The 72,089-nt window shown below is 35.8% G+C and overlaps 1 protein-coding gene and 1 long non-coding RNA gene across 7 annotated transcripts; one reads left to right on the top strand and one right to left on the bottom strand.

The window, feature by feature from the left end:
* Nucleotides 1-35,536: 35,536 nt before the first annotated feature.
* ODF2L (outer dense fiber of sperm tails 2 like) lies at nt 35,537-69,501 on the bottom strand. Of its 6 annotated transcripts, none has more exons than XM_032302388.1 (18): nt 69,399-69,501; nt 67,558-67,654; nt 63,868-64,037; nt 61,317-61,449; nt 60,461-60,589; nt 58,945-59,004; nt 58,746-58,817; nt 58,109-58,225; nt 54,346-54,531; nt 51,539-51,648; nt 50,452-50,587; nt 47,025-47,135; nt 45,562-45,666; nt 43,380-43,538; nt 41,979-42,064; nt 41,734-41,896; nt 38,700-38,825; nt 35,537-35,758 (listed from the first exon to the last, which is right to left on the bottom strand). In XM_032302388.1, exons 2-18 carry the CDS (start codon nt 67,585-67,587, stop codon nt 35,630-35,632), a joined length of 2,022 nt encoding a protein of 673 aa, XP_032158279.1. In that variant the 5' UTR covers nt 67,588-67,654; nt 69,399-69,501; the 3' UTR covers nt 35,537-35,629. The 6 variants fall into 6 exon arrangements, with proteins under 6 accessions (XP_032158279.1, XP_032158280.1, XP_032158281.1 ...); XM_032302389.1 differs by having other exon boundaries at nt 67,558-67,801; nt 69,399-69,487; XM_032302390.1 differs by lacking the exon at nt 69,399-69,501 and adding an exon at nt 69,117-69,320.
* LOC116567377 lies at nt 69,399-71,395 on the top strand. The gene is made up of 3 exons (XR_004276202.1): nt 69,399-69,484; nt 70,097-70,235; nt 70,368-71,395. It is a non-coding gene; the product is annotated as an uncharacterized LOC116567377 (long non-coding RNA).
* Nucleotides 71,396-72,089: the final 694 nt, after the last annotated feature.

The raw sequence follows: 72,089 nt of genomic DNA, 5'->3' as shown, positions 1-72,089 counted from the left end.
AACATTTACCTATTTTACTGACTTGTAAAACTGGCTCTTGATGTTACTTATTAATTTTTGCTTTATTACTGTCTTATTCATTAATTTCTGCTTTCTATCCTCCTATTGTAATTTGGTTCAATTTCTTGGATCTTTTCTAGTCTCTTCAGACAAAAGCTTAGTTTATTTCATTTCAATTATGATCATTCTATGTTCTATCTCTACTGTCTCCTTAACTGTCACAATTTCTATCCAACATCTAAAACGTTTCTCTCTGGAATAAGCGAGTGTGTGTGAGTGTATGTGCGTGTGTGTGTGTTTTGAAACCAATAATTTGACAGACATTTATGCAAAAGAAACAAAGTAAGTTTCATGGTGGTAGGACTGTTCACAAGTTCAAGTGCTGTGCTTTAAAGCATTTGGTGAATGAATAAATGTACCTGCTCTTCCAAACATTTCTCTGGTTCTTTTCTCTGTACCTGGAATGCCCATTTTTGCTCAGTAAATGTGTGTCAGTTCTTTAAGACCAGTTATGGGTCAATTTGCCAAAAATCAACTGCAGAAAGCCTAACTTTCCACGAGGCCAATTTGCCAAATTTTCTTGTTCCTTTGAACTATTTATAAAGTTTACAACAATTCACATTGGATGGGACAGTTTTAATAGCTTTTAAACATTTCTGTAAACACTCAGTTGACCAGTTTTCATAACAGCATTTTAAGGAATGTTTAATTTGTCTCTACTCAGATTCCTGCTGTTGCAGCTGGAAAGCACTGAGACAGAGGAAAGGGATTTCTACTGGGGGCAAGATGAAAAAAAGGGTCAGCACACATTGTTTCTCGGGCAGAGGCAAGATGTCGGCATAAGAAAAAGGATACATTCATGGACTATATAGTCAAAAGAATATATTCTCAAACGTAATTTTATAAATCCATTCTTCTTAAAAAGATGCAACCAGTTTCTTCCTCTGTTCCCTACACATTTTGCCCCGTTTTGCCTCAGTTCTGTAATCCCCTTCCTTCTGGGAGGGCTGTGGGGTGTGCTGACTCTGCTTCCTGTCTCTTTCCAACTAGTCATTCCATCCCTGCTCCTTTCTGTGCCCGCAACAAGGAGCTGGGGCAGAGGCAAACCCAACATTCCTTCGCATGCTATTATGGAGACAAAATGAAAACTAGCCCATCAAAACTAAAGTAGTGAAGAGAAAAAAGCAAATCCACAGAAGAGGTTATCTGGTGAATTAGACTCGTTTCCTCTAAGACCTCACTCACATGATTACTTTCTACAAAGCCTTCTCTGATTCTCCTTGGCTGAATCGGTGGGGGCCATTATACCCGTTCACACCACCATTACATCACTTAGAAGTGATCTGAAGATAGAAGCATTCTGTCTTAGTTATCTGATTTCATAAGTAGCTCAATTTCTAGACTGCTTATTCATTCAACATATACTTAATAAAAAATATTTCCTCATTCAACAGATATTGATGGAGGTGGGTATAAAATGGAAGAAGGGGTCAAAAGGTACAAACTTCCAGTTATAAAATAACAAATGATGGGGATGTAATGTACACTATGGTGACTATAGTTAATAATACTGTATTTCATATTTGAAAGTTGCTAAGATGGCAAATCATAAAAGTTCCCATCACAAGAAAAAAAAAATTTGTAACTATGTATAGTAATGGATGCTAACTACGCTTATTATGGGGATCATATATACAAATATAAAATCATTATATTATACATCTGAAACTAATATGTTATCTGGCAATTGTGTCTCAATAAAAAAATACTTTAAGAAAACCACACAGATATTTACTGTGAGTTGACTATGTGCTAGAAAGTAAAATAGATGCTAAAGATTAAGGTTAAGTGAGTCCATGTTCCAGTCCAGAGATCCCAGTCTGGAGGAGGCAGACCAAGTCTCAGTTATCTTTATATTCACCCTTCTACTTAGCGTTGCGGTTGGCACAGTCTGTGCTCAGTATAAGTGCTAAGCATATTACAGGCATGTTGCCACTAAAAGAACTGGAACTACAAGTTCCAAGTAGACTCACGGGTGTTATAACTAACATTTAAAATAGCAGCAGAAAATAGTTCAAGTCCAAGAAATTTATGAGGTGGCCCTGAAAGCTACATTTTTCTAGTTCACCAAAATATCCAACAATAGCAAAAAAAGAAAGAAAGACAGAAAACCGTTTAGTGAGATACATGATATTCAGAATGTCACAAGAAGCAAAAAAACATGGGATAGCCCTGTGTTTAAAATTTGGGCTCTGAAACAAGGTACTGGCCCTTTCAGCAATAATAATCCAATAACTATGTTCAAAGTAAATTAGGATATATTAAATGCTCTGTTACGTGTAAACTCACTGAAAAAATGTGTTAATTCAGCCATGATCGAGTTCAAAATGTAACCCATCAGTCCCAGGATGATAAAAGTTAAATAGTGTGGAAGCATTCCAAATTCAAGGTCTTATAGCTTCCACATGGCTGATCAAAAACATGCAGAAACACACAGTAATTTAGGAAGTTTAGTAACATATAAAAAAAGACCACAATAAAATTTAATTCAAATCTGACCCTCAGGATCTTTGAAAACTATATCTAAATTAATCTGGATATTTAAAAACAGAAATTACATTGCCAGACATTCCCCCAAGTAACCCTCTTTTAAAATAAACTTCATAAGAAACCTAGGTTTATGACTGGTAGTCAAAAAGGAAGGTCTTTGGAGTTTCCATCCTTAGAAATTCTGTTCAGCAGTTGTAGGTATTAAATAGGTTTGAGTTTCGGCAAATTTTCAGACATCATGCATGTTAGACTGGATGACGTCCCCTTTTCCCCCCAAATATACTTGTCCTAATCCCTGGAGACTATGAATGTTACTTTATAGAGCCAAAAAGGACTTTACAGATATAATTAAATTAAAGATTTTCAGATGAGAAGATTACCCTGGATTACCTAGGTAGATAAAATTTATTATAGTTATAATTTATAGTAGTGTCATAGTTATACTTTGTCAAGGTAACTATTTAATTTAGAGGCACAATTAGATTAGGATAAATTCTGTAGTCCAACTGATGCAAAAGACAAAAATATCAGGATAATAAAAATCAACATTCTCTGCTCCAACTTTCCTGAATGAACCAGAATTCCCATATTCCCTACTTTGGCTTAAGGGCCAGACTGTGCCCTTGGGCTATCAAAACCATTTAGTCGCACAGTTGCCTCATTGATTCCCATTAAGTAACTCATATGCTCTGAGTTATAACTCAGTCTAATTCAGGACCCATCAGACTGTCAGGCCAGATTTCCATGATGCAGCCCCTGAACAAAAACATCTAAGGCCAGAGATTCCAACAACCTCTTTTATCCTGCAAATTTAAAGAATCTTTAGAGTAAGCCCTCTGCCCCACACCACTTCTTAGATAGCCAAATAAATTCTGAGAGGTGCAGCTTTGCTTCCTAAATTACTCCTGATGGTCTGATCATCCAACAAGTTATCAACTGTCCTCCTTATCATTGAATCCATAGCTACACAACTTAACACTGTTAACTCAATCTCAGGTAAAAGCTTTAACTTTATATTTTTGTAATTAAGAGACATTTTTATACACACACATGCCAAAAGCCTTTTTAATTAAAACCTTTCAGTGGAAATACTCTTACTTTCCATTTTGGAGATGGTGAGAAGGATATGAAAAGTTTGATTCTACTCAGGGCATTCCTGTTTTAAATCAAACTAATTTTTCCATAGAATATTCTGTGATTTTCCCCTCTTAATACACTTCAGCCAGACATGTTCCCTTTGAAATTAATTCCAGTTTGTGAAATTCAAAAGATGAAGACTAGTAGGAATTTAATTTCATATTGGTGGTTTCTGTGGCTGGGTAAACATTATTAATGTTTTCATAATGGCACAGTAAGTGATTTAACTCACTAAGCACAATGGACATATGGTACCATGTTTGTATTAGCTCTGCCCAGTACATGAAAAGAAATCACTAAGTATAATCCATATACCTATTTTTTTTCTTTTACTAACCCACTGCATTTGAATATGAATTCGTCACCAGTAGTGAATATCTCCAATTAATTAGAACTATAGCAAGCGATTACATATCATTAGATGTATAGATTAATAACCACATGTATACAAAATGGATAATTAACAATTTAATTCTACAAGTATTGGGATATGTGACAGGTCCTGTATCCTGAACTGGGGATAAAGAAGTGATGAGCCACATCTAGCCCTGCTCCATGTTGCCTAGTGTACAAATGGGGTACCACTCTTGCCAGACCCACCACTGTAGGTAATTGTGGCAGATAAAGCAGGCTTTTTTTTTTTTAAGATTTTACTTATTTATTTGACAGAGAGAGAGATCACAAGTAGGCAGAGCAGTACGCAGAGAGAGAGGGGTAAGGAGGATCCCCGCTGAGCAGAGAGCCCAATGTGGGGCCTGATTCCAGCACCCTGAGATCATGGACTGAGCGGAAACCAGAGGCTTGACCCACTGAGCCACCCAGGCGCCCCAAAGCAGGCCGCCTTAACATCCATTCCAACCTCCTTGCCGGACGGCTTAGGCTGGAGAGCTAAAAACTAGCTTCCCAGACTCCCTTATAACTAGAAGGCTGGATGCAATATGGGTTTCACCAATCAGGTGCACTTCTCAAAGACCTAGATTCGAACTAAATTAAACGGAGACTGGGGTAGCTACAGAATTTGTGGGGCCCATTCCTAAATGAAAATTTGTGAGCCCTGTACAAAAAGCAAGGGGAAAAAAAAAAACTTTTCTTCTTTCTGTGGTCTTCCCCACAACTCGTCAGGGTGGATTTTTTTTTTTTCCTTTTTTGTTTGCTATTTAGCTTTGCTCTTCCAGAACGCGGGAACACGTGCATTATGACTACAGACCCTCATCTGCGCGCAGGCGCTCTGCCCACAGTTCTGCGCACTGCCTGCCGGGTTTCCTCTCACCTGCTACAGGACGGAAGCCTCCAGAAGTCCAGTCAGGCATCTTTCTTTCCCAAAGCCTGCTACCCTAGTCCACCGGTGATGGGCCACTCCACGGCCAGACACTCTAGCCCCCAGGACAGAGGCTGGCAAGAGGCTAGTCCCACCACCAAGTCGCCTAATACCACTGGCTTGAGGGAAGGACCTCAAGGTCTTTCGCGACCACTCTCCTTGCAGATGCTCCAGGGCGCATGCGCCCGACTCCAACCAATCCCAATCCTGCCACAGCCACGCCCAGGCTTCGGCTGGGGCCAGGGAGGCTGGGATCACTGGGCAGCGTCAGGAACTGGAGGCCTGCAGTGCCAAGGCATAGGGGACAGACTGACAAGAGAACTTGTCACAGGGTGGTGGTAGGAGGAAAGAGCTGAGGCTCCAAGTACCAAGCACAAAATCCCTTGTCCCACAGTAAAACACACATTTGAAGATAAATTATGAATTTCAAGGTGTCAACCTCGGAGCGCTGAATTCCCCAAAACCGTGCCTTTCTCAGCATGGGATCTTAAATGACTGCACGAGTTACATGCTCATGAAGCTGGTTCTAAGTAGAGAGAAAGGGTGGAAGGCTTTCATTTTATGCCTTTGGATCATAGTAAAGGTATCAAGGTTTTTCATCATCAGTTTCCTGCAAAAATTTCAGAAGGAGACAGAGGTTCTTAGCCCTGCAGAAGCTATGTGATATCTGAAATTGAGAGATGTTCTTAGAAGCTCAGCGTAGAGCCTGCTTTTAATAATTCTGTAAAGCGTTTCATAGCTAGCAATAATTCCCATAGCCCAACCAGAAGTGTTCAATCACAAACAACAGAAACCAGAAGGGATACAGTAGTATAATTCTGTCTGGAGAGGCATGAAATAGGAAGGCTCCAGGAGTAAACTGACTGTGGTGGCCAATGTTCAGACACAAAAGAAAGCATTTAATATTGAAGATGTCATTCAGTGCTAGAAGAAGAACCAATTACATTAAAGGAGTGGCTTCACACAAATGAAATAGCTGTGGCACTCTTCACTCTTTATAGCATGAGTTGAAAAGGATAGTTGAAACAGAGCAGTGATTAAGTGAGAGAGAGGAGAATAAATGTAAATTATGCCCTTGCTTAGAAAAAGTGGGAATTGTCCCCATGATATAGTAGGAAAAACATGAGCTCTCAATTTAAGTAGATTTATTTGCCATGTTCTATTGGGTAAGTAAGTTAATTCTCCAAGTCCCAGCTTCTTCATACTACCCTTCCAGGGAAGTTAGAGATAATAGATGAAAGGAACCTAGAATAATATCTAATACACAGCAGATACTCAAGAATTGCTGTTATTATGACAATAAAATAAAAATTTGTGTGTAGGCAGAGGCTTAGGAATATGTGGATGACTTTCCCAGGTCACCCCTACATCTGGGTTCATCACTCAAAGCAACACCACCCCAGTGAACTATTGGACTCCTTGGCATCCATCTCCTGTCCTCCTATCCTCCTATCTACCCATCTATCAATCCAGTCCACTCATTCATCCACCCTCTCAGCCATTCATCTATCCTCTCTCCCTTCTAAAACTGGAACTGTCATAAAAGTTGGAATTCAATATTCAGAAGCCTCAAGATTGCCTAGTAGCCATCTATCATAGCAAGCCATGAATTACAGATGGGATTTACTCCAAAATCAAATTAGCATAAAATCCATATGCAACTTTATTCTCAAAAAGTTGCATCAACTTTATAGCAATCCAACGGATTCTAAAAATTTCTGTGTTTGACGGGTGATGGGTTTTCGTGTCGGCTCCATCCTCTACACTGAATATTGATGAGGAATCCTTCTATACCGTTATATTTCCTCGGCTTAGAATGTCTTTCCCAGGCTGATTTGACAAATTCAAGGCACCTGCTCCTCTTAAATCTTCTAGCACGCCCAGCAGCTGATCACCCTCTCCTCATTACCCCATTGTATCTTGTGCACACCTCTGCATAGCACTTCCTATAGTAAATTACAAGGATATGTTTATACAGCCATATATTTGTTTATATTTTTTTTAAATCTAACACAACTCAGTTGGACACCTAGGAGTACTTGGTACATGCTGAATTAATCTATATCCTTAACAGCAAACCCAAGCCCTTCATTCCCGACTCCATTCCATGCCACCTCAGTCTAGGTTCCCCTCTTCAGTTATGATCAGCAGCTCTATCCATCCTTCCTTTCTCTTACCAGAGTTGTGAACCCAGCTCACTGTGTGGGAAAGCAGCACCTCACCCAAATCTCATCCATCCATTCCCATGCTCCTGTTCTGTCCTATACCCTCTCAGATGCTTCCTGGAATTTAAAGAGGAAGTTAAGGAGGCAAAACAAAAAATAAAAGAGAGGGTTTCAGGAAGAACAGCATGATCAACAATAACAAATGTAACACGAGGTAAGAGAGGCTGAAGTGCCAAGGGTGTTGAGCCTTTCCAGGCTCCAGGCTCAAGCACCATGTAAAGAGTAGACAAACCAACAAGGCAGATGAGTCCCTTGCCCTTTTAGACCTTGCAGCCTACCATGCTATGTGCAATAAGTGAACAAATGAACAATGTAATCATATCTCATAAGCATTACAAAGGGAAAAAATAGGAAGATATGATGATGTTGCCTATGATAGTAAATGGTTACTTATAATTAATTCTAAATTACTGCTGTATGTCAAGTCTTGTTCTAAATACTACATGTGCATAATCTCATTTAATCCTTACAGCAAACCTAGGAGATATGTATAATTATATCCTTAATTACATATGAGACACTGAACCACAGAGAGGATAACTGATGTTCTCAAGGTCACATGTATGTTCCAGAAAAAGCCTCTCTGAGAATGGATATCTCTGCCAAGACCTGAGGGATGCTAACAGACCAGCGAGGGTGAGAATCCTAGGCTAAACTCATAACCGAAATGGGAAAAAACTGGAGAGCTAGTATCTCCTTCTTCTGTTCTATCTGTGAGGTAGGTTCCCCACAGGCTGTGTCCCATTCACCTAATTGAACACTTGTGGTCAAACTTTACTAGAATCAAGGCTGAGATTCTTACTCCTCTAGAACCTTGTCCTTGTCCTGTCTGCCCGTTCCCAGTTCAGACTCTTTTCTTTATCTCTCTTTCTTTCTTAAGATTTTATTCATTTATTTGATAGAGCACAAGCAGGGGGAAAGGCAAGCAGAGGAAGAGGAAGAGAGAGGAAGTAGGCTTCCCGCGGAGCTGGGAGCCATGCGGGGCTCCTTCCCAGGACCCCGAGATCATGACCTGAGCTGAAGACGGACGCTTAACTCAATGAGCCACATAGGCCCCCTCAGGCTCTTCCTGTGGATCACTGCTCCTGGCTCCTTCTCTCCTTACCAAAAGGGGTTCAGTACAACAAAGTGCTTTGTGCCTGTTTTCCCGAGACCTGGGAATATGTAGAGTCTTAGAATGTCAGTAATATGCACTCAAAACAAAAATAATACATGAGAATTGTTTTCTTTACCAAGGAATTTTGTGACAAATGGGCCACTATGTGTGTAAACCTCATACCGTGAGATGACATGAAAGGAAATCCATACCTCCATTATCCAGGAAAACATTTCTGTATTGGTTGGAGCAAAATCCTATGAACAGTCCTCTCTGGCAGCACTAATTTTTGTCAATCCAGACTGAATGCGATCATAGATTCTGACAGATGGAAATTCCACTGGTGCAAGACATTAGTGAACATGTTCAATAAAGCTCTCATGATTAAATGACATGTTCATTCCAAAACACCTACCCACAGTTTAGTCATCTCCTCTGTGAAAATTGTAATGGTTGTGTTTCTCTCCATTAAATATAGTTAGGACAATCCATGTAGGATGGGTTATTTGCATTACTCAAAATGAGTTTATGAAACAATTTATTCATTTTGAGAAGCAAATTCTTCCTATGAAAAAGCTGGAATTGCTTACATAACAATTATAAAACTTTCTTAGACTTTCAGGTGTAAGATCAGTAATATCTGAGCATCTGATGTTTTAAATGATCATAGTTGCTAACATCACATCATATAGCTGAAATTTGCTAAGAGAATAGAACTTAAATGTTCTCACATACACAAAAAACGTAAATGTGTCAGGTGATGGATGTGTTAACTAGATGAGAGGAATCCTTTTACAATGTATACATATATATAAAATCATGGTGTACATTTTAAATATCTTATAATTTTATTTGTTAATTATAGCTCAATAAAACTAAAAAAATAGTAAAATGATTTGTATGTCTTTCCTTCTCCCCCACCTACATTTTTCCCGCTTCAAAACATAAGCTCTGTTGGGCAGGAAAGACTATGCACTCTAAATTATTTTTAAAAATGTTTAAAAATGTTCAGAAAAATTTTAGAATTAAGTATGTTGTACTATATTATATTTTAAAAATCATATAGATGAATTATAGTATTTTTTCTGAATGTCTGAAAACTATTTGAAACTAAATATCCTAGATTTAATCTAAATATCTACTATTTATTCTTCAGTCACAAGAAATAAGAGACTTTATCATATTAGTAGCCTGAAATAGGAACAGACTATCTGAGGACTGGGTCAAACAATCACCAAGGAAGTATACGAATAGTTAAAAAAAAAAAAAAGCAGTAAGGAAGTCTAACAAAACAGGTCACATTTTTCTAACGATGCCATTATTAGTCTGATCAATATTTCTCATGGTCTGATGAGGAAAGCCATAAGTTACCTGAGAGTTTTATGTTACCAAACATTAAATTGATTCTGTTTCCAGATTTTGTATTATGATTGAATCCAAGAGAAGAAAGATGGTAACTACTAAGTGCTAGATTTTATAATATTTTATTATTACAGAGAAAGAAATAGTTGTATTTAGATGAGTTCTGGGTATTGTTAAAAGATAAACTGAGGCATATTAAAAATCTTAAGAATTTATTTGAGCAAAAATTTATTCTAATTGGGTAGCGCCAAACTGGAAATGATTACTTGGAGTTCACTGACTGGAGCTGTGGGCCAGACTTTTACAGTGAAGAGGTGAAAGCAAAGCAAGGAAATTATTTGACAGGCTCTAGCTGAAGGATTGCTTTATTTGGAAATGCCTAGTTGGTTGGTTGTGATTGTTTATCTTCAGATTTTGATTTCTTAACCTTGAGGTATTTACAGGCTTAAGTTTTAGTTTGTTTACACTAGGCTGCTAAGGTATTTGAACCAGCTCAGTCTAATTGCCCCCTTGTTTAATTAAGCAATATATATTTTTAGTTAGAACTTATCAGTTAATTTGAGATAAGAATGGAAACTAGGGTATGGAGACAACACTACACATGACTAATTTTTAAAAATATGGGAAAAGAAAAAAAGAAAAATCTGATTTAGGAGATCCTATATAGATTCCTTACTGGATTGAATTAAACTGACTGAACAGTTCTCTGCTTTCAGAAACTTTTTTTGCCTATGGGTTTTCAAATAAAATGACCAAAATAATGCATTATTACTTCCAATGCAAATGTATTTAAGACACTAACTGTATCTATAAGCAACATGAAAACAGAAACTGAAAATGAATTCAACAATTAAAGGGCTAACTCTTTTATGTAATAAAATGTCTAACATAAGGGTGTCAAGGGCTGGAGCTCCACATCATCAAGAACCCAGTCAGTCCCGTCCTGCTCCACCATGCCTGGCACATGGTTTTTCTCCCCATGGTCATGAAATGGCTCCTGTGCTACATGATGCCTCATCTCCCATCAGGGCCATCACAGCTTAGTTCATTCCTCTGAAAAGCTGTTTCAAAGTTAAGTATAAAGACTTACAGGATAGAACTGGGTCGCATGGTCACCTCTAGGGGAAAGACTATTAAACGGTATCTTAGGGGTGCCCAGATGGCTCAGTTGGTTAAGCATCCAACTTTTGGTTTTGGCTCAGGTCATGGTCTCATGGGTTGTAATATCCAGACCCTGACAGGCTCCAGGCTTAGTGGGGAGTCTGCTTGAAGATTCTTTCCCTCTGCCCCTCCCCCCACCTGCTTTCTGAAATAAATAAATAATTTTTTTTTAAAAAGTTGAGTATTTTAGCTTTCAAACCATTATGTAGAAAAAGGCAAGAATGCAAGACTGTGAATGGCTTTTAAGCCACGCTGTCTGCATCTGTAAGCAAGGAGATGAAGAACTTTGTAAAAAATATTAATAGGCAAAAAAAAAAATATATATATATATTTATAGGCCATCCAAATAATTTTCTAAATCAAATCACAGAAAGAGTGCTGACTTTCATAAGTATTATTGGTTGGCACTACAAGGTAAATCTTGTTGATTTGATGAATCAATGTAAAAGTCATTTACTTACCAGTGAGAGGTTTTTCAATGTGCCATGCTCCTGTTAATGATTTGACTTTTAGCTGACCTTGATTTTTCAAATTCTTTTATTAAAACTCTAGACACTTCTAGACACTCAAGCTTTAGGATAACATAGATCTCAGCCCCCTTATTTCTTTCCCAAGCTATATCAGAAAAATTAAAAAACAAACAAACAAAAAAACCCCAAAACCAAGGACTATAGGTTTGTCTTAAGTATCAGCTATCGAGGGAAGCAAGGTGTTAAATGTTCTCACTTATATAATGATCCTATATATTAGAACCAGCTAGGAAACTTCTAAGAAATTCTGATAAATTGATTTTTAAGAGCTCTGTAGGTAATTCTGATGTGTGGCTAGTGCTAAGAACTACTGCATTAGATAGAAGGAAAAAACTAGAAAGGGCATGGAAAACCATGCTACTGAACTTTAAGCTCACTTTTCTCATCTATTAAGTGAGTTAATCCATTGAAACATTTTGTCTGGTGCATAACACATGGTAAACAAGAAATATTAATTATTGTCTTACTGATGTTAATAAATTTTGGGGAAAAAAATTTTTATGAACAAATGGGAGTTTCTCCAAGACAAGCAATAAACTCAAAAGAGCAGAGATCCTGAAGGTAGCAAAATTGGGTATTTAAATCCCAGCTTGGCCACTTACTAGTTAATTTGACATCAAGGAGGGAAGCCATTTGATCTCTCAATCTTTTCCTCTATTAAATATGAGTAATATGTATTTTTTAGGTTATGAAGATTAGAAGATATTATGTGTGCTAAAGTGTAATTTTCAGAAAAATAAAATCATGACTCTCACATAAATATAAAACAGACATGTACTGAAGATTTTACTCAACTCTTTAATTAATGAGGGAACAGATATGATGGTAAGACCTGTACAAATGAGAATTTGACTTAACAAAGCTTTACAATCTCTAGTCAAAATTCACTTGCATTGGTATGAACTGGAATTATTTGTGTTGCTATTTGTTTTTTTTTTTTTTTTTTTTTTTTTTTTTTACAATTTGACAGCTACCTTTGGAGAGTTGTAAAATAACCTAGTCAAAGAGAGTCAATTGGAGGTGCACATCTCTGCAATGGGATAATCTGAGGGTCTCCTGGACATGCCCAGCACCCTACCTTAAGCACTCTACTGAAAATTTTGCCCATTTCCAAGTCCTAACACGTAGATAAAGCACCCAGTGGAGTATATCCACCATGTATTAAGTACTGATTAAATGGTGGTTCCAGTTCTCGTTATGCTTGAGTAATATGATTATTTACCTTAAAAAAAAACTAAGCAAATCAACTAAATGTATTAAGACAGATTTGTCATTATTATGATACTAAGCGTTCATGCTTTCATTCCTCCCACTACTGTGAGCATAGCAATGATAGGTGTTTTTATATAAAGAAAAGTCAGAGTCATATTCAAAAGCAGGTAATAGATAACATGCAGCAATATGCAGTAGCTGAGGCCTCAGGCAGCCCAGGGTTGGCTTTGTGTGGGATGACACAGCCAGGGGTATTTACGAAAGCTGGAAGCAAGGACAGTGTTATCTTTCACCAGCCCAATGACTGAATCTATCTCCACTCACCAAGGGACAGAAGCTTGAGCCATCAACTAAGACCCTGCCTTGCTAGAGATGGTAGAGGCAACCAAAATACTGATAGACTAGGAGACCTAGAGGAGAGGAAGATGGAAACACAAAATAAGCTTTTTTTTTTTGAAACTAAGATTTCAAAGAAAGTAAGGAAAATTAAGGCTAACGAAGACAACAAATAAACTTAACCAGAGCTGTAATAATTAACAAAGAATATGATGCAGCCATTAATTGTAGAATATTTAACAACACAAAAATGTGTTAAGGAAAGGAAAACATGTCAAGGTGAAGGTCAATGTTTTTAAGACTGGTAGCCTTCAACTCCTTTTCTACCCTTCCATTTCTCCCCCATGGAAGGGAGCTGGAAGTCTGCACACTCCAGTCTTTTCTATACTCCCTTTCCAGCTGTCTTGCAGAGGGAATCTGCCCATGAAAGACACTGGCAGAACCTGGGAACGGGGAGAACTGCCCTTCTGGAGGTAGCTCCGACAGACAATGGCAGCAGCAGGCAAGGTTGAGCCCTCAGCAGGCAGCATGGTTTGGACAATAGGATTCCTGGACTCGTGTAACATTGGTAGGAATTTTTAAAAATTTATTTTAAAAATCATTTTCTTTCCATCCAAACCAAGAACCTTGGAAAAGGTTCTGTCCTAAGGACATAGCCAAGGAAGTGTAGGATGGTCGATACAGTTTGTTTTAAAGTGAGCCTCTCAGGAACTGTGATTGAAACAGAACCCCGATGGCTCACACGGTGTTGCCGAACTGTAGGACATAATAAAGTCTGCCTAGTGGCATTTGCAATGCTGCAGAACTCCCTGCTTCCTATAAATCGGCAGCAGTTGGGTTCTGGCAGCCTTGGGAGCACACATTCTGTGGGGTCTGGACAAGAGCAACTGCCTTTCTGCTCCTCCTGTCTTGGGCATGGTAGTGCCCAAGACAGCAGCTACTCTTTAGGTAAACACACCTTCCCTTTTTTGGTCCTTCAATCCTTTCAATATACTCATAACTGCTTTTGTGTACTACTTTGGCTCTGTTGGTGGACACTGATGGATAGAGCTGGCTACACAGCAGAACACAGCTAACATTCAGCATTTTCAGATATGCCCGAAATTCAGAGGAACAATGATACCTAAGGAACTGTGGATGAAAGCAGGAGCTGACTTGTTATGAACAACGTATACACATACCTATAGAAACGAGGCTGGTTTTCTTTGGTTAGTAGAATTGCAGGTGGTGAGAGGATTACCAGTGCTGGAAGCAGCCTAATTAGGCTCACATCCCAGCTCTTCTACCTCCTAGGTGTGTAGCTTTGGGTGGGACTTTTAACCTCTCTGCTTCAGTTTCTCCAAATGCCAAGTGGTTGAAATAATATCTCAAAAAGTCATTTGGAGAAAAAAAGTGAGCTAATGAAGTTAATGAGCACAGAAAAGAACCTGGTATATACTATTATATAAGCGATTTTCAGAAATTTATTTTTAAAATGTTTGACATTTTCTCATTCTAATATAGAATATATATTATAATTGACCAGAAAACATGTCACATTAAAAAAGGTGACAATCCATAAAAGAAACAATCAATATAAGTTGCTTTAGAGTTACTGTTAAATGTTTTTATCTAATTTTTACTATATCACAGGGCGTTAGAAGCCACAGCTTATGGGTCACACAAACCAAGCCCGGGACAGTGTGGGAGGTAACTACACGAGGGTGTGAAGGAGATGGGAATTGTTATGGGCCACCATAAAGACTGGCTACCACAATCTGGACTGCAAAGACCACTGTCATGTTTATTGCCAAATTAATTTTTTCCCTAAGCCAATTAGTAATGCATATGGCTAAGAGTAACAGAAACCCCAGAGAAAGGTGATTTAATTAAGAAGAGGCTTATTTATTTCATGCCACAAGAAGCCCCAGGGTAGGCAGTCTACAGCTAGTATGGTAGTCAAGGATACCTTCAAGGACCCAGGCTTCTTCTCACCTTCAGCTCTGCCACTCTCAGTGATGACAACAGCACTTCCAGATCCCAGAGCAGAAAGAGACCATGTGGCACCAGTGACCTTCCCCTTACATCTCATTGGTCAGAATCTCATCATACAACTTTTGGCTGAAAAGCAAGCTGGGAATTGAGGATTTAGATAGTCCAGTCTCTATAATAGATGAAGGCAAAGAAAAACAAGGAAAACGGTGTTGACAGAGCCCACAATTCCTAAGTTCAGATTTTGAACAGTGCAGCATTTCCTAAGGTGGATCATGAGGCAGTAAATTACTAGAGCTATATTATAATGTAAAAGAAGTACAGGGATTTACATGTAAGAGGTTCTTATGAACTATTTCTCAAGTTAACATAATATTATGTATTACAGAATTAGGTATTTAGCATCTTATAAACATTAACTTTACATAAGCATTTCCTAGAAAGACTTTGTATTTTATTTGCGTTTGTTGGGACAGATTTTCCATTACTAAGAAGTAAAAAGAATAAAACACCACAATAATTTTATGTAGTTTACTTTCTCTTAATTTCAGGATTTGCAATACAGGTTTTAATCTGTGCATGAAATGCTAAGCCCAGCTACACTTCAGCTCAATGCTTCTTCTGCCACTCACTGCGCCTCAGATCTTTTCCCGTTACCCTATAGGTCTGTCCTCAAATATAAGTTCTTTTACTATCACTCTTCTTGGTTCAGAATTTTCTTCTTTAAATAACATAAAAATAAAAAGTGATAGGACAAATGATTAAACATATTCCTTTTAGAAAAAAACAAACAAACAAAAACTGATGTTATAAGAAACTTTGTAAAGGAGACAACCCAAAAAACAAACTGCATTCTGAAAATACCATGAAATGCCAACATAGCATTTTTGTACTTCAAAAAAAAAAAAAAAAGTGTCTTCAACTTTTATGCCAAAATTGACTTGAAAATTGAAGCTGTTAAAAATACACACTTAATTTAGTAGCTTTTAATTCACAAGGCTCTTTCATGGGTGGGGTTGCAAAGTGGTGAGTTGAATTTTGCCACAGAGGAATACACTGCCTCTATACAAGTCAGACTTTTTACTAAGAATAGACTTGTGGTCTGCAAGATAATTAAAAAGTGCTTGGCGTAATTGACATTTTGGTGAGGAAATGATTAAAGTCATGGCCCTGCTGCATGCTGGGTGTATACAAACTACTTTAAAACTTGGATTCTGGAATGTATGGCCTTAAAAGGATTGCATTAAGATGAAAAACATAAAATGCCCCTGATAAACCATACTTTCATTTTTAAATAGAACTGAAATCATTAAAATTATATATTGATTTTATATGAACAGTGGAAACTTGCTATATGTAGTAGAATATAGAAAAACATTTTTTTAAAAGGAGTAGCTTATGCCTTTACTCAAAACAGGCAATGGAAAATAAGTTACAGAAAAATGTTCGCTTGGCCATTTCAGCATTTAACAAATATTTTCAATGTTGTTCAGTATCTCTAGTTTTGTGCAGTATTAAAATTTAAAAGTATTTAAAATCGATTCTTATTATTATAAAAGAATCAGGTACTGTTTCTTTCTTGGACTAAATTATTTCAAGTTAAACAATTAGGCTTTCTTTGAAAGGTTAAGCATTTTGAATAGGCAACTATTGTCAGTGGCTACTTTTGGGAGTGGTATCTGGGGTGAGAAGCAGCCGAAGTAATACCTTCTACATCATATTCTTAGTACTATTTGAATTTTCTTTTAAATAAACATTGACTTCATAATTAAATTATTAATGATAAAATGAAGTTAAAAACCTTATTAGACCAAACATCACTGAAGAAACTGAAAAATAAATCACGAAGACAGAACTGTCTTGACTGAAACTTGAAAAGTATCTACACATAGAATATGAAAAACTTTCAAAATAGACCCGACCTAGATCTGAAATTATCATCATAAGACCAAATCGGAAAACTGAAATCATAACATACCGTTTTGTGTTATACTGCTTTTTAAACTCTAACTGAGGGGCACCTGGGTGGCTCAGTCATTAAGTGTCTGCCTTCAGCTCAGGTCATGATCTCAGGGTCCTGGGGTTGAGCCCCATGCATCAGGCTCCCTGCTCAGTGGGGAGTCTGCTTCTCCCTTTCCCTCCTCTCCTGCTTGTGTTTTCTTTCTCACTGTCTCTCTCTGTCAAATACATAAATAAAATCTTTAAAAAAAATAAAAAATAAAATAAAATCTAACTGAAATGGGATTTCAAATGGCTGAAATGGGTGGCTCGGTTAAGTGTCTGCCTTTGACTCAGGTCATGATCCCAGGGTCTTGGGATCAAGTCCAGCATCAGGCTCCATACTCAGCAGGGAAACTGTTTCTCCCTCTACCTGCCACTCTCCCTGCTTGTGCTCTCTCTCTCTGACAAATAAATAAGCAAAATCTTAAAAAATAATAATAATAAAATAAAATCTATCCAAAAAATCAAAAAAACCTATGTTCCTTATTAAGTATTAGTTAACCTGTTAACAAAAGAAAAAACCATCTTCCTCATCTTTTTTATAACTTTGAGTTCCTAACATGATTTAACTACCAGTTTCAGGGTTCCCAGGCTAGGTATGGACCCCATGAAATAAGTTAAAGATAAGAAATATAAATTTTAATGATTATTTTATACATAGGTATGACATTTTTATTTTAAAGTAATATTTATATTGTACTATTGTAAAACAAACAAATGGCTTTATTTTCAGACTAAATTATTCTAGACAAAATTATCAAATATGAAGAAAAATACAAATATGAAGAAAAGGTATCTAGAGATAGTAAGACTTATACCATCCAATTACAATTCAAGGCAAAAAAGCATAAAATAATGAAGCCTACTTAAGTAGTATAATTTGTAATACGAAAGTCATCAACCTCATGACTACGCACAAAAGCTTAAAAAGTGAATGGTCTCAGACATCTTTTGAAAGGAGTAGATAATATCCAATAATAGCATCAAATTATGTGGAATAAAAGTAATACTTGTAGGAAGAAAAATGGGCAGAAACACACATGCAGTGGGAGAATTTAACATGCATCAGCATTAATACATGGCAAAACAGACAGCATAAGGAATTTTACAAAATTTAGAAAAGCAATAATGAATAAATGCAGAAGAATAACAGAATTAGAAAACCACCATTTTAAGATTCCCTAGTGAAATAACTGATCTTGACAATGATTTTCAGTGACTGCTTCAAAGCATTTGGTAAAAGTCAACATAATTCTTCTTAATGAATGAATCAGTCTGATATCAGTTAGAATCCACTCACCCATTTGAACGTTAACGATAGTAAGACAAGAAGACAGTACACGTTACTCCTAATGCGATGCAACTGTAAGTTCATAGTACCACCCACGAAGTATTCTTGCCAAAAAGATTTAACACTGAATTCAATCAAGATTTTGGACCTAACTACTGGTTTACAGGAAATACAGATGATGTAGAAACATGTTAAATAATGCCATGAGAATATAATCAGCCAAATAAAGACTGTGAGACATTCTGTAGGGGCAAATGATCCAATTTATTCCATAAATAAATGTCATGAAAAAAAAAAGGAAAGGCAACTATTAGAGATTCAAGAGACATGTCTACCAAATGCAATATGTGAATTTTTTTTTGGATCTTGATATGAATAAGTCATTTGTAAGAAGACATTTTAAACACAAATAATACTTTAAGAAAGTACAATGTTAACTATTAATTAACTATTAATATTGTTAATTATAATTTATACTGTCTATTTAAAAAAGCAAGAATATCAACTGAAATACTAACAGAATTAATTAGCAATGTGACTAAATAGAAGACAAAAGTGATATTTTTCACATATACTATTAATCACTAGTAAGGAGCTAACATTTCTTGATCTATACCAAAAAATCCAAAATTCTTGGAAATAATTCTACAGTGAAATATGTGTAAGCAGTTGGAAAATTATAAAACTTACAGATACAAATGCTTAAACTCATCGAGAACTAGAGTTAAAACACTCTACTTACACTCTCCTCCATTGCCTTAATAATCATTAAACATTAAATGTGCTTTAGCCCATTTACCATATGTCCTGGTTCTATACGCTGTTATCAATTTACTAATCAGTAACATATAACAGTTAACTTGATTATTTGCTTATGTTAGTAAAAAAGTCTCTTTACTTGGGAATCCCAAAATCATGAACCAAAGTATATAATGATAGGATGGCCTCAACATTAGCAGTTAGAGAACCATAATTGGATCTTTTTGCCTTTAACAATTCAGGGTTTGCAAATTAATTTGTGAACTTTCTAGGATTAGGAAGTGCTACAGCCTCATAAAGTTTCACTATGGGAGCCACAGCCTTTACCATCTCCTATGGCTTAGTGTCATTAAACAGTTCTGCTATGTTCCATTTACAAGGCCCCCCCCCCCCCCCACCAGCAGCAACCTGATGACTAAGCTAGTTTAGGGAATATTGCTGTCCTGGATGTTCCTGTTACCCTAAGCTGAGTATTTACAGTGATTCCGCTGGCCAATTATAATGTAATCAATAGCAGGAATGAATGCCATAATTATAGGCTATGGTTCTCACTACATATTTACCATACCATGAAGAATATCACAATGACTCAATTAAACTCTAATGTGTGAATACATTCTAATAACCTCACACATTGTTCCTCAGCAAAGTATCACAGTTAGTTTTCAGCTTGTTACTGGTTCAACTATTTATAAATTAAGTAAAACATTTGTTTGTGAAATAGTTGCAAGTTCACATTTTTTAGAAACCAAGAGATTTTCTGGAACTGCAGAAGATCTGCATTTAGCAACTAAAATACTAAGTGATCCACAGACAGAGCTTAAGAAGTTGATAAAACAACAGATAAGCATAAACTCAACCATACATATCATTTTGTTTCAGTCATCTTCCCACTGTAAATGACAACCGTATCTCAGTTATTTCAAAGCCAAACTACATTGCCCTCCACACAATGGAGATTGTATGTTCCTCTGAATGGGGAAAATTTGTAATACAGAGAAATAACAGAAGAGAAACTGAGGTGGGTAAACAGGTTAACTAATTTCTGTTTCCAAATGACGGGCTATCAATGGTCTCAAGGAGCCTCGGAATAGAGACCCAAACTGAGAAGGGATTCTGGCACACCTACATCATGTCAGATCCAAAAGGCATCCAGAAGTAGTACCAGTTCTCCCCCAAGGAGCCTGAGAAAATATTCAGTCTTTCAGAAGCAAAAGACTAGAAAAGTGGAACAAATTTACTAAGGCAAAAAGTCTCAATCAGCGCCACAAATGGGTTACAAATGTGAGAAAGTATTGATATTCTCAACTTGTAAAGTGGAGTGGTCTGGTCAAGACCTATGTTGGTTAGAGCTCTGGGCCAGAAATTTCTGGCTCTAAGCATCCTCCTCTTATTTACTATAGTTTGACATATATATAATTTATATATAAATAAGTTATTTGTATAATCAATATATTATTTTCCATATGTGTCATGGTTTTAAAAAGGTTAGGAAACTCTGCTGTATGAGAAGGAAATAGGTCTTAATCATCTTTGATGTTCTGTATTTGGCAGCTACATTTTCTGAGGGGCAGTTGTCAATGATGGCCATGGCTAGAAGCTGGGAATTAGGGCTTGGCCCTTGGGAGAAGACCATTTCCGGGGGTCAGAGAAAGCAGAAAAGCTTTTGGTGGTGGGTGGAAAATGGAGGGAAACAATGGAGACTAAAGGGTGGCAAATACACAGCATGTTTCCTCATCATGCCACTTCCTGAATTCTGAGCACTATTTGGGGTAATTGGCTAAAATCTTAACTGGAAAACCTGTGAAGAACAAAGCAGAATTACCTATAATCCATCAATGCTTAAGAAGGAAAGACCCTCAAACTCTCTACTTAAATTTCAAAAAAGATGTGCCACTGGAAAAGGGCTCGCCAGTAGATCGTGTCTTTTCAAAACAATATCGCGGTCTTCCATCAGCTGATTGCATTAAGGCACTAATCTGCTTACAGAAAAAATGTAGACCCTCACTGACAAAAAATAAGTCATCTTTACTTTTAATAGAAGGAAATTTGGAAAAAAAAATACCTGATTGATATAGAAGAGGAATCAAAGGAGAGAAAAAGGAACATAAAACAAGTAGTTCTAAGAGGAGAGTATACAACAACACAGGCTTACCTTAAAAAGATCCCAAATAAACAACCTAACCTTACACCTGAAGGAGCTAGAAAAAGAACAACAAATGGGGCCAAAGTCAACAGAAGGAAGGAAATAATAAATATTAGAGCAGAAATAAATGATATAGAAACTAAAACAAACAAGCAAGCAACCAAACAAACAAACAAACAAAAAACAGATGAATGAAACCAGAAGCTGGTTCTTTTAAAAAAATTAATAAAATTTATTAACCTCTAGCTGGACTCAAAAAAAAAAAAAAAGACTCAAACAAAATCCAAAATAAAAGAGGACAAACAACCAATGAAATACAAACAACTGTAAATACACAGAACCACAGGTTGTGTAAATACACAACCACAGAAATACAAACAACTGTAAGAGAATATTATGAAAAACGATATGCCAACAAATTGAACAATCTGGAAAAACTGGATAAATTCCTAGAAACTACCAAAACTGAAAGAGAAAAAAACAGAAAACCTGAACAGACCAGTAACTAGCAAAGAAATTGGATCAGTAATAATAAAAAAACTTCCTAACAAACAAAAGTCCTGAGCCAGATGGCTTCATAGATGAATTCTATCAAAGAATCTAAAAAGAGTTAATACCTATTTTTCTCACACTATTCCAAAAAATAGAAGAGGAAGAAAAACTTTCAACCTCATTCTCTGAGTCCAGAATTACCTTGATACCAAAGAGAATTACAGGCTAATATCCCTGATAAACATGCATGCGAAATTTCTGAATATAATACTAGCAAAATGAATCCAACACATTAGATAAAATCATTCACCACTGTCAAGTGGAAATTATTCCTGGGATGCAACCGTGGTTCAATATTCACAAATCAATCCCTGTGATATAGCATACTAATAAAAGAAAAAAACCACATGATCATTTCAATAAATGCAGAAAAAGCATTTGACAAAGTACAACATACATTCACGATTTAAAAAAAAAAAAAAAAAAAAAAACCTCAACAAAGTGGGTTTAGAAGGAACATACCTCAACATAATAAAGGCCATCCTCAATGCTGAAAAACTAAAAGCTTTTCCTCTATGGTCAGGAACAAGAAAGTGGATATCCACATCTCACCATCACTATGTTATTTAACATAGTACTGGAAGTCCTAGCCTCAACAATCAGACAACAAAAAGAAATAAAAGGCATCTAAATTGGCAAGGAAGAAGTAAAACTTTTTAATATTTGCAGATGACATGATACTCTATACAGAAAACCTGAAAGACCACCAAAAATTGCTCAGATACATGAATTCAGTAGTCTCAGGATGGAAAATGAATGTACAGATATCTGTTGCATTTTTATACCCCAAAAATGAAGCAGCAGAAAGAGAAATTAAAGAATCCATCCTGTTTACATTTGCATCAAAAACAGTAAGATACCTAGGAATAAAATTAACCAAAGAGGTGAAAGACCTGTAATCTGAAAACTATAAAACACTGATGAAAGAAATTGAAGACAATACAAAGAAATGGAAAGGCATTCCATGCTCATGGATTGGAAGAACAAATATTTAAAATGTCAGTACTACCCAAAACAATGTACACATTTAATGTAATACCTATCAAAATATCAAGAGCACTTTTCACAGAGCTAGAAAAATCCTAAAATCTGTATGGAACCACAAAAGGCCCCAGATTGCCAAAGCAATTTTGAAAAAGAAAAGCAAAGTGGGAAACACTGCAATTCTGGGCTTCAAGATATATTATAGGGCTGAAGTAATGAGGGCAGTATGGTACTGACACAAAAATAAGCATGTAGATCAATAGAGCAGAATAGAAAACCCAGAAAGGAAGAACCCACAACTATATGGTCAATTAATCTTTGACAAAGCAGGAAAGAATACCCAATGGGAAAAAGACAGTCTCTTCAACAAATGGTGTTGGAAAAACTGGACGGTCACATGCAAAAGAATGAAACTGGACTACTTTCTTATACCACACATAAAAATAAATTCAAAATAATGAAAGACCTAAATGTGAGACCTGAGACTATAAGAACCCTAGAAGAGAACACAAGCAATAACCTCTTTAACATCGACCATCACCACATCTTTCTTTCTTTTTATTTTTTTTTAAGATTTTATTTATTTGAAAAAGAGAGAGCACAAGCAGGAGGGAGTGGCAGGCAGATGAAGAAGCAGGCTCCCCACTGAGCAAGGAGCCCAGCTTGGACTTGATCCCAGCACTCTGGGATCATGGCCTGAGCCAAAGGCAGACAGTTAACGACTGAGCCATCCAGGTGCCCCCGTGCCACATCTTTCTAGGTATGTTTCTTGAGGTAAGGGAAACAAAAACAAAAATAAACTATTGGGATTTCATCAAAATAAAAAGCTTCTATACAGTAAAGGAAAGTGTCAACAAAAATAAAAGGTAACCGGGGCACCTGGGTGGCTCAGTGGGTTAATCCTCTGCCTTCGGCTCAGGTCCTGATCCCGGGGTCCTGGAATCAAGCCCTGAGTGAGGCTCTCTGCTTGGTGGGGAGCCTGCTTCCCCATCTCTCTCTGCCTGCCTCTCTGCCTACTTGTGACCTCTCTTTCTGTGTCAAATAAATAAATAAAATCTTAAAAAAAAATAAAAGTTAACCTATAGAAACAGAGAAAATATCTGTAAATGACATATCTGATAAAGGGTTGGTAACCAAAATATATAAAGAACTAAAACTCAACACCCCAAATATGAAAATCCAATTAAAAAACAGGCAGAAGAGATGAATAGACATTTTTCCAAAGAAGATGTAGATGGTCAACAGACACATGAAAAGATACTCAACATCACTGCGCATCAAGGAAATACATACCAAAACTACAATGAGACATCACCTCATACCTGTCAGAATGGCTAAAATCATCAACATAACGAGCAGGTGTTAATGAGCATGAGAAAAGAGGCAAACCCTCTCACACTGTTGGTAGGAATTCAAACTGGTGCAGCCACTCTGGAAAACAGTCAGAGGTTCCCTGAAAAGTTAAGAACAGAACTACCCTATGATCCAGCTATTGTACTGCTGGGTATTTACCCAAATACAAAGCACTAATTCAAAGAGATACATGCATCCTGATGTTTATAATAGCATTACCTACAATAGTCAAGATATGGAGGTAGCCCAAGTGTCCAGATTGATGAATGGATAAACAAGATATGATACACACACACACACAGAGCAGAGTATTATTCAGCCATAAAAAAAGGATGAAATCTTGGTATTTGCAATGACATGGGTGGTATTAGAGAGAACAAAGCTCAGTGAAGTCAATTAGAGATAAATACCATATGATTTCACTCATATATGGAATTTAAGACAAATGATCAAAGGGAAAAAAAAGAAAGGGAGGCAAACCAAGAAATACTCCAAAGTATAGAGAACAAACTGATGGTTACCAGAGGGGAGGTGTGGGGGGGATGGGTGAAATAGGTGATGGGGATTAAGGAGGGCACTTGTGATGAGCACCGGGTATTGAATGGAAGCACTGAATCACTATATTGCCCACCTGAAATTAATATTACAATGTATGTTAACTGGAATCTAATAAAAACTTTTAAAAAAGAGAAGAAAATGTCATAGGTTAGAAAAAAAATGGATCAAATACCAAAAAAAAAAAATCAATAAACCCAAGTATGTTAAAAAATTAAATATAAATAGGCTAAAATATTCAGATGAGAATTGTCAAACTGAAAAGGCAACAAGCAAAACAAACAGAATATACTTTGCCTCTTAAAAAATGAAATATAAAGCTACGACATGTTGGGAATAATAGGATGTTAAAAGATGTACAGTGGACCTTTGAACAATATGCAGATTAGGGGCACTGATCCCTGTGTAGTCCAAAATCATGTAAAACTTGTGATTAAGTTAACTACTTCACTACTATAGCCTACTGCTGACCGGAAGACTTACCAATAATGTAAACAGTCAATTAACACATATTTTCTATGTTATATGTATTATGTATTATACACTGTATTCTTAAAAGAAGCTAGAGAAAAGAAAATGTTATTAAAATCATAAGGAAGAGAAAATACATTTACAGTACTATACTGTATTCATTGAAAAAAAGTATATGTGGATCCATGAAGTTCAAACTTGGATTGTTCAAGGGTCAACTGTACTATGAAAACAAACACTAAATATGAAATCTGGCATGCCTATATTAATATCAGACAACATACTTTAAGGCAAAAGCATTATTAGGAATAAAGACATTTAATAATGACAAAAGGGGTCAACCTATATTCTAAATTCTGTATGCATACAATAACATAGGTCAAAATAGATAAAGGGAACATTGACAGAACTAAGAAATGAGAAATAGGCACAGCTGAAACTGACAGAGTGAGAAATAGAAAAATAATATACAATAATGATGGGAGATTTTTATATATCTTCACTATTCTGAAATTTAATACCATTGGGGGAGGTAGAGAAAATTGCTCTCCTGCCTTAAGACACCGCCCCCATAACTAAAACTGACAAGGATGTTTTTAGGGAAAAAAAAAATTTACAGACTAATCTCTCACATGAACACAGAGGTAAAAATCCTAAACAAAATATTAGCAGATTAGTTTAATCCAGCAATATACAAAATAAGATAATACAGGATGAACAAATGGGGTTTATTTCAGAAGTGCAAGGGTAATTTAATATTTGAAATCAATTAATCTAATTAACACTATGAACCAAAAAGGGGAGGAAATCCTTTATTTTGAAAGATTTATTAACTAGCAATTCATAAAATCCAACATCCATTCATAATGAAAACTCTTAGCAAACTATGAATAGGAGGGAATTTCTTAATCTGATAATATATCTATAACAACCCACAGAAAACATTATACTTTATGAATTATTGAAAGCTATTCTCTTTAAGATTTCAAAGAAGAAAACAGTATCTCCTGTCACTATTCTATTCAAAATTGTATAAGAAACACACTGGAAGAAAGATAAAAGAAAGGCATAAAAACTAGAAAGGGGAAATTAGAGTCTTTACTTGCAAATGATATGATTGTATATGAAGAAAATCCCAAAGAACATATAAACTATTAGAATTAAATTTCATCAATATCTGAGTATAAGGTAAGTATATAAAAAGGAACTCTATATTGTGGCTCTCTATATAGGAACTCTCTATATATGTTGCTATATCATAACAAATATATAAAAGTGAAATTTAAAAAATAATACTATTGGTAGGAACATCAAAAAATCAAACACTGAGTCCTAACAAAATATGAGCAAGGCATTTAATTGAAAACTATACTGAGAGATTTTTCTAAAAATTCTAAAAAAGTGGAAGGATATACAATATTCACCAATAGTAAATATGTCAGTCATCTCTTCCAAACTGATCTATATAGCTCTAGAAGCTCAACACAATCTCAATCAAAAACCCCAACATTTAATTTCTTAAGTAGACATTAACAAGTTGACTCTAAAATTTGCATTGAAATAAGAAGGGCCAAGGATGGCTAAAGCGGTCTTGAAGAACAGAGCTGGAAGACAGAGTGGTATTGGTGCAAAGATAGAAAAATTGAACAATGAAATAGGATAGACTTCGAACAGAAACTACATATCTGATTTATAACATCTAGTTTATCTGCCTCATGACACAAGCGACACTGCAGTACAGTGAGAAATTTTTTTTTTTCAATAAATGTTTGATTTTCAATAAATGTTGCCAGGTCAGTTAGATATCTATAGGAAAAAAAAAATTTTTTTTAAAGATTTTATTTATTTATTTGACAGAGAACACAAGTAGGCAGAGAGGCAGGCAGAGAGAGAGAGAGAGAGAGAGAGAGAGAAGCAGGCTCTGCACTGAGCAGAGAGCCCGATGCGGGGCTCGATCCCAGGGTCTTGGGATCATGACCTGGGCGGAAGGCAGAGGCTTTAACCTGCTGAGCCACCCAGGCGCCCCTATAGGAAAAAATTCTTATATCCTGGTTCAAACAATAAGCAAAATCTATTCAAGATGGATTGCAGATGGAAGTATGAAAGGTAAAACAATAAAGCTTTCAGAAGAAAACATAGGATACCATGCTCATTAGCTTGGAATAGGCAAAGATTTCTGAAATAGGACACAAAAGATGCTAACCATAAAGGGAACAACTGATAAATTGAACTATATTTGTGACAGTTTTTTACGTCAATTTGGATCACAGGCTGCTCAGCTATCTGATTAAAATTATTTCTGGGTGTGTCTGTTAGGGTGTTTCTAGAAGAGATTAGCATTTGAATTGGTAGACTGAATAAAGCAGATTTCCCTCTCCAGTGTGGGTGGACATCATTTCTTCCCTTGAGAGCCTGAATAGAACAAAAAATGTAGGGGGAGGGTTCACTGGGGTACTGCATGATTATGAGAGCTGGAAAATCAATCTTCTACTGCCCTCAGTACTCCTAAATTTCAGGCCTTCAAACTCAGACCATAATCTATACCATCGGCTGTCAGGCCAATGAACACCCCTAGCTTTCCTGAGATTCCAGATTGCAAACAACAGATCATGGGACTTCTTAAGTTCCATGGTCAAATATCCATGGATATTCTGTTTCTCTGGAGAAACCTGACCAATACATTATTAAAATTAAGAATTCTGATAATCAAAAGTCACAATGAAGAAAGTACAAAGACAACTCACAGAGAAGTAGAAAATATTTTATATATCTACCTCCAACAAAGATTCATATCCAGAATTCATTTTATACTATTTACAACCTAACTTGACTTTTATCAACATAAAAAAATTTAATAAAGGGAAGCACCTGCCTGGCTCACCTGAAAGGGCATGCAACTCTTGATCTTGGGGTTGTGAGTTTGAGCCCTGCATTGAGTGTAGAGATTTAAATTTAAAAAAAAAAAAAAAAAATTCTGCAGCCGCAGCAACTTCTAACCAGACACATTGCCAAAGGCAAGGGAAGCAACGGCAAAAATAAACTTCTGGGATTTCATCAAGATAAAAAAACTTTTGCACAGCAAAGGAAACAGTCAATAAAACCAAAAAGATGACAGAATGGGAGAAGATATTTGAAAATGAAATCAGATAAAGGGCTAGTATCCAAAATCTATAAAGAACTTATCAAACTCAATACCCAAAGAACAAAAAATCCAATCAAGAAATGGGCAGAAGACATGGACATTTCTGCAAAGAAGACATCCAAATGGCCAACAGACATATGAAAAAGTACTCAACATCACTCAGCATCCCAGAAATACAAATCAAAACCACAATGAGATAACCACATCACACCAGTCAGAATGGTTAAAATTAAGAAGTCAGGAAACAACAGATGTTGGCAAGGATGCAGAGAAAGGGGAACCCTCCTACACTGTTGGTGGGAATGCAAACTGGTGCAGTTACTCTGGAAAACAGTATGGAGTTTCCTCAAAAAAGTTGAAAATAGAGCTACCCTATGACCCAGCAATTGAACTACTAGGTATTTACCCCAAAGATACAAATGTAGTGATCCGACGGGGCACATACACACCAAAGTTTATAGCAGCAATGTCCACAATGGCCAAACTATGGAAAGAGCCTAGATGTCCATCAACAGGTGAATGGCTAAAGAAGATATGGTGTGTATGTATACAATGGAATATTATGCAGCCACCAAAAATGAAATCTTGACATTTGCAATGACACGGAGGGAACTAGAGGGTATTATGCTAAGCAAAATAAGTCAATCAGAGAAAGACAATTATCATATGATCTCACTCATATGTAGAATTTGAGAAACAAAGCAGAGGATCATAGGGGAAGCGAGGAAAAAATGAAACAAGATTAAGCCAGAGAGTGAGACAAACCGTAAGAGAATCAATCTCAGGAAACAAACTGAGGGTTGCTGGGGTCGGGGGGGTGGTAAGGATGGGGTGGTTCGGGGATGTACATTGGGGAGGGTATGTGCTATGGTGAGCACTGTGTATTGTATAAGACTGACGAATCACAGACCTGTACCCCTGAAACAAATAATATATGTTAATAAAAAATAAAATAAAAAGCTCAAAAATAAAATTTCTGAAAAAATTAATACAAATGAATATCAAATAAATAGACATGTAGGAAAGTAAACATCAGCTTCAGGTTCAGTTGCATTGACTTCAACTAAAAATGAGAAATAAAAGTATAGCACTTCTAAAATTATAAACAAATACTAATACTTACAATTTCAGAACTCCTTGTAATTTTCAGAGTATGTTCACATTCCTACTTTAGTATATGTGCTGCCGAAGTGAGCACTCACATTCCTACTTTATAGTTATAACTAAAATTGAAAGATGACTTGGCCATACTGATGTTCATTTGAATGTTGAATGACAAGACTTAATTGTCACTAGATGCCAGGCATTAGCTAAGCAATGAAGTGGTCCAAACAGAAGTAGTTCCCACCAGCTTCTAATTACCTTAGGACAAATGCCTAAGTTGAAAATTATTGTAGCAAATGACATGAACAATTCTGTTTCAAGAACCTTGAAAACTTGCACAGCATCTGATACTATAATTTACATCTAGGCATTTATCCTAAAGTCATAATTAGAGGCAGGATGATATCCACTGCAGAAAAGTTTGTCACAGAGAAAACATGAAAACAACACAACTCTCCAACTGTGGAACAATAATATATTATTGTATACCCAGAGATAAATGGAACAGTAAGTACCATTAGTAGTGAGAATTCTCATTTTAACTCTTTTCAAAAGTGGGATTTACCTCTTTAAAATGACTGTAGGGGAAGTAAAGAGATTCGTTTTCACTTACACTTTGTTACTACTAAACTGAGCATCTTATGAATATATTTGTTGGCCATTGGCAATTCTTCTCTTATGCTTTGTCTATTTTTAATCCTTTGGCCATTGTATTGGATGGGCATTCATATTTTTATTAATGTGTAAGACCTATTTATATGTTGGGCAGGAAAAAGAAAGTATAGAAATCTTTGCATCTACTGTATTCTGAAGTGTTAGGCTTAGGGTTTTAATAGGAGTCAACTCATTTAAAATTAAAATTCTTATTTCTCATTTCAATTTTATGAACACTATCAGAAAAGCTAAAATAGAACTCTCAAATAAGACAAGTTCAAAATAGTAAGAACCAAGTTAGACTTCTGGCATGGAGATGAAAACTTAAGAAGTTTTAAAGAATTTACTGCACTTGTCTATAGAAGTAAAACAAAATCTTTTAAGTATAAAAAAGTTTTAGATAGTATTCAGTGACATCCAAGAAGTTTTAGCTGCCATTAATTATGAAAATGAAATTGCCATTTTTTAAAGTAGATTCAGACACTCTTTCTCTTCAGTTCTTTTAAAAAATTGAGCTTTAATGATAGGAAAGAGATCTACTTTACAAAGACATTGCAAAAAATAAACTTTAAGCTTGCATAAAGGGGGTCACAGTTTATAATTAAAATATTTATTTAAAATAATGTGACAACTAATTACGGTCTTAATTTCTCTGGTTTTAAGCTTAGTCTGTTGTCAGTATTAACTTCATCAAATAACAAATGACAGAGAGGGCTCCTAACAGTTCTCCGTCCCTCTAACCCTACCTCACACCACGCCAAAGAAAAAACAAACAAGATACTCATTTTTTTAATGTACCTAAACTTTACAATCTTAAGGAAATCTTGTTTTAAGCAAAAACAGTTATTTACTTATTTTTAATATTTTTTCCTCTTGTGGAAGTGTTATTGGAAAGTACCACAATTGGTTGCAATGTTAAACCAAAAACACTAATGTTATACTTGGGACTTGAACAACTTTCCCAAATGAGTAGTATCAGAAGAAAAGAAGTCCCCCCCCCCCCCACATGGGACTTTTATTAATTCTTAGACAAGGAAAAAAAAAAAAAAAGAAATTCCTCTTAAAATCCATTCCACTTTCTTGACTCACTCCCAATGCCAACTCCCTTCCATTTTCCACTGTAGCCTCTGGGACACATCTGATTATAGGCAAGGTCCCCTGCCCCCTGATTCTCTTCAGACTCCACCTCTGCCTGAAAGGAAACCTGTCTCCTCACCCAGGAAACTGCTTCTCCTGCGGCCAGCAGGAGAGAGAGTTACTCATCAAGACTATATAACTCCCCTACTTTTCCTGGCAACTCTTCTCACCCTACTTTGAAGCCCAGAACTAATGGCAGTATCACCATCCCTCCACCTACCTAACCATCCAACAAATATATACTTAGTGGCTGCTATGTGCCAGGCACCCTGTTAGATGTAGGCTACAGAACAGTAAATCCCACTGTTAAAGTCTAGTAGGACAAATATCACAGGATCACACAGATAAAAATTGCCAAATCTGAAAGAAAAGAGTAGGAAGTGAATTGAAAGAATGAGGAGGATCTAGTCAGGCCAAAGTAGGGGAAAGAGTATTTCAAAAGAAAAGCAGGAATGAACTCAGTTTTCAAGGAAACCAAGTGCAACTGGGCATAGTGGGTGAGGAGGAAAATGGTAGGAGAGGGTGGGGAAGTGGGCAGAGCCATGAGGCCAGGAACCTGAGGGCCAAAACATGCAAGAATTTAAGGGTTCTGTTGAGGATTTTGGATATTATTCTAAATGTCATCAGAAACCAGTGGTAGAGTTTAAAAACTTTCATTCCTTAGCACAGTGACCTACTCATCTGCCCACATCTAACCAGGATGCTTGCCCTTCAGCTCTACTCCAATCCTTTCCACATTCTAGAGGACTTCAACGCCCACACCTTCTCAGTGACACGGCACCCTGCACGCCAGAGACCTCTACTCCACCTCAAACAGACTTCTCTCTTTTTCCTTGTCCCTAACTAATCCCCCCTGTGAAAACCTAATTCCAGTACTTCATTGTCAGACCATAACCTCTCACTAGTCCTCCTCTTCTACTCCCTAACATGACTGTCCTCCAACCTTTAAATTTTTTATTAACTAATTAGCAAATAATCACACTGGAATAAGTGGAATAAATACTATTTCCTCCATCCCTACCAAGGCATGTAGGCTTCTCAACACCTTTCTCCATGCTTATACCAACATATGTCAACTTACTCATGAGGCATTTTTTTTTTATTACAAAAGGTGAATCATACCAAATACATAATTCTTTGACTCTTAAGTTTAAAATAAAAATTTTAAAAATAAAAATTATGAGCAAATCTCAAACCAGCATATAGATTGAATTCAATCTTTAAGTTGCCGTGCAGTATTCTCGGTACAGACAACAATGCCTGTGTTCCCCTCCACCGGACTTTTGCTTTTTGTTCGCTTCAACAAACTTATGGACCCCAGAACACCTTGAAGTGGGCTCTTCAGTGGAGTGAAGGGCTTCCAGTCTTGGTAGTTGAGAAGAATTGATGCTCATGACTGAAAACATCTGGGAGCAGAATGGTTTTTCAGAGCCCTTCAGCTGAGGGTAGCCGATCTCAGGCCATGAGAACTGAAGCCATCTGCCTTTCATCACCTGCTTTGCTACTGCCCAAGAAATGTGCAGGGCAGGCTGCTGACAGGTATTGAGGGAAACACAACCATGAAGAGGCAAGGAAAATTAAAACTCATATGGGGTTTGGAAAGAAAGATGGCCAGCAGAACAGAAACTCGAGATTCCTACCGTAGTAGAACCAATGGAAGAAACAGATGAGAATTTTATTGAAAATATAATGGAATTACAGTACCAAACAAACAAAAAAAAAACCCCAAACCCAATACTTTTAGGAACTAAAAAACACGAGTTCCTAATTAGAAACTCAATATCCAACAGAAAGAGAATGACTGCTCTTGAGAACAACATTACTCTTCAGAAAAATCAGGTGGAAATACCTCACAAGATACCCTGCGACATACCCCAGGGGAAAAGGCAAGTTGTGTGGAGATCATATCCAGGAGACAAAACAAGGAGGAAGAAAGAAACATGTGGAGAGGTAATAATTGCATAAATAATGGGAAAAACTTTTAGGACTCAAGAAAGACTTGAGGCTCTAAATATCAAGGATAGAGAAAACCCTGCCAGGCTGTCAGTACCATGGGACAAGTTTCTGGGATGGTGGAGAGCTGGCAGAAAGGACAGTGCTCAGGAACACCAGGGCACTGACTCTGGGCCTCCCTGAAGCCGAGTTTGGCACCAGAAGAGCCCAATGTCTGTCCTCCAGGCTACAGTTCTCCTAGGGTCTGGCACACTTCCTGTTGTCCTTTGTCAGGAGCATCTGAATACCAACCCCAGGGCCTCCACAGTAGTCATTTCCTTCCACAGTCTATCTGAAACACTGCAGTGACTAATTCTTAACACAGAGGCACAGACTACCTTGGTAAATATTAGAAGTAAATAAAAAGGAAATATTCATAGAGGAGGTAAATGCATGATAGTTCTAAGAAACCTCTACCTTTATTTACTTATGTAAATGAAGGTAGTATGGTCAAAGTTAAGAGCAGAGACCCTGGATGCCTGCCACTTACTAAGTCTGTGGCCTTGGACAAGAAACCTTTCTGTGTTTGGGTTTCCTGAAAAATAAATGGAAGTAATAGCACCCATTAAGTGCTACTAAGTGTAAAGATTAAATAAGTTAGTACATATCCCACACAGGGAGCTCTGTCCTGCACACGATGAGTCCTCAGTAAATAAGAGCAATGCCACTGCCGCTTGCAACAGCAAAAGAGCACTGTATGTAGAACTTTAATTTTAGAATCAGAAGAATTAAGCTCAAATGTCAACTTTAAAATTTAAGGGTTTTATACCATACTTATGGTAGTTAATCCTTCTACACCTACAGTTTTTTCATATGTAACAGAGGAATATAAATACCTTTCTCTCCCAACATCCATTCATCCATCTATCCACGAACATCAGCCAAGCATCTACTACGTACTGGCTATTGTATGGTGGCTGGAATAGAAATATGAGGAGGGTATAGTTCTGCCCTTCAAGAGTGCAGTCTAGTGCACAGCGCTCAAGAACCTTAGTTTCCTTTCGTTGGAGTATTTCTTAAATCTCTCTTTGCCTCAGGGGGTGAAGAAAGGACCACAAGGGTCAAGTATGTGTTTTGGTAAAAGAAGTATGATTTAAAAAAAAAAAAAAAAAAAGGCAACATTAATATTGTTAGCAACTGTTGGGCAAAAAACACGGCCAGTTCCTGAAATTACTATATTAAGCTATTTTAAGAAAAATACTAGAGAGAATACAGAGAGAAGCAGGATCCCATTTCTAGTCAGAGAAGAGGATAAAACCTCTCGGGGAGACAGCTCTGTTCATAGGCTGGACCATGTAGTACACAATTTGCTTCTCTGAATGATCTTTTGAGACCTGAGTGCTGTTTGAATAAACAGCCCCCAAGCCATTGTCTGAGAGGAGATCCTATTACTTGATTGCTTGTTGACAACACCAGTCCCCTTTTAGAGGATCCTGCCTTAGCACATCAGGTAGGAGACTGGGGGGAGTAAGTTCTTGGTATCTCTTTTATGTCACTGCAATAATGAAGACCTTATCCTACAACTTCTTGGTGTTAACAGTGCTTATTTTGATCATCCCAAGGGAGTTGGCTATGGAAAGGGGTGGAACAAGCCGTTCCCTTTAATCTTTGAGTTAATTTAGGGCTTTAGAAGGTTTACAGTGACAATCCCAGACTATCACTAATAAAAAAATGAAACAGAAAGAGACTACAAACTCACAAGAGAGCCCAAATGCCCACTCATTATAAATAAACAATGTATGCCAACATGTTTTCAACTGTCACTATGAGTTAATATTCTCTATTAAAAGCCTCATAGAAATTATAACGGCATCATACTTGAAACAGTATTAATTTGACATCTGGTATCTTTAGAAAGCATATAGTTATACTATTTTAAAGAAAGATTGTATTTGTTTATTTGTGAGAGAGAATGAGAACCCAAACAGGGGGAGCAGCAGGCAGAGGGAGAAGCAGGTTCCCCACAGAGCAAGGAGCCCGTTGTAGGAATTGATCCCAAAACCCTGGGATTATGACCTGAGCTGAAGGCAGCCACTTAACCGAATGAACCACCCAGGTGTCCCATATAATTATACTATTATTAACAATTAATATCCAGAATACTTTCCTTGATTTTATAAATCTATATCGATATCGATATTGATATTAGATCTATAAAATCAAGGAAAAAATATATATATATTACCACAAAGTAAAACAACTACATATGTTATATATGTTATTCAAAATCATGTATTTGGCTTAAAACTGGCCTAGATTTATTACAAATTCACTTAAATGATGGCTACAGACAGTCACAAAAAATGATTCTGGCTTTTTTTGTGTGTGTGAAAACCATTCTAAAAATCAATATAATTTAAATAGGTATTTAAACCAGAACTAAATGAAAATTAACCAGCAAAAAGGAATACTAGCATCTGTATCTTATTTTAAAGTTGCAAATGGATAATAAATTGTATTTAAGAAAACTACATAAAAACTCTACTACTACCACCCATAAATTAAAGTATATTTATTATTATTTTTGTACCTAATCATGTTTTAGACTTAGAGTAAAATCCTATTGCTTCTAGAAAATAAATCCAACCATTTATCCAAACATTGTTACATAAGAAGTTTTAAGAAACTGTAAATAATTCTTAATACTCTCATTTTGATTCTCCGACTTTTCAAGACTATGTTGTATTTCCTTCAAACACACTTCCTGGTGTTGTGCTTTCTAAATAAAGAAAAAATAAAGACAATCAATAATGACATTCATATCAAACGGTAGAGTTATAATGTATAATTTATATATACAACAATTAAATACGTGACTTTTAATTTTTTAAGAGGGAATTCTAACATCTGATATGTGCATTAACAACTTACCTTAGAGCTCACTTTTCTTTAAAATCCAGCATAACTAAAGTACACACATGGTTGATCTTACTGTGATATAGTTTGTTGTAATACAATCAACATCAAATGATTACATATTTAAAATGATTAACATAATAGATTTTATTTAAAACCATCATAACTATTTTTCATTACATTTAACATGACCTATTTTAATACGTTTTTGCCATTTTCGTATTTTATACATAAGTATAAAATACTTATTTCATATTTTTGTATTTTATACATTCATATTTTACTTATAAGACTTTTGTTATCTTAAAAAGTGACAGAATTCTAGTTTTGATAATATGAACATTTTTAGAATCCTTTAAAAATAAAAGGAACTCTCATTATTATAATAGGTGTTTTCTGACGGAAAAATTAAAAGCCTAATATATTTTTTTAAAATATTCGGTTGCATATAAATTCTCAAGTAGATCTATTCACTGAAAATACTTCAGATAGATGGGCTGCAAATAACATCTAGCTTCCAACTGAAATGTAGGCACCTTAAGAAGATAAATCTTTTATTTCCTTCCTATCTGGTAGTCAATGACACGTGATACCTTCTGAAACTGAGCAATACCCCTTGGGGGCAGTGGAGTGGTATGAAGCAATGTGCTAGGCTGCGCTACACAAAGTATACAGAATGAATACAGCAAATCTTTGTGAAACATCAGTTTTACCAACAGTTTTGAGGGAAAAATATTAAGAACACACCTCTATTGTAGGGGAGAATGTAAAATGCTCATGGATTTTAGGATAATCTGTTAGACTACCAAGCATTTCAGGCTTCAGGCAGGGCAGCCCAGGTTAAGCTTGGGTCTGTGCATTCACCCTGCTCCAGCTGAAGCACTGGGGCAGAAAATCCAAAGAAGTCTGCTTGTGGGCAGGGCACTGTAGAGGACACTAGAGTATAACCAACTATGACACTGGCTTTCAGGCTGCTTACAACTCAACTGGAGCTAGGACATGCATACAAAATAAATACTGACCTGCCCACAGAATTGTCCCCTGGAAGGGACAGAACACACAGACTCAGCAATGTCTAAATCCTTGCTTAGAATTCTAGATTTTTATTACTATAAAAATTAGCAAATTTGTCCCCATGTCCTCCATGCTATTTGTTATGCTCCACAAATAAGTGAAACCATATGATAATTGACTCTCTCTGCTTGACTTATTTCACTCAGCATAATCTCTTCCAGTCCCGTCCATGTTGCTACAAATAGCATGGAGGACATGGGGACTTAGAGTGGAGAAGGGAGTTGGGGGAAATTGGAAGGGGAGGTGAACCATGAGAGACTATGGACTCTGAAAAACAATCTGAGGGTTTTGAAGGGACGGGGGGTGGGAGGTTGGGGTACCAGGTGGTGGGTATTATAGAGGGCACGGATTGCATGGAGCACGGGGTGTGGTGCAAAAATAATGAATACTGTTATGCTGGAAATAAAAAAAAATAATAATAAATAAATTAAATATTAAAAAAAAAATTAGCAAATTTAATAGAATACCACGTCTTAAACTTATTTATTTTGCAGATTTAATCAAGCACTGAGAACATTATAGAGTAACCCAACTCATCTCACTACTTATTTCTTCAGAAGCTTAAAAATTTTTATTTACTTAAAGATTTTATTTATTTATTTGAGAGAGAATGATTGAGAGACAGCATGAGAGAGGAGAAGGTCAGAGGGAGAAGCAGACTCCCCAAGTAGATGGGAGCCCGATGCGGAACTCGATCCTGGAAGTCCAGGATCATGACCTGAGCCGAAGGCAGTCGCTCAACCAACTGAGCCACCCAGGCGCCCTCTTCAGAAGCTTTAATGACACATGCTTTTTAGTATCAGAAATTCTGATGGTGAGAAAAGAAAATTAAAGAATAAATATATAAATAAAAGATTTAGAATAAAGAGCAGACCCATGCTACATTAAAAGTGAGAAATGTTTGTTCTGATTAAACTGCCATGGAAATTTTGATGATAAAATTAAAATTTTGATGATAAAATTTTGGTGATAAAATTAAATTAATATTGCTTAACAAAAATCATTTAACTTTTGAACCTTTCACGTTTTCAACTTTCTAGACACTTGTGAATGAAAAAATAGTGTTTCCTGCTCCTCTGGCTCCCAGAAAAGATAAAGTATCATCATTTTCTATATCATCGAGTAGACCGTTTTCAAGTACTTTAGTCACGACTAGTGCTAGCTTCCATAGTATCTTATGCTAATTGACTATTTTCATGAATACTTTGGAAAAGACATCAGAAGATTAATTAAACACAGTGAATTTGGGATTCTCATTTCATGGCTGAGTGGCCCACAGTACCTATCTTAAACGCAGATATAACAACACTGAATATTACTTAATACAAACGCATCACTTTTTAAAGTATAATATTCATTACTCAGGACAGATATCAAAGTCTAACTCAAAATAGTTTAAATTGTATATCTTAAATAATGAAAAATTTGTACCAGAAATTCCTCAGTATAATTTACTAAGCAGCTGTTGTGTGAAAGTAATATGCAGTAAAGGGCCTGATGAGACTTTGGGGAAATGTGCTGGGAGCTACCAAGGATGCAGGGTAGTTATTCTTTGGCATAACCATGACATTTAAAATTTTTATGACTTATATTATTTGTTATTCTTAATATTACCAGTAAAGCATGAGTCCTGATTCTGCTCACTTCATACTTTAACTAAACTACAGGGTAAGAATGTTAACTGCTAACTTATTTTTTATGAAAATACATTAAGCCACACTAATACTTACACTGTTCATTTTGCAAACAAGTTGATTTTGTTCTTCATTTTTCTTTCTAAGCTCAGTTTCCAGATTTAATATTTTAATATGTAAAGCCCTCTCTCTAGATGACATTTTCTCTATTTCTTCAGAAACCTGTAATTTTCATTAAAAGAGCAAAATAACTAAATATGCTTTTTTTCAAGTATGATCTAAAGCCTTGACATACTTAGACTGTACTTCTTTTTCTGAACAGTTTAATGACAAAATATTTAAAGATGTTCTATCCTGAGGAAACACAAATAACATAAGTGTGTTTACTTCTCTTTGCAGTAAAAGTATCTGCAAAATTAGCCTGAGATGGAATAAGTATACATATTTGCAGTCCTCTGTGACTCAGGTAGATGTTTTGCCCAACATTATATTTTTATAACCTATTGAGACCAGCTGGCATGTTGCATGGATTTACATTCACCGTGGTGTTCAGAGTGGGGGTAGGGCACAGCAAGTTCTCATTCAGTGCAGGCGGCAGACTGGGTAGATGAGATAGGGGCAGGGCATGGGATGTAGACACTTCACTCACATATACAACAAGAGACTGGTTTTTCATTCATTCACTCACAGAGCGCTCTGAATTTGAGTTCTCTTATTTCTATGATTGCTTATTTTAGCAGAAAGCTAACTTAGCTATGTTCATCCAACAATTCGGCTATGTGGTAGCTAGCCTATTTGCAGGAATGCTGGGTTGAAGCCACAAGAATAAGAGCTGAGACGAGGCCTAGTTAAGGAGCAAGGAGCTAGTGGGAAGGACTGTCCTCTAATCATGCTCCTGCATGATTACTTTATTATAAAGTAATTTACAAAGATTTCTTTGCACCAGTTCCAAGGGCAGCAGTATGAGGGATGCTAGCAGGATCTGAAGCTATAGGAGAAAGAGCCTTTGACAATGTCCTCAGTTTGGACAATAGTGACAAGGCAGTGACAGCACTCCTCACCTGGCAGGAACTAGAGACAGACAGCCTCACATTCCAGTGCAGCAGGAGAGAAAGAAGGCAGACACATCGCTGGGGACTCTGAACACTTCTCAGAAGGAATCTTAGACACCTAGCATTTCTAGGAGAAAGTCTTTTATTTTCCTCCCAAAGGTTGATGGGGCTGAGAAATCTGGATTACATTTCTATCATCGGCAATACATTTTACAACCTAGCTTTTATCCAAGGATGTATCTTTCAAAATAAATCTAAATTAGTTTCCCAGAGTTATAAAAATACATATATATATAGATAGATAGATATATATGCATACACACACACATACACACATACATATACATATGTGTATATATGTATGTATATAGCACGTGTGATGTAAGAGCCATAATTCAGTGATATTAGATTTTATCTAACTTACATGGAGTTGCCATTAACAAACTTGAGAAAGACGTGGGTGGAAGAGAGTTTAGAGGGAAAGACAATTTGGTATTGGACATGTTAAGTTTGAGATGTCACGTAAGCAGCATAATATCTGACTCTAGTTCTCAGGAGAGACAGAAGTCTGGGGTGGAGACAGACAACTGAGAGTCGTCATGGAATAGACAATCTCTTTTTAGCGTCATTCAATCTGATGAGGAAACTCATCATCCCCATTTCACTAATTAAGAAACTAGAATTTCAAGAAGTCATTCACTCTGGGTCAGGGTATAATGCGTTAGAGCCAGAGTTCAAATCCAGTTCTAGCTCGACTCCAAAGCCCACCTTAAGTCCTTTCAAGACTACATTTTCAAGTCATTTGATAAATTTACCTGTTAAGACCCTCCTGCATTATTTCCAACCACCACCCCTGACAATAAACTAACAATGTCTTCTGGTGTACCTTGTACCTCCCTCTGTTGTAGCACCGACATGCTGGATGACACTTGTCTGTTTATATATTATCTTTCCCCGGGACTATGAGTGTCCTGAGAGTTGAGGCCAGGTCTGTTGGAGGAGGTTATCAAAAAGATGTGACTTGGGGCACCTAGGTGGCTCAGTGGGTTAAAGCCTCTGCATTCGGCTCAGGTCATGATCCCAAGGTCCTGGGATCAAGTCCCGCATTGGGCTCTCTGCGCGAGAGGGAGCCTGCTTCCTCCTCTCTCTCTGCCTGCCTCTCTGCCCACTTGTGATCTCTCTCTCTTTCAAATAAATAAATAAAATCTTAAAAAAAAAAAAGATGTGACCTCCATCTGACCCACGAGCTGAACCTAGGCAATTATAAGCTCCCCTCTCTCCCTTGTGCTTTAGATATCTGTTCTGCTTTCCTGCCCTGCTCCCAGAAGCCACTCCAAGTAAAGAGCCTTGAGAAAGGAATGTGGTGTTGAGGCTATTTGGACTGGGTACGTGACAGAACCTAGTTAAGGCCCTCTATATAGACTTTTAAGATTCTGTCAGGTGTGGAAATCTACTCATCTTGTGGCCATCCAAGAAAACTCTTGTGTTGCCTCGCTTATCAAACCTGTCACCTTCCAACCTGGAGTGGTTTGTCTCTTTCTATGGTCTCCCCATGCCATCTGTACACAGGTTTCCCATAACACCAGGGAAACTGCCGAGAAGCTTGTAAACTAACAAGGTTTTATTCATCTTTTCATCTCAAATAGTAGCGGAGTGGCTGACACACAGTGAGATGTTTATTAAATGCTAACCAAATGGATTTAACTGGAAATTTAATTCTTGCATGTACTTAATGTAACAATATTGGCCAAAAGAAAAGGGAGTTGAGCTCTACGGCTCACCAGATCCTGATCAAAACCAAAATGCTCAACAATTTGAGCAACTGCTTTGGTTTTATGTTAAAAAAAACAAAAAACAAAAGAAAGTGGAGGGAGGGGAGCTCCTTCTGTTTGCCATCTATGCCTCTACCCTGCCACACCATCATTTACCTACTGAAGTAACTGCACCAGTAATACAGCTACCCTGTCATCAGGATAAAAACAATAACTGTAGGTTTGGTAAGATGAGATATTGTCTGTTTAAAAGGACGACTCTTGGGTAAACTAATTAAAAAGTTTCTAAATAAAGGCCATCTGTACCTTTTGTCTTCCTTCTTCTAAAGCAGCTTCCAGCTGTCTGGCCAATGCTGTATATTCTGCAGATTTCTCTTTAAACTTAAGATTGCTATGCTTAAGACATTCTTCTTGGTTTGCCAGCTTCTTTTCAAGCTCTTTATTTTCCACATCCATCTGTTCTAATTTTCTTTTTACAGAAAACATATATTTTAAAATTATAGTGCGTAGAGAAAAATGTAACACCAATTTTAAGTCAATTTAATACTTACTGTTTAAGGTTTTCACACTTCAACTGAATAAGATAATTTTCCTCTTCCAGAGAAAGCTTTCTCAGAAGATTATGATTTGCATCAACCTAAAAGGGGAAAAATAAAGTTTTCTTGGTTATTTTTTTCTAACCAACTTCCAAAGAAATCTATACACTTTATCGTTAGAATAATCATAAAAAACAAGAAAACATCACTATTATTAATACTCCTACACAGAGAGACACAGAGAAACACTACATTGTTAAAACACAAGCTCTTGAATTCCTGTTTAGTGCCTCATGAAAAATCATCTACTAAAATTCTTTCTGAACGATGGCAATTAATACATTCTGAACAATGATTTCTTGAAAAAGGGCGTTTATTTTATTAAGTAAATTTGAAGACCAAACAGTATGAATCTCCTATTGTTGGATATTTAGGTACTCTTACAATTTCTTGTTTTACCTAAAGATAGTGATTGATAATTTACTCTGAAGTTGTAACTACAAATAAAAATCATATTTGTAAGAAACAAAATAAAACAAGCAAATCAACCACAGAAAATTTGTGGATATCAAGACAGAATATTCTTCCTATTGCTTCAAAAGCTATACTTATTTTAAGAAGCTTGGAAAATAAAATTTTTCTCATAATTTACTTAATAATTTAGGTTATCTATGCAGATTTGGCATTTTCCTAGAAAAATCTCTTCTCAGAAATTTAAATTTAGCAAAATTTTGTTTGTATGCTTTTTAAAAACAGGATGCATTTCAAAATTAAAATCCAGATTACATTTGGAATATAGGGACTTGTTCCTAAAAATTGTTTCGCAAATAAAAACACTTGCTACCTCCTTGCACATGCATCTTTGAAAAAAATAATTAGAGAAATATTTATTAAGCACTTACTCCATGCTAAGCATTGAATTAGGAGGTGGCTAAGTGGTGACTAACTGGGCACCCATGATCTTTGTTCTGATGGAGTACAGAAGTATATGTTGGCAAAAAAAAAAAAAAACCAAACTGAGAATAATCCAAATGAGCTTGATGCACAATTCTAATTAAAATGAATTGTAATTTTTGTCAGGTAATTTACAATAACTTAGCTTATCCTCATGTCAAAAAATATGTATGTAAACATAGCATTGCTCCTTCTCCCATGCTATTACCATGTTCTGAGACATCTAAATGTAGATTTGTACAAATAAACTAAAATGAGCAATTTTAGTTAACAATTTTTCACAATACTGAAAGAATAGCTTGCAGAATATTACAGTCTCTACAATAAACTGATAAATTGATGGAGATGGGAGTGTAAAAAAAAAAAAAAAATCAACCCTCAACAGGAGTGCCCTCAACTGGTGAAATCATTCTGAAGTTTCCTTGAACCTATCTAGCAGAAAGCAGAATGCTGGCCGGACACCTGGCCCTGCAGCTCCCTAACGGTGCGCGCCTGGTCTGCACATTTCCCCTTGCAGTGCTGCAGACTCTCCTGACACTTGTGAAGCCTCTGTTCCGCCGCCGTCAACGAGTCGCGGACGCGTTCTAACTTCTGCAGATGAGACTCCATCTGCCCTCTCATCTGAGTTGTAGCATTAAGGAAACAAGTGCAAGGTCACACATTCAGCATTAATGTTTTTACTATCTTAAACACTAGATATGCTCATAATATAATAAGTATTTTAGGCATAATGGTTTTAAACAAAAAGATTGAACCAAATAAATATGATTAAATGGTAAATTAGACTCGGCTAACAAGAACACGTACCTCAAAAGTGGGCTGTACTTTGGTTTTCAAAAAGTTTGTTGAGCAAATAATATAACACTGTATGTTACTTACATTAGAATTCGAAGTTTTTAAATAGTCTTTAAAAAAAGTCTGTTGACTCAACGCATACAGTTATATTAGCTTACATGGAGAATGTTTAACCTACTTAGGATAGCAAACTTTTTGATTCCTGTCATTTATCTTCAAGCATGATCATAACTAGTAACGCTGGTACGGTCATTTGCTACCATCCAGCCATTAGGCTAAAGTAACTGTCACTTTGTCATTCAATCTTGTAACTCAGATATTTCAATTAAAACAGCCTTGCTGTACTCATCTTAGTCCAGCTGGTGGGATTACGGTATTATGTCAAGATAGCTCATATCATCAGTCTTCAGCAGACTGCCATTTCATCATTACAATAATTCTGAGCAAGTCTCTAAATTTACCTACATTCACCCCTTTGGTCATTGCAGCGCCTCACCGTGGCACTTTTGTGGAGATGTGACAAGAAGCACCTCAAAGAAATGCTTACATGGTTAATTTAAAAAACAAAACAAAACAAAAAAACAGACATATGGCATGTAGGATGTTTACAGGAGGAAAAACACAAGACCCAGAGTCTTTCCCTGAAACAGGGAACACCTACAGCTACCGAGCACATCTGGCATTCTTGATCACAAAAGATAAAATAAGAACAAAGCTTACCTCTGGGTCCCCAAATATCTAAGAGCCCATGAGAAAACCAGTGGAAAAGGAAAAGGAAAAATTTCATCTTAAAAAATGACTTTTCTGGTTTAATACCAGTTAGAAGACACTGTGACTCACGGCATCTGAAAATCACAGGCTTCTGCCCCATCAGCCTCCTGAATAGGCTGATGTAAATAAGGTGTTTTATTTACAGTGCTGCCTAGCAAAAGAGGACAGCTTTGCGGTGATATGTCTCATGAGAGAGAGAGAGAGACCAGGACACATAAAATGCTAGACATGCTGCTAAAAATAGGTAAAAAGTAATTCTAAGAAAGTAGTAACTTGCATGTTTGGTGGGCTATCTTTATCTCTGTTTCACCAGTGGAATGCCTACTCTGGCTGACCTCTTCTTCACATTGTGCCTCACTCAGACTTCTCAATCCCAAAATGTGGGGGCAACTCAGAGACAGTCACCTTATTACACTCAGTTGGAAGTGACTGCTAACATCCCATGACCTCTCCAGCCGGGAGTCAGTGCCCTATGACTTTCACTACTTCCTTACCAAAACAACATGAGAAGACCCGAAGAGGGATGCGGTTTCATTTAAAAAGTTAAAAATATTCACAAAAACATAATAACTTGCCAACACTGGCCTTCCCCTCATTCTGTTGCAATGGGGTGATAAAAGGGAAACGATGCTGCTTTTTTAAATAATATTTTTCTTCCAAAAAGCATTTAACAGCGAATATTTACTTTACTTTTTAGACATAAAAGATTTAGTACCAAAAACAAAAAGGTGGGATTAAAAATGAGAGATATTCAAGTTTGCAACTTATGGCTAATGAAGCCAGTGATAAGTGATAACCATTTTTTTGAGATATATGAATCTGCTCTTATATCAGAAAAATTAAACATTTATGCTATTTTTCAAATACCAAGGAAAAAGTAGAAAAACATTCATACAAACAAACATTTCAAGCCTGGAGGAAACACTATCTCCATAGAAAACAAACTCCTACAGAGATTAAAGACAGGTAATTTCTAGGTCAAAACTATAGAAAATGACTATAATGAAAGAATATGTATAATATTCATAAAATACAAAACATATAAATATTATTTTATTGCTTAAAACATCAAACTCACCTTCTCTAATTTTTTATTTTTGTTTTTTGTAATTAGGTTATTTTCATGTAGCAAATTTTCACATCTGGTTTTCACCATTTCTGCTGCCTCTTGTAATTTTTGTATCTGAAAATAAAATATATTAGGACAACATATTTAATTAAAACCATAATATAAATTAAAAAACTAAACATCTGAATCTTTAAACAAGTCATTATTTCCCTATCAACACCCTCAATATCTTTATCTAATGTTATTCCTACTTTAATAGAAGAATTGTTCAGTGTTCTACTCCAATCTACAACTCTTTTATGATTTACCTGTCTTTTCCGAACCATATTTCTAGACCCTCCCCTTAAGCCTGAATATTAGAGATCTTTATTTGCAAGTCAAGGTCACTTTAAAGAATAATTTTTAAAAAGAAATCTGAAGACTAAGGAGTAACTGAAATCTGCTGACATGTTTGTCCACATGTGGATTTAAGAAAAGTCAGATTTATTACAACAACATATATATATATATATATATATATATAAAAACTGCCTCCCAAACCAATTACTTTACACTTAAGCAATGCTCAAAAAAAAAAAAAAAAAAAAAAAAAAAAAATTCTGAGGCCTTTATACAAAGCCCAGAGCCCAGAACATGCACATTATTCTTGCTGACGGATTAAACCCAAACACCCAGCTGGAAGACCCAGCTGGCATTCTCAGTAACAGGCCCACAGTCCACCACACCTCCATCCTACCTCTGGTAAGCACTGCATGACTGCAGGATTCTAACTGGATGTTTTGACTCCATCCTCCCATCTAAACCATCCAGATGAACTTCCTACTTATCCACAGGATGCCCTCCCCTTAAGCTTTTACCTTTAGTTATTTATTCTTTAATTCAAATGTTCTCTCTTCCAGAAAAACCCAGCTCATTATTGACCAGTTTGGTACCATCATTAAGGACGTGCATAAGTCCCATCTTTCTCATAAAGTTTTTCTTGAATACTCATTTTCAAAATATAAGGTTTTCTATAAACTGCCACTGAACATAGCTCTATTCCACATATATTTTCACAATTCTTATCCAAGTCTTTCATGTGAGTAAATCAGAATTTTATTTATTGGGAAAGAGGGAGTACTGAGTTTTAATGACCCTAAAAGGGAGTCAATATTCTAAATCAATGCCATTAAACATCTAAAATGACAATATAACTAAGTTTAACAAGATTATACATAAGATTCACATTTCATCTACATAACTAACTTTAGATCTACTTTTTGGAATAGCCAATACATACACAGTCAAGGCCTGAATCAAGAATCAGTAGAATCATCTACTATAAAAATATGTGGGACTTTAAGAAATATAGGACATATGTTCTACCATAAAATAGCTCTACCTTTCTTCAATTCTGCTTCTTTAGATTATAAAAAAGTACTGTGTTTTAAATTGCCTACAAAATTTAACAACAAAATCAGTGCAATAATTACCTGAGTTTTATATACTTCAGTAAGGGTTTTCTGTTGTTTTTCTACTTCTTGCAATTCTAAAAGTTCATTTTCAACAGAAATCACCTCATCCTTCAAAGCCTCAAGTGTAGTCTAGCAAGGAAAAAATAAACAGATTTTATAAATCATTAGAATTCACAAAAACCAAGAATATGAAGTAAAATATACCATACACAAAAGCAGAATAGAAATGACATGTTGTGGATGGGCCAGGGAGGCGTCCGGAGAAAGGGACTTTAGAGCAAACACTGAAATGATGTGTGGCTCTTTGAGGGAAGAGAATTCCCACAGAGAAAGGCAACTGTGGGACAAGCCCTGGCCAGTTAGGGGGAAAAGAGCAAGGCCAGTGTGCCAGGAAGGGAGAAAACAATGGGGAGAATGGAAGGAGATGGGGTGGGAGTACTAGAAAGCCAGATGGAATAATGTTTTGTAGGTGTTTATTATCCAGGTATCACTGGAGGGTTTGGGGTGAAATAGTGACATGGTCTGACTTTCATTTTTATGGGAACTATGCTATGGTGAACTGAAAGCTGACTATAGCGGCAAGGGCAGATGCAAAGGGGGCTCAGGAAGTCACCATAACTATGAGAGATGACTTCAACCAGGACAACAGCAGTGGTGTTGGGGAGAGGTAGTCAAATCCTCATCTATGTGAAGCAGATCTGCTGACAGACTGGGAGCAAGTGGGAGAGAAAGGAGTCAGGGATAAAACCAGATCAAAGGACAGATAATATTGCCATTAACAAGATGAGGCTAACTGTAGGATGAACCATTTGGGGGAATAAAGGAGCTCTATTTTAAACTTTGAGACACCTATTAAATATCCAAGTGGAGGTTTCAAGTAGGCCATAGAAGATACGTCTGGAATTCAGGGGCAAAGTCTAGGCAAGAGATATAAATTGGAGAGCCCCAGGATATAGATGGTACTTAAAGCCCCAACACTAGATGAGATCACCTATCAAATTTGGAGAGATTAGTTTTAAAATTGTCTTGCATTGGAAAAAATATAAGGACCCATATGATGGGTAATTTGGAAATGCATAACACTAAAAATTAGCCTCCCTTTTGACCATATAATTACAATCCTAGAAATTTATCCTAAGGAAACAGGCAAAAAACTCAAAGAAACTAACCACATTTTTATTTATAGTAGCAAAAAAAAACCTGGAACTAGTTCAAAATCCTCGACTATATGGTAAAATGGTAACTTTAGTTTCTTTGAATTGTGAGATTACAGTGATTTTTAAAATTTTCCCTTTACTCTTTTCTGTTTTTTTTTTTAAACTCTTTATAATGAACAAATAGAACTTACAACCATGCAAATAACCTCTTGCAATTTCAAGAGAAGAGGTCACTGGGTCTTGGAAGGAATATCAGCAAGATCCTTTTTTCATTTGAAATGTTAAAATCTAAAATTATTCAGAAGTCATTAAAAGTAACAAAATACAACATCTAGGCAATTTTACATTGCAGAAACTTATGCCAGATGCACCTAGGTTTTTTCCTTAAACAAAAATCAAAAGAATAATGCATTAAAAATACATGTTTCTGAATTATTAATAGAAAATAAGATGTAAACTAACTTGATGATTCTTATCCCTATGTAATTTAAAATTAATTCCACTTACCATTTGATTAAAAATTAGATTCATAATTGATGAAATATTATTCTAATCCTTTCTCTCTGAAGGTTATCAAGGAAATTAAGAAAATAAACATAACAAAATCGCTTCCTCTTCCAAGATAAACATTTTAAGCATTCATTCAATAAATATTCATGGAGAGCTAAGTGTATGTGACACCTTTCCTGGGCATTCTGGGCATACAAAGATGGGGAGTTTATAAGGAGAGACTCATCCAAATCAAAAAGACTTTGGGTGGAAGACGCACTTGAGCTGAACTAAGGCAGGTCTTAGGTACTAGGAAAAATGATTCCAAATTGTATATATACTAAAACTATAGGAAGAGATATAGGAAAATGTGAATAAACTGCAGGAAATAACGAGTATTTATATTTGGCTAGAACCCAGGATAACTAGAAGACTAAACTCCCTAGTCTTCCTTATACCTAGTTGGGGTCATGTGCCTGAATAAGTAGAAGAGTAGAGAGGTATGGAACTTACAGGAAGTCTCCCTAAGAGGATATGAAAAAAAAGGGGGGGGGTGAGTAATAACTAATCTTTTCCCCCTTGCAATCCTACTGCTTGAAATTTGGCTATAATGGCTGGAGCTCCAGCAATTTTTTTGGATTATGAGGATCATAACCTAGGAATGGCAGAAGAGAGAACTAAAAAGAGGGTTGGTTCTTTGATGTAATACCTGCTTCGAACTGCCAACTCTGGCCTTTTTACACAGATTCTTTTCTGTGTTCTATTTACTGTCCTCCAAAAATAGTATTAAAGACTGAAAATGATGCAACATCTTTTTTTTTTTTTTAAGATTTTATTTATTTATTTGAGAGAGAAAGAGAGAAGGAGAGTATAGAAGGAGAGTGAGAAGGAGAGCAGACTCCCCTGCTGAGCAGAAAGCCTGATGTGAGGCACCATCCTAGGACCCTGGTATCATGACCTGAGCTGAAGGCAGATGCCTAACGAACTGAGCCACCCAGGCACCCCATGCAGTAATCTTTAATCAAGTCTCATCTGGTTACTTGTATCTCTAACTGAGAACTCAATTTTTTTTTCTCAGAAAGTATAAAAATTTCTTCCCCATTTTTTTCTCTGGTACACATACAAACCAATCACCCCTTGGATTTGATTAAGTTGGAAAATTCTTTCTGGTTATGAAGCAGCCAGGAACATACTTTCTGGTTTCAAATAGAACAGGCCTGAGGTTACATCCTATCGTAACCATGACACGTAGAAAAAAAATCTTACGCGTTAAAGTTAATGTAATTTTGAATGACTCAACAACTAAAATTGAAGAATAAATTTTTTAGAAGTTGAGACAGTTATTCAAGCTATAAATCTTATTATTTAATATTGCTAAAAACAACTTTAACATATATCTCTGTGTACAACTATAAACACTTGAAGATCTATATATAAATATGTGTATCACATATAAATATGTGATCTATATATAAATATTTATACATATATAAATATGGCTACATATGTAGCTTTAGAAGTTGCATATTATAATGATCCTCTAATACCCTCACAAACACAAAAAACAAAATGACTCAAGAGTACTATCCTAATCATGCTACCATTCCAGCTACTTCTACTAAGCTGTCATTAGACAATATATACCCATACAGACACAAACACATATTACCTTATCATAAAAAATGATTTTATTTTTAAGTAATTTCTACACCCAATGTGGACCTCAAACTCACAGCCCTGAGATCAAGAGCTGCATGCTCCACCAACTGACCTAGCCATCACCCCAGAATACATATTACCTTTAATTTTGTATTCTCAAGATTCAGAGTTTCATTTTCATATTCAATCGAGTGAAGTTTTCTAAGAATTTCTTCACAAGAATTTTTTCCAAGGTCTTCCACTTTCTTCAGGTCTTCCAAAAGATTTGTAACTTGCCTTTATGAGATAAATGATATATTTTATATAAAAGTCATAGAAATTTTCATTCAAATAGTGCTTTTTAAGTGTGTTTCTGAAATTATGTTGGTAGGATGTGCAGTTTTAAAGTACAAGTCACGGAAAAAGGTAAACAGGAAGCAGTTATCTATCAGGCTACTAACTGCATAACCTTGAGTAGCAATAATTACGCACTGATAATACCAATGAAAAATTACACAACATTCTCTTTGCTATTCAGTAAAATGTTTGAACTATTATCCTCAGTGGCCATTTGTCTCTCATTCACACACATGCACATACATCTACACAATCTCAGGGCCATGGTTATATAAAAGGATCAAGTGAGGCAATAACTCACCTTTAGAAGTGAATGATACATGCTAGTTTACAATGATAATACTGAAGAGAATATACAGAAAACAAAACATTTAAAAATAAATGAGCAGTGTTCATTACTGTTAGTTCATCAGTAATAAATTTCAAAGCATAAAAGAAGGAGGTTTATTCATTGAATTTCTTTGTTATGCAATTAATGTGCTTTAGGGAAAAATAATTTTTAGGATTTTGAAAGCATTTGTGCTTTTATTTTAAGCTCTGTTATATATTCTTACTTACATATTCTTGTTTGGTAGAGAACTATCACTTCCATTTTAAGATAAAATAGTGTTAACATTTAACAGCAAATAATAGATGACACATACTCAATTCCAAATACCAACCTACAAAGTTCAAAATGTGAACACCAATGCACTTTTTAGTGGGTAATCATTTTATTGTATTTTTAGAATAAGGAAAGTTTTTAACATTATAAATAGCAAAAATATCAAATCATATGGACAAACTTCACCATATGTAACCCAGAAGAACCAAAATGCAAAGTGCTTAAAGAGGAAGGAACTGAAAACACTCCTTATTAAACGAGAAAAAGATTCTTAATTTTTTTCTTACTTTTGCATTGTTTCAATCTGAACTTCCAATTCAGTTTTCTCTATTACAATTTTCTCATAATGACTTTTCCAGGCATTGGAAGCTGAAATTGTTTCAGACAGCTTGGCTTCCTAAAAAATACATCAAGTACTCATCCTGTAACTGAATAACACTTTGGTTTTGTGCAGGGCTCTAAACACAAATACGACATAAACAAGGAAACACTTATCCTATAAAGGATGGAGTTTTTTATATGGAAAATTTTAGTGTACAACTCTGAATTTTAGGAATCTTTTAAAGTAAATGTTCATAATATCTTTATATTAGTATTGTTTTATATGCACAGTGGCAGTTCTAACACAACATGTTAAGGATGTTGATATAACTATTTTCAAACAATGTTTCATTACTAATGAAGATAACTTCCTTCCTATTTCTTGAACTTATAATCCGCATTCTATATATAGAAGATGCTAACAACCACATAAGCATCAGAGGAGAAAGAAGTCCTCTACTGATACATATAGAAGCTCTCTGCAATTCCACAATTCCACATTTAATAACGCAGCCTTATTTATTGTTGCTATAATGATGTCAAGCTGTTTTGTAGAGGTCACCCCCATTGGTCCCCAAACACTGTTACTGTCAACAAAGAAAGGAAGACTGTAGTAGTGGCTTAACCACTTTGAATGGGAGCTCCCCAAGGTAGAGACTTCTGTCTGTTTTGTTCATTGCTAGGGCCTTGAATAGTGCCTGGCATACAGAAGACACTCAATATGTAACTGTCAAATGAAACTAGTCTTTACGAACCCACCTAGTGAGCTATAGTCATTGTGTCCCCTAACATTCTACAAAATGACAAACTCACCGGGAAGACAATACCAATAATTATTAATCAGAAGACCCAGAAGTAATAATATGATAGCAGTTAGTATTTACTGGGGGCTTCTTTCTTTCCTTCCACCATTCATCCAGTCACAGAAAAAGCATTTATTGAGCATATACTATATGCAAGAATTTTTTGGTTTATACCTTTTTACAAAAATATTGTTGATATGTTGAATAAAGCCTAGTATTCTGTTTTCATATTTCATGTAAAATGAATTTAAATTTGCACAATGAAGTATATAAGTTGGGGTGTGTGTGTGTGTGTGTGTGTGTGTGTGTGTGTAGTGTAGGTTAGGTAATATACTAAAATATAAAGATATTTAGAAATTTTAACTATAAAAATAAATGCTGTGAAGAGAATTAAAGATATGACATGACTGTTGAGGGACTGCTTCAAAAAAAATGGTCAAGAAAGGCCCCTCTGAAAAGATGTTGATTAAAAAGATACCTGAGTGATTAAAAAAGAAAGAGCTATTGTGAACCTGAGGAGAGCATTACAACCAGACAAAATAGCAAACATTAAAACTCTACAGATAAGAGGAACAGAAAGGGTGTCAATATGGCAAAAATGTAGGATAGCCAGGGACTGTGCTTTGACATACTTCTTCTCATTTATTCCTCCCAATAATCATGAGATAGGAATATTACTATCTCCTATTTTATAGATGAAGAAATGGGAGTCTTAGAGAGGTTAAGTACCTCACCCAAAGTCACAAGATGAATAAGCAGAAGAGCCTTCATATGCCATGATCTGGGGTATGTGTCACACGATGCTATTTAAACAGGAAAATCCTGAGAATGTTAATGACTTGACTAACTTTCACCACTCAAGAATATTTTCAGGTATTCAACTCAGTCTAATGACCTTCTAGATTATGAACTTAGTCCTCAATTCTTTGTCTAGTTAAATTCTTCCGAATGTCGTTCATCTTTAAGTGTTAACACTTGAGCTTATAAAATATTAAGTTGTTTTGTTTACACAAAAGTTTATGCAAGCCCACTGTCATTTCTAAAAGCCTCTAATAATTCTGTAAGCCTTAACATCAGTTCTTAAGAGGTGGAATACCCATGAGACATTAAAAAGAGTAAATATTTTATTAACTGCTAATTGAATAAATACAATAATTCATCACAAACAACAAAGCACTAAGTCCAGTTTTCAACTTTGTACTATACCCAAAGATAACTTTCACATGGTGTGTTTACGTCAGTGAATGGCTTTAAGTGCATTACAGAGTTCAAATGAAGTGAATTACTGAATAGAGTCATATGGTCTAATAACATAAATCAGCAGTTCCCAAACTGGTGTTCCTTAGAACCAGTTCCAAGAGCTGTTTTGTGGGTAAAACAAGAGTTCTGTGGTTAAATAAGTGGAGAGAAACTCTGAGTTCAAAACTTTTCATTATGCTGTTTTACTTTGCCTACTCAGGGTCTTTCATATGCTAATGTACACTGTCCATTTCCAAGGGGGAATTTGTATGTACTCTTAACTTGCCGGAGATGCTTTGGGGCACTTTTTTTTTTTTTTTTTTAAGATTTTATTTATTTATTTGACAGACAGAGATCACAAGTACGCAGAGAGGCAGGCAGAGAAAGAGCGGAAAGCAGGCTCCTGATGAGCAGAGAGCCCGATGCAGGGCTTGATCTAGGACCCTGAGATCATGACCTGAGCTAAAGGCAGAGGCTTAACCTCTTAACGCCCCACTTTGAGACACTTTTAATATATCCTTTAATAAAGTTCCCAGGGAAATACTGATGTAATTCAATATGCAAATGTGACATTTTCTGGAAACTTTCAAAATAAAGACTAAAGCAAAAGAGTGTGAATAAAGTCTTCCTAGTATCAGTAGAATTAAGAGAAAATTATTATATTAAGCATTAGGATGTTAACTACACAAACTAAGTACATAGATTGGTTAAGAAAGAATGTATATACTTACCTGATCTCTAATTTGGGAGGTAAGGTTTTCCATGTCTCCAGTGAAGTATTTAAGTCTTTGTCTGTAAATTTTAGATGCCTTTTTCAGAGCTATAGTTTTTTGCTTACTTGATTCTTTCATTGCTACAGCTTCATGCTTATTCTTTCTCATTTGTAAGTTCCATTCAGTTATCTTGGTTTCCAAGCTCTAAAAAAATATTAGTAGTACTTAAATTATTTTAGAACTCCAATGTTTATGTCAACATTGTAAAAATATGTAAATAATCTTCCACAGATTTTATCAAAAGAATTAATCATGGGATTAATAAAAAGCAAAACAGTAAAGGAAGTTGGTTTCACCAAAGTTTATTTGTAACATTATAGAATTACTATACAAACATTTTTTAGGCTTTTTTTAAAACTCTTTTTAAACTTTAACTTTCTTTAAATTTTTGTAATTAACTAGAACTTGTTAAAATTTCACATCTAGAATATTATACATGGTACTAGTTAAGAAAATCAAAGAACTATAATTGAGCTGGAGATAATCCAAAATAAAATACACAAACTCAAAGGAATCAGTAGCTCCCTACATATGTTAGAACTCTTACTTGCAATGATAAAGGCTTAAAGGACATATGATCAGAATCTACAGATCACAAATGATGTAGATGAGATAGGCTTATTTTGCAAATGTTAATTTACTGGAATTAAGGGGCACATCTTGATTCTTAAAAGTTACATCAAGGGCAATAAACATACTGCTTTACCCAATAAGTAGTAACTTTATGGAAGTTACTATTCCAAGACTGAACAGGCTTAGATGAATAACTATAAGAACCATAACAGTAAGGGTGAAAAGATGTTCAAGGGCCATGTTTCTATCCATTGAATTTGATGGTGTTAGAGACAGAATAATAGGCCGGGCAGATGATGGATATGATTTAGTGTGGTAACTCTCATGCTTTTATTTCTAATTATTTTTAAGACTTTGTATTTAAAGTATTTGACTACTAAATAGCTAAGAATTTAGAGACCTAAGTTTTAACACTTTACATTTTTTGTAAAAGTTGTATAATACTGAAAAAATTATTACAGAGTTAAGGTTTTAGTTTAAAATTTCTGAACAATCATTTTAATGAAAAAAAAATTGAAGGAGTCACAGTAAGACTCAGTTTTCTATTTAATTTCATGATCAATAAAAACTATGTCCTTTATTTATTCATTTGAGAGAGATTAAGAGATAGAGCACAAGCAGGGGGAAAGGCAGAGGGTGAGGGAAAAGCAGGCTCTCTGCTCGACTGGAAGCCCAACATGGGACTCATCCCAGGACCTGGAGATCATGACCTGAACTGAAGGCAGATGCTTAACCATTGAACCACACAAGTGCCCGAAAAACTATGCTTCTTAACTTCCACTAAAATTTAGATGAAGTACATATTAAATAAGATTTAAAGACGAGCCCTCTCTGAAAAATGAACTTAGCAGATTAAGACAAGCAAAAAAATACTGTTAAATAGTCTATTGAAATCTACTTAAACTAAAAAATGCCATAAAATATTTCAATAAGTAGCTGGGGGAAAACAAAAAAGAGTAAGAGCAGTGTAAGTCTACTTAAGAGAACAGACTCCACAGGAAATATAGCTGCCATTCCTCCAGGAAACCACAGGGTGTCATCAGCACACCATGAATAACTGCTACATCTCACTAAGCCATTTTAAACATCAAGGTGAAATAAATTTTTTGGAACAAGATAGTCAGGACTTTCCTCACTAGATTTATCCTATCTCACATTTGGGCACTATTAGGGAGTATACTAAACTATCAAATTATTTTTGTGGTTTCAAAATAAGTAACTCTTCGCAGTCTTGCCAAATGAATGGACATATATTTTAAAGTCAACTATTTGCTTTTCCCTATTTCCAAGGAACTCTACATGCTGCATATTATAAAGATAATTATTCTGTGTCTTCTAAATTGTGAATATATTCTATTCCTAACTGCTATATTATAAAGATCTAGAAAGAAAAATGGGTTAAAGTATCTTTAGGATACTTCTCTGAGAACTAAAACATAAATTTTGTAAAGACCTACTACAACGAATTGACTCAACTGAGTCAAACTATTAAGTGAAATTTATGTTGTCAAACTGAATTCATTATCTTTGTACTCCAAAGAGAACCCTGTGAAACCTAAATCGAAGAACTAAATTCTGAACTCCCCCTCCAATAACTTAATGCGTGTTAGAGGGAAGGTAAAAAAATTCAGTAACCTAATGCAACTTCTTGTAATTATTTCTAAACAGTAGGGTTTTTGTACAGGAATTTAAACTCATAGTATTAGGAGAATGTGATGGCAAAATCTTAAGATTTTAGTCTTATATTCTCTAAATTATCCTATGAAAATTGTTAAAATTAACTTTAAAAAATTACTTAATATTTCATTTTTAAATTGAAGAAAAATGTTTTCAAAAATTTTCCCAACTGCTATTTGAGGACATAATTAAAACTTGTATGAGATAAATTGTGACAGGAGGCACCTGGTTGGCTCAGTTGGTTAAAGCCTCTGCCTTCAGCTCAGGTCATGGTCCCAGGGTCCCGGGATAGAGCCCTGCATCTCTGCTCAGCAGGGAGCCTACTTCCTCCTCTCTCTCTGCCTGCCTCTCTGCCTGCTTATGATCACTCTCTCTGTCAAATAAATAAATAAAATCTTTAAAAAAAAAAAAAGATAAATTGTGACAGATGATTATCTCAGGTGTCAATCCACATGTTCATCTGTAATGCCCTATGACATCCATGCAAAGGACACAAGGAATCCTGGGGGAAAGTGCTTAAAAGCACATGTAGGAGGACAAAGGACAAAATATAAATTTTGCATAAGTCTGCTTAATGTCCCCTTACTAGGCAAAAGCTTTTTACCCTTGAAGAAAAAAAAAAAAAAAAAAGCCAAAACACCCCAAGCACAGTCTTGAAACGTGCCACAGGTTGCAAACATCTGCCATGATTCAGGAGTGCAAAAGCAACCAGAAATTTAACACCAATGTCCTCACACTCAGTGTGGATTATCATTGTACAATTCTCTTCTCCAAGCGAGAACACTGCTTCTTTTCTCTTGGCAAAAATAATGACAATAGATCCAGTTAGTTTGTGTCATGTCATAGCGACCTCAAGTTCTTATTTCAAAGTGCCTGTGAGGCTTCCAGAGGAACACTAAAACCACTGAGTTTAAGCCAAAATATTCCTCTTAATGACACTGATAAAAAAAAACTGCACAACAAGAATGTTACTCAATTTTCTAAACACCAAAGCTAAGTAACTAATTTTAAAGTTTTAACCATTAGTGACAAACATAAAAATAATAAACATTTCCTGACAGACTACTAAATGTATGTATTTATTTATATGTAGATGTAGAAAATAGACAGGAATACTATATCCCAAAATATTAATAACGGTTTTGGTGTTTTTAAATGACCTTAAATTTTTCCTTTGCATTTTATAAATTTTCCACAATAAACATAAATTAACTGTATAATGGGAAAGATTTTTAAAGTAATTCAAGCTCCTAGACTGGTATTAAACAGAGAGAGCATTTCCATCTTGGGATTTAGAACCAAATCTTTAGAAGGGCCAGAAATCTTAAGATCTGCCTCAAATATGTATTTCTCATGGCAATACTTAATTTGAATTCTTCCAAAACCACAAAATTCCAGAACTAAGGAAGGGCTTTATAGTTGTTCATTAATTTTATCACTTAAGCTATAAAAATGACTGAATATTTATAACCTTTATGTGTTCTTTTAATTTATCATTCTCTGCTTCCTTTTTATTAATTTGGAGCTGCAGTCGTTCATGTACCACTTTTACTGATTGTGAAAAACGGTTAGCTTTCAAAGCATTTGCCTGTAACAGATAAAACAAAAAGATGTGTTATTTGATATATTTCTCCACAATCTTTCACTTTATCCACATTTAGATATGATCTAAAAAGTTGACAAAAAATAAAGTACCATTTTACATTAACTATGACCCCATTATATATTGTATATAAAACTATAGGGCTGTGTCCCCTTCTGCCCTTTTATTTAATGGCTCCAATAATCTCCTTTTAAGAAGTCCTACCTAGCCTAAGTAAATTATATCTAAAATGCTCCCACAAACACTAAACTTCCTTAACTTACAGTAAAATTGAAATACAAATTTATTCATAGTTCCTAATATATGGTGATTTATGCCAATTACTCTAACTTAAATACCATAAAAATCTTTAAAAAAGAAATTTCAAAAAAACTTGTAAAATATCCAAATAATATAAAAACACTTCTGTGCTTATTTCTGAATATATGGGGACCAGGATGGAAAGAAGGAAAAGAAGGAGTCAATATTAAGAAAATATAATGAATTAAGCTCAAAATTTTCTTACCTTTTCATTCTGAAACAAACAAGAAAGTTCTTGAATATAGGTCTCCTTTTCAAGTACCTTCTTCTTAAGAGCCTACAGCAAATATAATGTAGGAGTTAGAAGAAAAACCACAATTTGGATAATGTTGGCTAATTTTATAAAACCAAGCAGCATATAAGTAAAAAATGTCAGAATAGACATGAAGTATAAAAAGACTTACAGTATTTTCACTTTCATTATCAGTTAGTTTCTCTAACATGCTAGATAAACTGTCCCCTACCTATGAAAAAAAGATATTACAAATCAGTATCAACAAACATATTTCTCTACATATAAAAGTAGAAAGAGTAATAAGCATCTTTTAAGAAATTAATATGGACAACTATTACGCACTGTTCAGATTTTTAAAAAGGTCATCATATGGATTTCTGCCTAAGTGTTCCAAATCATCTTTTGCCCATGGTTTATGAAATTATATACTAATTTCTAAATAACACCTCAGACAGTACAAGCCAATGACACGAAACCCACAAAAATCTTGTATGCAAAGGAAGCTCACTGGGCTGCTTATAATAGTAAAAAATATAAACAACCTTAATTCTGGCAACCAAGAATTTTTTTTTTCTTTAAAGAATCACAGCACATTAGTAAAGGAATTCTATGTAGGTATTTTAAATGAGAACATAGAAAAATGTTTATTCATTTTGAGGGCCATACTTCTGCTTGAGTAGGTGAAAAAGCTATAAATTCCTTTCACCCAAAAGCATTTATGCCATGTACATATAATGCAAAATTGCACACACAATTTCAGAGGGCTCATGGACTACATGAAGCCTACTCTTAGACTTACGTAGAGGGACACAGTGGAATTGCTTGGCATACATATATTTTCATTTCTCTTGGGTATAATCAACTTGTAAATAAATGTTCACAGCAGCTTTATGCATAACAGCCCAAAAGTGGAGCAACCTACATATCCATCAACTGAGGAATGGACAAGTGAAAAATGGAATAGCCATATAATGAAATATTATTGGTAATAAAGAGGAATGAAGCACTGATGTGTGCTACAACATGAATGAACCATGAAGGCACTATGTTAAATGAAAGGCAGTTGTGAAGAACCACATTTTATGTGAATCTGTTTACATGAAATATCCAGAATCAGCAAATTCATAAAAACAGAAAGCAGATAATAGGGTAAGGAGGGGTGGGTGGGGTTGGGTGGTGGGCAAACTTCTAAAGGCCATGGGGTTCCTTTTTGTGGTGATGAAAATGCTCTAACATTGGCTGTGGTGATTGCTGCACAGTTCTGCAAATACACTAAAAATCACTGAATTGTACACTTTAAATGGGTGAATTGTATGGTATATGAATTATCTCGCAAAAAAACTGTTAGCCACCAAAGATTAATCCATGTATGAATACAATGGTACAAAGGAGCTTAAATTCTAAGAAAATTTTATCGTAACCAGATGAGATGAACTTTAACAAATAATGAAAAATTTTGAGATAGAAAATAAAAGTGTTTTTCCTATAAAAACATGCTGCTTTCATGTAGAATTATTTGTGAAACATTAAGAGTAAGGGTTAGTTTAATGATTTCCATTTCAAACAAAAATTCAAGAATTATTTCCATTTCAAATTTACCAATAATTCAATTTCTACAGTTTGAGAAATAGCAAATCCTTCAAGTGAGAAATACATCTATTACATTAGTGCGTAGGAGCCCTTACTTGTTGGTATTCTGTCTCTCTAAGAAGACGTTCCAAAGTTTTTTTTACACGTTTAAAAGTGTCTAATTCTTTTGTTAATATTTCCTTTTGTTCAGAGATCTTCTTCAAATTGGATGCAAAAAGATCAGCCTGACAAAATGTAAGAACCACATACCTTTTTAAGATACAGCATTAAAAAAAATTTTTTTAAGATACATTAAGACACCTAAATTACAGCGTTACTGTATTTTAAGTATTAAGTATTACAGTATTAAAACACCTAAAATACAATGTTGCAGTAAAGTATCAAAGAATACTTTATTCTAGCCACAAAATCATTTTTGCATATGGTAAGAGTAAATTTTGCCAAGTTTATTAATAGTATATTAAAGTACATCATATATTAAACTAATAAAATCAAAATAAGAGCATAAGTCCTACAGTACTTCAGGCATTTATTGTAATGAAGCTAGTAGAATACAATTTATTTTTCATCTCTAACTCAAACTTTAGTACACTGAAATTTTGGAATACAAGTTTCTATTCCATACAACACTATAGAAAATAGATATATTTCATCTTAGAATATTTTAGTTTAAATTCACTCTTAAAATAGTTGACTCTCTAGTTGAACTTCAGATAAATCAAGCACCAAGGTATATGCTTTCCAGCTTAACCTCTTATCAAGTGCATGCCTGAGATTATCTTTGAAGAAAAAAATTTCAGTTAATGACATAGGAGACTGATAAACCTTCAATTTTTTATATCAAAAACCAGTATGTGTCCATAACTATGTTAAGATATAACTACAATTAATGTATCCCGAGAATCGTGCTTGTTGTACATTTTATTAGATGTTCACAAGTCAGATACTCACATTTTCAAAACTAATATCTTCAATGGTATTCTTAAATAATGGCAAAAGTAATTCTACAGAACAGGTTGCCAACTCAGCTTCCTTAAATGTTGCTTCCAGGTCAGTCTTTTCATTTAGGATGTCCTGCTTTAGACTAATTATATATATACAAATAAAATTTAAGTTAAATCTGTCACATCAAGTAGTTATACTTTTATGCAAATATAACACAGTGTAACTGTCAGTTACACAAACTGCTCTCCAAAATGTAACAGTAAGTTGTCACTAAAAATGTATCAAATTTTTCCTATACTCCCTTATTTTTCTATACTTAATATACACAGAAAAATTTTTTAACATTTAGATATGTAACACACAAAAACCACCAACAGCAACGCTTCACTGTGCTGCTTGTAATTGTTCAACATCTCTTTTCTGGTTTGTAAAATGATTTGTGGGAATATGTTTATGTCTTTTTTACCTCCTTATCTTCTCCCTTCTCCAAACCCAAAAGATTTGTCTTTCTAGACCTTATTCCCTAATGCTTTCTTGAAACTTTCATGTCCTTCACCAAAAATTCCTCCAGAAGAACAAATAAGCTAAACAAATAGAACACGAAAAACTAAAGCTCTCGAGATCTCAAAAATCCTTCACGCTTGGCTTTATAATACATCATCATTCAAAACAAACTATTAATATTTGCCTTCTCGATTACCTAGACACTACTTACTGTGTGTCATTGTAAGAGACATCTCTTTGGTCACATTTTTACATCCTGAAATCAGGATGCTTCTTGTAATCTTTGTTAGTTAAGAAGCAACCGTAAGTTCTTTCTTGCACATGCCCAGAACTTAAAGGTGTCCAATACTTTCAAGAATACCTGAGATGGGGTGTAGCACTTTTTAAACCTAGGAATCGATGTAGGAATGTTTAGCAACATTCCAGAAGCAAGACTCCAAAACAGGCTTGCTGGATATTATAAGAGCCGAGCACCAGTAAATCTTATTTCAGTTAGAGATGCTCCTAAGAAATGCCACATCACCAATACTCTTAATAGCTAGGACAACTCTGAGTCAAAAAGTAACTCAGAAGAGTCGGATTCTGAGTATAAGAAAATTTTGAGAATACCCTACTTTACTTCATTTATATTTTATTCTTATATAAGCATAGAGTTATTTGAAGTCAAAATCTATGTATAATTAAGTCTGAAGGAGCTTTTTCAATATTTATAAATAAAATAACAAGTCATAAGAAAGCATCGTATTGGGGTGCCTGGATGGTTCAGTTCTTAAGCGTCTGTCTTCAGCTCGAGTCATGATCACAGGGTCCTGGGATCGAGCCCCCAGTCGGGCTCCCTGCTCGGCTAGAAGTCTGCTTCTCCTTCTCCCACTCTCCCTGCTTGTGTTCTCTCTTTCTCATTATGTCCCTCTCTGTCAAATAAATAAATAAAATCTTAAAAAAAAAAAAGCACTGTATCTTTATTCAATAGGCAGTTTTTTTCTTTCTTTACAAAACATAATATAATGGCTCATCAACAACTGATGGGATCTTAGAGGCTATGTCTGAAAGCAGACTGTGTTCTTAATTATAGCTGGCTTAACGTGATGGGTGTAAGATGTTGGCTGTAAATAACAGTTGCCCATTATTAAAAACCATGGGCAGAAGAAAGTCAAATGATTATATATGACCAAATATCACTGTCATTTACAAGTTAAACAGAAGCTAGACTATACTATCAACAGTGACAATAACGGTGTTTTAAGACTGTCATTTTGCAGGGCACGTGGGTAGCTCAGCTGGTTAAGCATCTGCTGTTGGCTCAGGTCACAATCCCAGGGTCCTGAAATCAAGCCCTGCATCAGGCTCTCTGTGGGAGCAGATATGTTTGTGCTCTCTCTCTCTCTCTCTCAAATAAATAAATAAAATCTTAAAAGGAAAATAAAAAAAAAGACTGTCATCTCAGTGAGCAATGAGTCATATAAATATTCCGTATGTTTTTTAAGATTTTATTTATTTGGGGGAAGGGGCAGACAGAGAGGGAAGGAGAAAATCTCAAGCAGACTCCCAACTGGTGTGCAGTCCAGTATGGGGCTCAATCCCAGGACCCTGACATATGACCTGACTGAAAACAAGAACTGAACATTCAACTGACTGAACTACTCAGGCACCCCCATGTATTCCCTATTCTAAAGGAGACAGCAAAATATGACAGGTATTTGTTATATAGCAATACTCCAAATGACAGTGAATTAGTACTCATTAACTACATTTCCAAAATTCCACAGTATTTCTATTTTCATTTACCTTAGCTATAAGGCTTAATACTTTAATAACTTTCAATAGTTAAGTCTTTCATTTTTATTTGATTTCATTAAGATTCCAAAAAAAACTAGACCAATTCTGCTAAATGAGTACTGATTTGTAATCAGTTTAAATAAACATATGAATTGCTAGAGTTGAAGAAGTTATTATTGAAAGAATGCTGTATTTGATTCAAATAATTTACAGTATGGACAAAATATGAAATGCTAAAAACAGAAAATTAGATATCCCCTGCTATAATTGAGAATACCAGCTGAGATGGCTTTCACTGGCAGCTTGTGGTAAATGTTCGTCCTCTGGTGTACTTGTAAAATGAGAACATAATTCTTCTGAATGACTTCTATCAATTGCAGGTTTCTCCATAAACTTGGTAAACGAATTTATAGGTGGCTTCCACAACTTTTCTTCATAAGGTGAAAGCTAAGAAATATTTTAGTTATTAAACTTATCATTTCAGTAGTTTCTTTTTTCTATCATTAACCTATAAGATAAAAATCTTAAACATGTATAAAGAATAATATTTTACAGACAAAACAGAAATTATAACTGCTACTCATTGTGATACTAATTTAAAAACTATCAAAATTCCATTGCACAACCATTCAACAATTGCCAATTCCACAGTTTCCAAAAGGCTTGTTATTTTCTACATAACCACAAGAATGTAGAAATTTTTATTAATCTATTTCTTGAAGTATTACAATAACTTAATCCAGTTATACTAGAAAAAAATATAAAAACTATGGTTAACTCTGGTCCTCGGTTTCACTCTATCTACCCAATAGGAAATGTATGTTATGTATGCCTAGAACAGTAGAAATTTCATATATTTTTCAAAGTATCTGGCAACAATAGCTACAAGAAGATTAAGCTATTCTTTTGAAAGTTTACAAAATTTACAAAATTAAATTGATTTATTCCCATTTCCCAGCTCAATGTAGGATATTTTTTGGTGATAACGAATAGGCAGATGACAAATACTTCTAAGTTTAACTAAACAACTGTTTTCACCCAAACTTAGAGATATCATTTTTTTAAACAGGAATACTCAATGAATTTCTTCAGAACTGTTACATTTTAAGTAATGAAATAGTAGTTCAGCAATCATTAAGGCTGTGTTTTCAAAACTCTAATATATTGTGTCTTCCTGACTTATATTTATACATCTTACATTTATACAAAATCAAATGTTATATTTAATATCTTGTGCATTTTTTCAGAGATATTTTACCTCTTTGTAATTTATTTTTATAAACCTGTATTATATATTTGTTCAGGAATTTTCAGTACTTTAGATATGAAGAATTAGAGGTTGAAAATTACTTATAGTTCTAAATGACACTTTGAAAGTGTCTGTAAAAATACATCTATTTTTGTCTAAAGGTTCTATACACTTCAGAAACAAATATTTAGGATACAGACCAATGAGAAGCATGTTAATATTTTTTAAATACCAGCAACTCATGTACAAATGGAACTGCCAACTAACCTACAGATATCTAAGATGATCTACTTGAATGGTGCAAATATGAAACATCTTTTAGTAGGACATAACAATATTTTGAGCTATCTGAAGTCTTAAGGAATTGAAGAAGAATTAAAAATAGATGGATATAAAAAATCAAATGTAAAACCAAACCTAAGGATGAAGAAGAATATGATCTAAATAAATCACTGCAATCAACAGTACTATCGTTTGGTTCCAACAGTTACCCCACTCACAGAGGAACTGGTATTTATCTTTCATTCATTCACTTGCTTAAAATTTGTTGCTCTGCACACTGGAATCTAAAGAAAGAATACCTTATTTACGTTTGAATCCTTAGTACCCACAAGCCTTATCAAAGCCAAGCAGTAACTGAAGGAGAGGACTCAAGGCTTAGAGCAGTTAATGTGATGAATAAAGGCAGCTGCTTTTTACTTATTCACTTCATTGATTTAGCTTTTGGGGGAATCATTAAAAGAAAAATGTTTCCTATGTTTTGAATAAAAGTTCAAAAATAAATGTAAGGGGATTAGGGTTCTTCAATTGGTAGTCAGTTTGGTATCAGCATTTTTTAAATGAGTTCTTACTTGGCTCTGGAGGCTACTGGCAACATTTGTACAATTTTTCTAAAAGTTTTATCACAAGATGAAATACTACATTTTTCTGCTTCATCACCTGTAAAAAGTAACTGTGTCTTACCATAAAGGGTAAACAAATAAAATTAAAGCATTGTAAAAACAGAGATCTTAGAATGACTCTTAGCCCAACATTCAGAAATGTTACCTTGATTACTGATTCCTCAAAACATAGAGAACTATGTAAGTCAAGTCTCAGATATATCCATAGGAATTATCAACAATTATATTCTTATAATCTAGAAATATTTTCCAGGATAAAAATTGTTCGGAGTTTCCAAGGCACTCCACATTTGTGTATTGTGACAATACTATAACTAAAAACATATGTGTGCTGAACAACAATTTTCTTTAGCATAAAAAGTCCTACCTTTACAAAAAAATGCTATCATTTTAGTGAGCCAAATGTATTCTTCTACAGAAAAGCAGATGTTTTGCAAGAAAATGTTTTCAATTACATGGAATATACTGCCAATTGACAAATATACTTCTGTACAACTTGGTGTTGAAACAAAGACACATATTCTGCACACATATTTAATAACCAAACCCCTAAAGACTGGCAATTTAAACATATTTTAATGTTTAAAGAATTAAATTTCCTATACAGAGATGACTTTACCAGTCCCCTATCAAAAAGGCATGTACTTAAAGCTTTTTCCAGGCATGGTCATGGTTTATGCTGACCCCGCTACACTCACTAAAGTATGTTCCATTTTGGCCAACAACAAGCATTTGAGAGATGGCTGTTCAGGGACTGTAATGCTGGCCATGGTCAGAGAAAAGAAAGATCCCAGTTCAGGCCCTTCCTTAGCAACTAGATTGCGCTAAGTAAATGAACCAGCTGCAGACAAATATGTACTTAAAACCAATCTCTCTGAAGAGAAAAACATAAGAACCTCAAGATTTCAATTTGTTTTGCCAAATGTTAATTCTTGGAAAACGAGCTCCCACTGGCTTCAAACAAGAGCACACAGCTTCTCCCGAAAAATTCACTGAAATATTCAGCAAAGAACACAAAGTAGATATAGGAATGCTGCTCATCTCTCTCACTGTTCTTCACACTAGTCAAAGTTTACTAAAGAATTTGTAGAGTCCTGCAGAACAAATGGGAGTGACAAAAAGGAAGAGAAAAGGGCATTCTAGGTAGAGGGTCAAGTACAAGCTAGAGGAAGGAAATCACGAAGGGACATGATTTGTAAGGCCAAGTGGCAAAGGACGAAACTGAGCACATGGAAGTGGTCACTGTATGCCAAGCTCAAAAGTTTGAATTTTTTCCTAAAGATTAAGACAGACCATTAAATCATTTTAAGCAAGATAATAACAGATCAAAAGTGCATCTTTAAAGGATAAATTCAGTGGTATTTTGGAGGCTGGACCATGCATATGAGGGTAGAAGAGCAGAAGCAGTGAAACTGGTTATTCAAGTCCCAGAGAGATGAAATTCCAGCATTCTTTTCCTAGAAAAAATTTTGAAGCAATCAAAAGTTGTTTCCACTGGTGATTTAAAAAAAACAAAAAAACAAAACAAAAAAAAAACCTTGAAAAGCAATGAAGGAATTAGAATAGCAAGAGATCAGTAGAGAAAGTGACCCAAATATAACACCTCACTTACCCATCTGAATGGACTGCTCCACATACCTGTTCCAGAAAATGACAGCTTATCCCTTTAAGTACCAAAATAACTTCTGAGCTTGAATAAAATCTCCTGAAAGTATTATTTCTTCTTTCTCAGAGTACAGGTAGCCTGAGAATAATTTAACTAATCCTTGTTGACCCAGAGGCAGCATATTAAAATGAAATACCGAGCCAGACTCACCCGTTCTTGGTCCTTAGAACCACCTGACATGGACAACTCTCAAGCACAGCGGGCCTTAGTTGCCTCTTCTACATGGGAGAAACCTTTGCCAGCCAAGCTGTGGGGAGGTTTGAACAGAGTAAAGCAGCACTTACAGGTGGGGTTTTTTGTTTGTTTGCTTGAGTGGCTTTTTTAAAATTTAGGGCCCCTTTGACTCGTTTTGGGGACTGCTTTCCCACCAGGTCTTCTCTTTAAATTTTTTCATCTTTAAAAAAAAAAACCATACTGAGTCAATCCCCATTCCTTAAATTATTTGCAGGCCTCGGTTATCTGTATAAAACCAACTTTTAAAAACAATTCCTTCAAGATCTGTTCTTTACAGAATCATTACAAATCATCATCAAAGAAGTCATAAGTTGAGGACTACTAAACCAGAGCCCAAGGGAAAACAAGTGACTTCCAAAAGAATTGACCTCAGTGGATAGATGCCAACCTCACTGCTATATTCAGTTCCTTGAGTCTCATTCATCTGTACAATATAAACAAAGCCACTTTCTCATACCTTTGGGTTTTTTGGATACAAAAACCATATTATTTATACCCATCAACCATGAAAGTAGAAGAAAGCGAAGCAGAAAATGGATACCTAACTGTTGAAGAATTAGGAACACGACCATGACACTCTTGTTCTAAGCAGAAGGAAAGCAAACTAATTTCAAAAACAGGTTTTCTGTAGTTTGTTCCTTTAACTAACCAAGTAGCGTTTAAAACTACTCCAAACACCTCATTAATTAAAAAACACCTGAAACCTTACTATGGGTGAGGTGACAGGGAAACTTTGTCTCTGAAATAGACATCCTAAATACCAGCCCCGGTGTGGTAATGGTTTTCTCAATCAACATGCACCTCTGGGGCACCTGGGTGGCTCAGTGGGTTAAAGCCTCTGCCTTTGGCTTAGGGCATGGTCCCAGGGTCCTGGGATGGAGCCCCATATGGGGCTCTCTGCTCAGCGGGGAGCCTGCTCCTCCCTTCCCACCCCCCCCAACCCTCCCCCCGCCTACTTGTCATCTCTCTCAAATAAATAAATAAAATCTTCAAAAAAAAAAAAAAATGCTCCCCTTACTACCTGTACTCAAAACCTGGCACTGTAGTTTACTTGATCACTTTTTTACAACCCCTCAAAGTGACTATTATTGCTCTCGTTTTCCAGTTAAGGAAACTGAAGCCAGGAAAGTTAAGTGACAGTCCAAGGCCACACACATGAAGGAGTTTCCTACAGAGTCTGGAAACCTAGAAGGAACCTGGAGAAGGACTTAATTTCCGAGGCTTCCCATAGTATTCTTCACTAAAGGGGCCCCAGGGCCTACCACAATCGGGTATAGATTATATGGTGGTCGCTTGAAAGCCAGTTGGGTAAGAGAACTGTTTCACAAGGAAACGCCGGCCAGAAAAGGGCTTCGTTCTGGAAAAGCCCATCAACTAAGATCTACCCTGGGGTCCTGGGAACCACATCTTCTCTAGGAGGACGAGCCTCGCTGCCTTTTCCCCAAGCCAGTCAACTCTGGGGAAGTGGCACGTACAGGCAAAAAGGGGCTGAGGTTTAGCTCTGGGTGGACGTGAAGGCATTTCATTTCCGGGACCCACCACAGCCCTTATCTCCAGAACCCCAAAATGCGTCCGCGGTATCCGCAAGGAAGCGGTCCGAGACCAACCCTCCCCCTCCCAAAAGCGTGCCTACGCCCCGAACGCTACGTCAGCACGCCGCCGTGACGTCAGCCCGGTGCCGCTCGGCTATGGAAGGGTCCAAAGGGGCCGCGAAGATGACGCCTCAGCGAACGTTAGTGGAAACCACTGCCGTATACCTGTGCTCTCCGGCCCTGGGTCGGCTAGGAGAGAGAGGGACGCAGGGGGCAGTGCCGCAGGTAAAAGCTAGAAAGGAAGCCAAAAGGTGAGGTGCAAGGTGAGGTGGCAAGCAGGCGAATCCCTAGAACTGCTTGCTTTGGAAGGGTGCCCTCCCTGGTGCAAGCGGGACGAAAGCCGCGCTAGTAACCTCCTGTGGCTTCTCTGGCAACGGACGCCCCGCCCTTTGCGTCGGGCCACAGCCGAAGCAGCCGATTGGCCGGGCTCAGGAAAGCTAGGGCCTGCGTCTGTTGCGATTGGCGGGAATCAGGGGGCGGGGCCTGGGAGAGGCGCTTTGTCTCTCAGTTGCCGCTCTGGGGAAACTTTTCCCGCCCGCCCTTCAAACCTTTTGTTTTACGGGAGAGGCCTCACTTTCGTATAGTTACCAAAAATATCAATTGAGCTCTACCTAGAAAAGGAAATATAACCGATAGATTCCGCATTTTCTAACAGTTGGCCTGGAATTGCCCTGCTTTTGCTTTTTAAAGGGGACATTTGAAAAAGCCCAAGCAACCGCCACTACAAAGGAGCTTTGTTTTAAGTATACAGTATTGCTGCTTAGCTGAGATCTTCCCCAGGCCCTTCCTTCTGTTAAATTAGGGACCTGGACGGTGATCTAAGGCGACTTTCAGATTTCAGATGCTTTGCATCTGTACGACAGGCAACGAGTATGACCTCTACGCTCCTGAACAAGCCAGGCGAAGTTTTACCTGGGAAACTAAAAGTCCACCTCACCTTGAAGTTCGTGTGAAGAATTGTGCACCATCACGGGAGATAAGCAAATAGAGCGAATTTCATACGTCAGTTGAGCAGTTTAGCCACGCCATGGCATACTTCATTATTGGTTTTATTTGAGAACATTTTCCATTGATGATTACAGCAAAGCTATCTTTGTTTTGTTTTGTTTTGTTTTGTTTTGTTTTGTTTTCCAGTGCTGCTTATCCAGCAAGAAGTTCATGGCAGTTTAAGAGTTCATTCATAAAGAACATATTACTGTTCCATATATGCAAATGCTAACAAGCTGTGGAGACCGGATCCATCTCTTACTGATGGATCATGAGCTCTGGCAAGTCAACTAACGGCTACTCTGGGCTAGTCTTCCTTGTTTAAGAAACAAACAAACAAACAAGCAAAACCGGAAGTGGACACGTGAAATCGGTGCAAGGAAAGTAATTTTGAGGGTTTTTCTAACACTTACCTGGGATTCTAGCTAACCTTACTAGCTTGTCATAATAAAATAATTGTACACAGAAGTTAGGCTTCTCTTATGAAAATTACTTAATTAGATTGCATCAGTGTTAGATATAACCACCTTTATAAGACATACAAAAGGAAAAGCAGTCACAAAATCTCAAGATGATTATATTAGATTCTCAGACTGACTATTTGAATTGCCCAGGTAAATATGGCATCTCTCATCTTCTAAATCTAATCTAAATTTGAATTTGAAATCTGGTTGGATAATGAAGTTTTGCATAGAAAGATCCCTTATTTTAAATGGAAAAAAAATTAATTCAGCCCACCAAAAATGCCAGTCAATTTCCCCAAATATCATTAAGTATTTGACTACTTACAAAATAATACATTAAGGATTTTCTCATAATTTAAAGCAGAGGCCAATGTACTTTCTTCTGTAAAAGGCCACATACTAAATATTTTAGATTTTGTGGATTATACAGTCTCTGTCATATTTAATTCTGTCCTTGATGCATACAGATGTCATAAAGGATACATAAACACATGGTTTGGCTCTGTTCCATAAAAACTTTATTTATAAAAGTAGATACCAGGATAGATTTGGCTCAGGACAGAGTGTACAGACCTCTGATATAAAGCATTTAAAACATCATTAGTGGTACATCTGTGTGTAGGATGCAAGGTGCAATGTTGGATAGTAATTTTGTTTTTCTTCCCCATAGGAACAAATATATACCATAATGGTAAAAGAGGCCATGAAATAGTAAGCTGAAATAATGAAATGAAAAGTAGTAAACAGTAAAATGAAATAGAAGTAAACAATGAAATAGTAGTTTAAAGATACTTGATGAATACAAATAAAATTTAACAAAATAAAAAAGCAATTTAAAAAAAATAGTTTGGTTGTGTAATAAATTATTTTCTTAGGACTTATTCCCCACTTGAGTTACTCGTGTTCTTTCCAACATGTTTTGGTTTTCTTTTGCTGTTTTAACAAACTTAGGGTTTAACAGAACAACCATTTTATTTTTTCATTATTCTGTGGTAAGAAATTCAGCCAGGGTTCAGCTGGGTGGGTTTCTTCCTCCATATGGCAATTGCTTGTGTCTCTCATCAGGTTGTAGCCAGATAGCTGCTGAGGCTGGAATATCCAAAACTATGTGTTTGGTGACTAGGTGGGCTCAATTGGAAGGCTAAGTCCTCCTTCACCCTATCCATGTGGCTCTGCAGGTGGCCAACTTGAGCTTTGGTTCATGGCAGGTGTGTCCTAAGAGTGAGTGTCCCTGGTAGCAAAGGAAGAAGCTGCAGATCTAAGGCCACCCAAATTACACAGAACCACTTCTGCTGCTTTTTGCTATCTAAAATATATCAGAGAGCCAGCCCAAATAGAAGAGAAAAAGTAAAAGATTCCATCTCTTGTTGGGATAGTATCAAAGTCACATTGCGTCTATGGAAAC

This window comes from Mustela erminea, chromosome 10 (genome assembly GCF_009829155.1).
Source record: "Mustela erminea isolate mMusErm1 chromosome 10, mMusErm1.Pri, whole genome shotgun sequence".
NCBI lineage: Eukaryota > Metazoa > Chordata > Mammalia > Carnivora > Mustelidae > Mustela > Mustela erminea.
The sequence above is the reverse complement of the archived record's forward strand: the minus strand, read 5'-3'. Positions and strand labels throughout refer to the sequence as shown.

Bases quoted from the DNA above. Each gene is read 5' to 3' on its own strand.
- ODF2L (XM_032302388.1), bottom strand. From the start codon at position 67,587: ATGTCAGGTGGTTCTAAGGACCAAGAACGG. The intron at 58,818-58,944 runs GTAAGTCTTTTT...TATTTGCTGTAG, and splicing joins ATAATGAAAGTGAAAATACT to GCTCTTAAGAAGAAGGTACT. The intron at 54,532-58,108 runs GTTATAAATATT...ATATTTTTTTAG, and splicing joins AATTAAAAGAACACATAAAG to AGCTTGGAAACCAAGATAAC.